General features: G+C 47.7%; 1 protein-coding gene across 4 annotated transcripts; it reads left to right on the top strand.

Annotated features, from left to right (window-relative positions):
* The first annotated feature begins 13601 nt into the window (after window positions 1-13601).
* On the top strand, window positions 13602-58540 carry LOC134359969 (ectonucleoside triphosphate diphosphohydrolase 2-like). Of its 4 annotated transcripts, none has more exons than XM_063073883.1 (9): window positions 13602-14291; window positions 40703-40820; window positions 41811-41961; window positions 46542-46800; window positions 47383-47610; window positions 47939-48208; window positions 48965-49084; window positions 49822-49959; window positions 54106-58538. In XM_063073883.1, the coding sequence occupies exons 1-9, from the start codon at window positions 14178-14180 to the stop codon at window positions 54310-54312; spliced, it is 1605 nt and encodes a 534-aa protein (XP_062929953.1). In that variant the 5' UTR covers window positions 13602-14177; the 3' UTR covers window positions 54313-58538. The 4 variants fall into 4 exon arrangements, with proteins under 4 accessions (XP_062929953.1, XP_062929954.1, XP_062929955.1 ...); XM_063073884.1 differs by having other exon boundaries at window positions 13606-14291; window positions 46641-46800; window positions 47936-48208; XM_063073885.1 differs by having other exon boundaries at window positions 13617-14291; window positions 46641-46800; window positions 54106-58537.
* The last annotated feature ends 13343 nt before the right edge of the window (window positions 58541-71883 follow it).

Consider the following 71883-nt stretch of genomic DNA (forward strand, 5'->3'; position numbering starts at 1 on the left):
AGAGAGACAGTCTGACGGTGTGCGCAGAGAGAGAGAGAGAGACAGTCTGACGGTGTGCGCAGAGAGAGAGACAGTCTGACCGTGTGCGCAGAGAGAGAGAGAGAGACAGTCTGACGGTGTGCGCAGAGAGAGAGACAGTCTGACCGTGTGCGCAGAGAGAGAGAGAGACAGTCTGACCGTGTGCGCAGAGAGAGAGAGAGACAGTCTGACCGTGTGCGCAGAGAGAGAGAGAGACAGTCTGACGGTGTGCGCAGAGAGAGACAGTCTGACGGTGTGCGCAGAGAGAGAGAGAGACAGTCTGACGGTGTGCAAAGAGAGAGAGAGAGACAGTCTGACGGTGTGCGCAGAGAGAGAGAGAGACAGTCTGACGGTGTGCGCAGAGAGAGACAGTCTGACGGTGTGTGCAGAGAGAGAGAGAGACAGTCTGACGGTGTGCGCAGAGAGAGAGAGAGAGACAGTCTGACGGTGTGCGCAGAGAGAGAGAGAGACAGTCTGACGGTGTGCGCAGAGAGAGAGAGAGAGACAGTCTGACGGTGTGCGCAGAGAGAGAGACAGTCTGACCGTGTGCGCAGAGAGAGACAGTCTGACCGTGTGCGCAGAGAGAGAGAGAGACAGTCTGACGGTGTGCGCAGAGAGAGAGACAGTCTGACGGTGTGCAGAGAGAGAGAGACAGTCTGACGGTGTGCGCAGAGAGAGAGAGACAGTCTGACGGTGTGTGCAGAGAGAGAGAGACAGTCTGACGGTGTGCGCAGAGAGAGAGACAGTCTGACGGTGTGCGCAGAGAGAGACAGTCTGACGGTGTGCGCAGAGAGAGAGAGACAGTCTGACGGTGTGCGCAGAGAGAGAGACAGTCTGACGGTGTGCAAAGAGAGAGAGAGAGAGACAGTCTGACGGTGTGCGCAGAGAGAGAGACAGTCTGACGGTGTGCGCAGAGAGAGAGAGAGACAGTCTGACGGTGTGCGCAGAGAGAGAGACAGTCTGACGGTGTGCGCAGAGAGAGAGAGAGACAGTCTGACGGTGTGCGCAGAGAGAGAGAGAGACAGTCTGACGGTGTGCGCAGAGAGAGAGACAGTCTGACCGTGTGCGCAGAGAGAGAGAGAGAGACAGTCTGACGGTGTGCGCAGAGAGAGAGAGAGACAGTCTGACCGTGTGCACAGAGAGAGAGAGAGAGACAGTCTGATGGTGTGCGCAGAGAGAGACAGTCTGACGGTGTGCGCAGAGAGAGAGAGAGACAGTCTGACCGTGTGCACAGAGAGAGAGGGAGAGACAGTCTGACGGTGTGCGCAGAGAGAGAGAGAGAGACAGTCTGACGGTGTGCGCAGAGAGAGAGACAGTCTGACCGTGTGCGCAGAGAGAGAGAGAGAGACAGTCTGACGGTGTGCGCAGAGAGAGAGACAGTCTGACCGTGTGCGCAGAGAGAGAGAGAGACAGTCTGACCGTGTGCGCAGAGAGAGAGAGAGACAGTCTGACGGTGTGCGCAGAGAGAGAGAGAGACAGTCTGACGGTGTGCAAAGAGAGAGAGAGAGACAGTCTGACGGTGTGCGCAGAGAGAGAGAGAGACAGTCTGACGGTGTGCGCAGAGAGAGACAGTCTGACGGTGTGTGCAGAGAGAGAGAGAGACAGTCTGACCGTGTGCGCAGAGAGAGAGAGAGAGACAGTCTGACGGTGTGCGCAGAGAGAGAGAGAGAGAGACAGTCTGACGGTGTGCGCAGAGAGAGAGAGAGAGACAGTCTGACGGTGTGCGCAGAGAGAGAGACAGTCTGACCGTGTGCGCAGAGAGAGACAGTCTGACCGTGTGCGCAGAGAGAGAGAGACAGTCTGACGTGTGCGCAGAGAGACAGTCTGACGGTGTGTGCAGAGAGAGAGAGAGACAGTCTGACGGTGTGCGCAGAGAGAGAGACAGTCTGACGGTGTGCGCAGAGAGAGAGACAGTCTGACGGTGTGCGCAGAGAGAGAGAGAGACAGTCTGACCGTGTGCGCAGAGAGAGAGACAGTCTGACGGTGTGCGCAGAGAGAGAGACAGTCTGACGGTGTGCAAAGAGAGAGAGAGAGACAGTCTGACGGTGTGCGCAGAGAGAGAGACAGTCTGACGGTGTGCGCAGAGAGAGAGACAGTCTGACGGTGTGCAGAGAGAGAGAGAGACAGTCTGACGGTGTGCGCAGAGAGAGAGAGCAGTCTGACGGTGTGCGCAGAGAGAGAGACAGTCTGACGGTGTGCGCAGAGAGAGAGACAGTCTGACGGTGTGCGCAGAGAGAGACAGTCTGACCGTGTGCGCAGAGAGAGAGAGAGACAGTCTGACGGTGTGCGCAGAGAGAGAGAGAGACAGTCTGACGGTGTGCGCAGAGAGAGAGAGAGACAGTCTGACGGTGTGCGCAGAGAGAGAGACAGTCTGACGGTGTGCGCAGAGAGAGAGAGAGAGACAGTCTGACGGTGTGCGCAGAGAGAGAGACAGTCTGACGGTGTGCGCAGAGAGAGAGACAGTCTGACGGTGTGCGCAGAGAGAGAGAGACAGTCTGACGGTGTGCGCAGAGAGAGAGACAGTCTGACGGTGTGCGCAGAGAGAGAGAGACAGTCTGACGGTGTGCGCAGAGAGAGAGACAGTCTGACGGTGTGCGCAGAGAGAGAGACAGTCTGACGGTGTGCGCAGAGAGAGAGAGAGACAGTCTGACGGTGTGCGCAGAGAGAGAGACAGTCTGACGGTGTGCGCAGAGAGAGAGAGAGACAGTCTGACGGTGTGCGCAGAGAGAGAGAGAGACAGTCTGACGGTGTGCGCAGAGAGAGAGAGAGACAGTCTGACGGTGTGCGCAGAGAGAGAGACAGTCTGACGGTGTGCTGAGAGAGAGAGAGAGACAGTCTGACGGTGTGCGCAGAGAGAGAGACAGTCTGACGGTGTGCGCAGAGAGAGAGAGAGAGACAGTCTGACGGTGTGCGCAGAGAGAGAGAGAGACAGTCTGACGGTGTGCGCAGAGAGAGAGAGAGACAGTCTGACGGTGTGCGCAGAGAGAGAGAGAGAGACAGTCTGACGGTGTGCGCAGAGAGAGAGACAGTCTGACGGTGTGCGCAGAGAGAGAGAGAGACAGTCTGACGGTGTGCGCAGAGAGAGAGAGAGACAGTCTGACGGTGTGCGCAGAGAGAGAGAGACAGTCTGACGGTGTGCGCAGAGAGAGAGACAGTCTGACGGTGTGCGCAGAGAGAGAGACAGTCTGACGGTGTGCGCAGAGAGAGAGAGAGACAGTCTGACGGTGTGCGCAGAGAGAGAGACAGTCTGACGGTGTGCGCAGAGAGAGAGAGAGACAGTCTGACGGTGTGCGCAGAGAGAGAGACAGTCTGACGGTGTGCGCAGAGAGAGAGAGACAGTCTGACGGTGTGCGCAGAGAGAGAGAGACAGTCTGACGGTGTGCGCAGAGAGAGAGAGAGACAGTCTGACGGTGTGCGCAGAGAGAGAGAGACAGTCTGACGGTGTGCGCAGAGAGAGAGAGAGACAGTCTGACGGTGTGCGCAGAGAGAGAGACAGTCTGACGGTGTGCGCAGAGAGAGAGAGAGACAGTCTGACGGTGTGCGCAGAGAGAGAGAGAGACAGTCTGACGGTGTGCGCAGAGAGAGAGAGACAGTCTGACGGTGTGCGCAGAGAGAGAGAGACAGTCTGACGGTGTGCGCAGAGAGAGAGAGAGACAGTCTGACGGTGTGCGCAGAGAGAGAGAGACAGTCTGACGGTGTGCGCAGAGAGAGAGAGAGACAGTCTGACGGTGTGCGCAGAGAGAGAGAGAGACAGTCTGACGGTGTGCGCAGAGAGAGAGAGACAGTCTGACCGTGTGCGCAGAGAGAGAGAGACAGTCTGACGGTGTGCAAGAGAGAGAGAGACAGTCTGACGGTGTGCGCAGAGAGAGAGAGAGACAGTCTGACGGTGTGCGCAGAGAGAGAGAGAGACAGTCTGACGGTGTGCGCAGAGAGAGAGAGACAGTCTGACGGTGTGCGCAGAGAGAGAGAGAGACAGTCTGACGGTGTGCGCAGAGAGAGAGAGAGACAGTCTGACGGTGTGCGCAGAGAGAGAGAGAGACAGTCTGACGGTGTGCGCAGAGAGAGAGAGAGAGAGTCTGACGGTGTGAGAGAGAGAGAGACAGTCTGACGGTGTGCGCAGAGAGAGAGAGAGACAGTCTGACGGTGTGCGCAGAGAGAGAGAGACAGTCTGACGGTGTGCGCAGAGAGAGAGAGAGACAGTCTGACGGTGTGCGCAGAGAGAGAGAGACAGTCTGACGGTGTGCGCAGAGAGAGAGAGAGACAGTCTGACCGTGTGCGCAGAGAGAGAGAGACAGTCTGACGGTGTGCGCAGAGAGAGAGAGAGAGACAGTCTGACCGTGTGCGCAGAGAGAGAGACAGTCTGACGGTGTGCGCAGAGAGAGAGAGAGACAGTCTGACGGTGTGCGCAGAGAGAGAGAGACAGTCTGACGGTGTGCGCAGAGAGAGAGAGAGACAGTCTGACGGTGTGCACAGAGAGAGAGAGAGAGACAGTCTGACGGTGTGCGCAGAGAGAGAGAGAGAGACAGTCTGACGGTGTGCGCAGAGAGAGAGAGACAGTCTGACGGTGTGCGCAGAGAGAGAGAGAGAGACAGTCTGACGGTGTGCACAGAGAGAGAGAGAGAGACAGTCTGACGGTGTGCGCAGAGAGAGACAGTCTGACGGTGTGCACAGAGAGAGAGACAGTCTGACGGTGTGCGCAGAGAGAGAGAGAGAGACAGTCTGACGGTGTGCGCAGAGAGAGAGACAGTCTGACGGTGTGCGCAGAGAGAGAGAGAGAGACAGTCTGACGGTGTGCGCAGAGAGAGACAGTCTGACCGTGTGCGCAGAGAGAGAGAGAGACAGTCTGACGGTGTGCGCAGAGAGAGAGAGAGAGACAGTCTGACCGTGTGCGCAGAGAGAGACAGTCTGACGGTGTGCGCAGAGAGAGAGAGAGAGACAGTCTGACGGTGTGCGCAGAGAGAGAGAGAGAGACAGTCTGACGGTGTGCGCAGAGAGAGAGAGAGAGAGAGAGAGAGAGACAGTCTGACGGTGTGCGCAGAGAGAGAGAGAGAGAGAGAGAGACAGTCTGACGGTGTGCGCAGAGAGAGAGACAGTCTGACGGTGTGCGCAGAGAGAGACAGTCTGACGGTGTGCGCAGAGAGAGAGAGAGACAGTCTGACGGTGTGCGCAGAGAGAGAGAGAGAGACAGTCTGACGGTGTGCGCAGAGAGAGAGAGAGAGAGAGAGAGAGAGAGACAGTCTGACGGTGTGCGCAGAGAGAGAGAGAGACAGTCTGACGGTGTGCGCAGAGAGAGAGAGAGAGAGAGAGAGAGAGAGAGACAGTCTGACGGTGTGCGCAGAGAGAGAGAGAGAGAGAGAGAGACAGTCTGACGGTGTGCGCAGAGAGAGAGAGAGACAGTCTGACGGTGTGCACAGAGAGAGAGAGAGAGAGAGAGAGAGTCTGACGGTGTGCACAGAGAGAGAGAGAGACAGTCTGACGGTGTGCGCAGAGAGAGACACAGTCTGACGGTGTGCGCAGAGAGAGAGACAGTCTGACGGTGTGCGCAGAGAGAGAGAGAGAGACAGTCTGACCGTGTGCGCAGAGAGAGAGACAGTCTGACGGTGTGCGCAGAGAGAGAGAGAGAGAGAGAGAGAGAGAGAGAGAGAGAGAGAGACAGTCTGACGGTGTGCAGAGAGAGAGAGAGAGAGAGAGAGAGAGAGAGAGAGACAGTCTGACGGTGTGCACAGAGAGAGAGAGAGAGAGAGAGAGAGAGAGAGACAGTCTGACGGTGTGCACAGAGAGAGACACAGTCTGAGTTGATGGGATAGATACACGCGTAAAAGAATTCAACCCAGGAGCAGAATTAGGCCATGCCCACTGTGCCTTAGCCTTTTAATACCCTGGGTGTTTCAATGAGCTAGCCCGTCATTCTTCTGAACTGCTGCGGTACAGTGCCACGGCCATCAAATGCTCCTCATTGATTAAATGAATGAGGATAAGTTTGAAGCACACTGAGTCAATTCTGATACAAATTGAGAAAGGAAGTTTACCAGAACTGCTGAATCCAATACTGCCGTGTTCCTCAATCTTGTGGTTGGATCGATTGGACAGAGTGGGAGTGAGGGAGAGAATTAAAGTAACCAACAACTTGAAGGTCAAAGGTCAAAATTCAAAAGTCAAAACCAAAGTTCAAGGTCAAAGTTGAGTTTATTGCCATCTGCAGAAGATCATGTATGTACAGGGGCAATGAGAAAATTACTTGCAGCAGCATCATTGTCAAGAAATACAGAAGGACCCAACGGAGTACCTGGTGAGGCTCTGAAAACCTGTGCCAACCAACTAGCAGGAGTATTCAAGGACATTTTCAACCTCTCACTGCTATGGGCAGAAGTTCCCACTTGCTTCAGAAAGGCACAATTATACCAGTGTCTAAGAAGAATAATGTGGGCTACCTTAATGACTATCGCCTGGTAGCACTCACATCGACAGTGATGAAAGGCCTTGAGAGGTTGGTCATGACTGGACTGAACTCCTGCCTCAGCAAGGACCTGGACCCATTGCAATTTGCCTATTGTCACAATAGGTCAATGGCAGACACAATCTCAATGGCTCTCCACACGGCCTGAGACCACCTGGACAACACAAACACCTACGTCAGGATGCTGTTCATCGACTATAGCTCAGCATTTAATACCATCATTCCCACAATCCTGATTGAGAAGTTGCAGAACCTGGGCCTCTGTACCTCCCTCTGCAATTGGATCCTCGACTTCCTAACAGGAAGACCACAATCTGGATTGATGATAACATTCCTCCTCACTGACGATCAGCACTGGTGCACCTTAGGGGTTTGTGCTTAGCCCACTGCTCTACTCTATATACACACGACTGTGGCTAGCCATAGCTCAAATACCATCTATAAAATTGCTGACAATACAACCATTGTTGGTAGAATCTCAGGTGGTGACGAGAGGGTGTACAGGAGTGAGATATGTCAACTGGTGGAGTGGTGCCACAACAACAACCTGGCACTTAACGTCAGTAAGACGAAAGAGCTGACTGTGGACTTCAGGAGGGGTAAGATGAAGGAACACATACCAATCCTCAGAGGGATCAGAAGTAGAGAGAGTGAGCAGTTTCAAGTTCCTAGGTATCATGATCTCCGAGAATCTAACCTGGTCCCAACATATTGATGTAGTCATAAAGAAGGCAAGACAACGGCTATACTTCATTAGGAGTTTGAAGAGATTTGGTATGTCAACAAATACGCTCAAAAACTTCTATAGTTGTACTGTGGAGAGCATTCTGACAGGCTGCATCACTGTCTGGTATGGAGGGGCTACTGCACAGGACTGAAAGAAGCTGCAGAAGGTTGTAAATCTAGTCAGCTCCACCTTGGGTACGAGCCTACAAAGTAGCCAGGACATCTTCAAGAAATGGTGTCTCAGAAAGGCAGTGTCCATTATTAAGGACGTCCAGCACCCAGGGCATGCCCTTTTCTCACTATTACCATCAGGTAGGAGATACAGAAGCCTGAAGGCACACACTCAGCGATTCAGGAACAGCTTCTTCCCCTCTGCCATCTAATTCCTAAATTCACTTTGAAGCTTTGGACACTACCTCACATTTTTAATCTACCGTATTTCTGTATTTGCATATTTTTCAAAATCTATTCAATATATGTAATTGATTTACTTGTTTATTTTTTTTCCCTCTCTCTACTAGATTATTGCATTGAACTGCTGCTGCTAAGTTAATAAATTTCACGTCACCTGCCGGTGATAATAAACCTGATTCTGATTCTTTTGGCGTGTGCCTGCGTGCGTGCGAGTCTGCGTGTCTGCGTGTACTTGCGTTCGTGATGATGTCTTTTTCATGGCTTTTTACAAGGCGCGGAATGAGAGAGAGAGACTGTGTGGCACACCACTCCTCATACAGACATTTTCCCAGTAATTTCCCTTTATTTTACGAGGTCGAGTCGCGATCTCGACACTCAACCCGGCAGGGATGGAAAGCGTACTCGGGAGTGGGCCTGACTGGTTTCGAACCCAGGAACCTCTGCTCCCGGGTCCGGCACCGATGTCATTGCGCCACCAGCCGGCCCCTGATTCTGATTCTGAAATACCTTAATTATACACATTTTACATGAAGGAACACAATTAGAACGAAACAAAAACAAGATCCGTTTTAGTGCAAAGTGATCAAAGTGACGATGTTGCTAACTATAGTGATCCGCGTTGATTCAAGAGCAGAATGGTTGAAGGGAACTAACTGTGCCTCAACCTGCTGGTGTGAACACTCCTGGAAAGTGAGATCCACAAAGTAGACACCCACTGCACCTTCTTTAACTTGGTCCACCCACCACTTTCCTTCCCTCTCTGGTTCTAGCATCCGCACCTTCCTCCGTCTGTCACCTGACACCATCTGTCGATCACCCCTCTTCACTTCTATCCGTCCATTGCTCGCCAGCTCCTGCCACAGTCCTCCTCCTCCCTTTTCTATGTTGCCTCGCTCCCCTTCACACTCAATCCTGACGAAGGGTCTCGATCCGCAACGTTGACCTTTGCTCTGCCTCCACAGATACTAACCGGCCTGCTGAGCTTTTCCTGCAGTTTGTGTTCGGTCCAGAACCCAGCACCTGCAGCCTCTCGTGTATTCCGCTCTGCCACTCCTTTTTGAATGTTGCAGTGTGCCTCCCTTCCCCAGCAATGCGTCCTGAACCACAACGACACCTTCTCTGGCATGTACGTCCTTGCTCCTTTAATGCGGTTCTCTCTCCCAGTCTCCCTACCGGTGTATTGCACACAGATCTGGCTGCTCCGCCATAGGAAGGAAGTTGAGGCTTTGGAGAGGGTGCAGAAGAGGTTCACCGGGATGCTGCCTGGTTTAGAGAGTAGGTGCTATCACGAGAGGCTGGATAAAATTGGGTTGTTTTCTCTGGAGTGCTGGAGGCTGAGGGGAGATCTGATAGAGATCTGAGAGGCACAGATAGAGTGGACAGGGAGTATCTGTTTCCCAGGGTTTAAATGTCTAAAACCAGAGGGCATGCATTGAAAATGAGAGGAGGTAGGTTCAAAGGGGATGTGAGGGGTAAGTTTTTTTACTCAGAGAGTGGTGGATGACTGGAATGCGCTGCCTGGGATCGTGGTAAAGGCAAATACATGAGGTTTTTAAGAGACATTTGGATAGGCACGTGGATGTGAGGAAGATGGAGGGATATGGACATGGTGTAGGTAGGAGGAATTAGTGTTTGGGTGTTTTTGATTTGCTTTTTAGCTGGTTCAGCACAACATTGTGGGCCAAATGGCCTGTTACTGGGCTGTACTGTTCTGTGTTCAATTCTGTCTATAGCCTTTGCCATTTTAATCTCCCCGATCTGAACCTTTCATACCAGGATAATAACCGCAGTCTCTTCACATAACAGAAGTCCCTCATCTCTGGAAACATTTCAGTAAATCTCTTCTGTCTCCTCTCCAAATCATTCACATCTTCCCTAAAGTGTCATGCTTAGAACTGGACACAATACTCCAATTGTGGTTGAGCCAATGCTTTAGAAAGGTTGATCATGACTTCCTTGCTCTTAGATTAAATGCCTCTATTTATAAACCCTGGGTCTTGTGTGCCTTTTTAACCATTGCCCTGCTACTTTGAACAAACCATGCCAGGACTCACTGTACCTCTTGTAAAACTGTGCCCTTCTCAACACAGCCTCTGTCACCAAAATGAATGCATTTGGTCCACCATTTAACTGCAGCTCATTTGCATGCACCTCTGTGAAGTCTATTACCATCCTCCTCAGAGTTCACACCTCCAAGATTAGTTTCACATGCAAATTTGGAAATTATCTCCTGCACGCTCAAGTTGAAACAATTAGTATATTGAGAAAAGGCACTGATGCTAAGTATTGTGCCCAATGGATCTCCACAGGACCCATGCCTCCAGCCCCAAAACCCACCTTCCCCTTGTACTCTGTTTGCCTGTATCTCAGCCAGTTTGTTTCCTGTACTACTATAGCTCCTTTAATTCCAGGCATTCAGTCGCAACAACAAATTTATTACAAACACAAGAGAGTCTGCAGATGCTGGAAATCCAAAGCAACACATGCAGAATGCTGGAGGAGCTCAGCGGCTCGGCAGCATCTGTGGAAATGAATAAACAGTCGACGTTTCAGGCCAAGACCCTTCTTCAGGACTGAAGTGGAAGGGGGTGAGATACCAGAATAAAGAGGTGGGGGGTGGGGAAGGAAGATAGCTCAAAGGTGATGGGTGAAGCTGAGTGGGTAGGAAAGATAAAGGGCTGGAGAAGAAGGAATCTGATAGGGGAGGAAAGTGAACCACAGGAGAAAGGGAAGGAGGAGGTGAGAAGAGACCAGAGTGGGAACAGAAGAAGAGGGGATGGGGAGGAAAAAGCAAGTCTTTTTTACCGGAAGGAGAAAGTGATGTTCATGCCATCAGGTTGGAGACTGCCCTGACGGAGTACAAAGTGTCACTCCTGCATCCTGGGGGTGGGTGGCCCCATTGTGGCAAAAGAGGAGGTCACAGACCGACATGTCAGAACGGAAATGGGAATTGAAATTAAAATCTTTGACCGCTTGTTTATTCATTTCCATAAATGCTTCCTGACGTGCTGAGTTCCTCCGGCATTTTGTGTGTGTTGCAACAACTTTATTAGCAGCTCATCATTTGCTTTTCGGAAGCCTATATATATATATATATATAATATAGGCTTTTATATATATATATACATACACATACGCGTTATCTTCTCTCATCTGGAAGTAGGATCAAATTAGTTTTGTACGACTTCCTTTAACAAATGCAGGCTGGCTTTCTCTAATCTACTCACAGTTCTCCACCTGACTGCTAGTTTTGTCCCTGAGTATTAATTCCAGAACTTCACCCACTACAAAGGATAAAAGTGGCTACTCTGAAATCACTAGATTAGTCCTCCTTCCTTCTTCTGAACAAAGCTGCGACATTCACACTGTAATTATCACAGAATCGACTGATGTAGTATCCCAATCTGAAACATCAATGTTTCATTTCCCTCCACAGACGCAGCTCACTGAGACGTGCCAGCCGTTTGTTTTTACTCCAGATTCCAGCACCTGCACTCCCTTTTGTCTCAGAATCTACAGATGTCTGGGAGATTATAGGTACAGACCCTATAATTTCTTCCCTCATCTCCCGCAGAAGCCCTGTTGGCATCCTCACTGAGTGAGGCCTCCATTGGTCAAGGCCGACCACAGACGTTGTGTCCTAGCTGTCTAGGTACGCAAGTCAGGGCGGTACGATATGGAGAACAAGCTGTTGCCCATGCAGCAAACTCAACTTCACCACACATCTGATGAACCCAAAGGAACGGCAGAGACGGATACAGTTTGGTACTGGCAGTGTCACAGGAGTTGCCAGTCAGCATTGAACTTGATGTAGGACTGCCTTAGGGACTCCAGCTCCCGGTTTCTCCCTCGGGGTCTACTCCGAAGCCTTCCCCATGAGTGGGTATAGCCACAGGGCAGTGGACGCTTGCCATCAGAGTTTTCCTTCTCCTAGATGAGCTGCCAACCACAGCTGACAAGCCCCATCTGCCCGAAACGATCGGTTTTAAGGCTCCAGTAACCTGCCTTTGCCCCTTTTCCTGTCAGTAGAAACAGTTCTGCCAGGCTTAGCTAAGCCACACATGAAGGTCTGGAGCTGGACTTGGTTGTCAGAGGCTATTTGAGGCGCACGCCATTGGGAGGATTCGGTGGGAGCTTGTCCCCATTACCGCCGGCTGGTGGCGTAGTGGCATCAGCACCGGACTTTGGAGCGAAGGCTCCCGAGTTCGAATCCAGCCGGCTCCCTTGCATGCTTTCCATCTGTGCTGGGTTGAGCGTCAAGCTAGCAACTTGGCCTCGTAAAAATAAGAAAGCCTGCTAAAAAAACGCTGTCATGACGGCATCCTGATGATTCCACTCGGAGTTAAGGGCTTTCTTCTTCTGTCCCCATTACAACCTTAAGGACTGGGTCACTGGGCCTGGTGATATATCCATCCTAAGTACAGCTTCCCTTTAGTCCGTCTACTGTCCCATTACCAGAATCTCATGACATCTCTTGTGGAGAGGACCCAGGGGAAAGTGATAGGCAGGTGTGAAGAAGTAAAGGGCCAGAGTGTGAATAGAAGAAGAGGTGAGGGGGAAGAAAAAGAAAATTTATTTTTAACCAGAAGGAGAACTCAATATTCATGCCATCAGGTTGGATGCTACCTAGATGGAATATAAGGTGCTGCTCTTCGTGCTCAATGAAGACTGCTGTAAGATGCTTATTCACTACCTCAGCCTCCAGGGCTTCCACCAGCTCACCTATTCCTGATCGTGTGTTGACGGCGTAACTAATTACTGCCTTTCTCGCTGACTTGGGTGATTGTATGAGTAGGATCAGTGTGGGTGGTGAAAATAATGGTCTGCCCACTGAAAGAGTTGGCAGCCAACAGAGACCCGGATTCGATCCTGACCTTGGGTGCTGTCTGGGTGGAGTTTGCCCACTGTCCTTTCTCCCTGTGACGGGGTGGAGCTGGTCTCCCACATCTCAATGGCGTGAATGGGCCATGTAAATTGCCAGAGGTACGGTGAGGTGAAAGAGTCAAGTTTGTTGCCACCTACACAAGTTCATGAACGTGATGAAAAACTTACTTGCAGCAGCATTACAGGAACATAGCATCATATACACAACATTCAGAAGAACCACATATACTAAACATAAATTATACAAGAAAGAACACTTTAAAACAAAAAAAGTCTGTTGTAGTGCAATACAGAGTTGCTACACTGAGGGAGCGGCTGGGATTGTTCAGGTTGGTTCAAGAACGAAGTAGATGAATGAAAGTACCTGATTTTGAACCTGGTTCTGTGGGACTTCGGGCTTCTGTACCCCCTCCCCGCAGGCAGCGGCAAGAAGTCGGCATGGCCTGGGAGGTGGGGGTCTCTGTTGATAGATGTTGCCTCGTTGAGTCTGCACTGCCTGTGCGCACAACCAGTGAGGCGCTGAGCGGAGTCCACGGTTCCCGGGCTCTGCGGCTTGTTGCCTTCCTGTGCATTTGAGTGTTCTTACCAGACCACAGTGCAATGAATCCAGGACACTTTCAACAGTACATCTGCAAAAGTTTGTTAGGCGTGCTTGGTGACAAGCTGCTCCTTATAAGGAAGATGCTGGCTTGTCTTTCTTGGGGTGTGGGAGGGAGTTATGGAATATGGAGAGTAGAATGTAAGTGTGTGTGTTATGGCTGGCATGGATTCAATGGGCAGAATGGCCACTTTCCATGCTCGATGTCTATGGCAAAGCTACTGATGGTGATCTGTTCCTGCCATGGGCTAGGGCTAGGTCTGAGACCCCTTGGGGTCACAGTGGGATCACAGAGGTCAACTTCCCGACCCACCTTTGCACTGTGTACGATGGGACCCAGGGAGAGTTCGGGAATTAGCGTAAGAATCTCTGAAGGTGGCAGCACAGGTGGTGGAAAATAATACAGGGGATACTTCCTGGTCCAGGAGCAGGGAGCTAATGGTGTAACTTTGTAAAAGATTGATTCGGACACAGCTGGAACAGTGTGTGCCGGAAGGGACGGTGCAGGGGAAATTCACGAGAACGTTGCCTGTAAGGAACATTTCAGTTATAAGCAGAAACTTAACAAGCGGGGTTTGTTACTCTTGGAGTGGAGGAGGCATACAAAGTTCCGGGGGCAGGGGGCATCGATTGGGTGAGTGAGTAGTACCAGAGGTGTCGAGACAAGAGGACAGGTTTAGAGGAAATTTTTTTCCAAGGTACAGCGGCGTGCGCTGCCGGAGAAGTGGGCGTGGGAGAGACTCTCTGAACATTGAATGAATATTTAAAGAACATGTGAATTATGCAGCCACGGACCAAGAACCGGTAAATGAGATTCGTTTACAGGGGTGCTTGAAGGTGGCCATGGGCTTAGTGCACCGACTGTAAGATGCTCATCGGAGGCTGACAGTACAGTCTCGTCCCTCCCCACTCGCAGGACAGGTAAGATCGTGGCGCCTGGCCCCGGGCGGAGCTCCGAACTGCGCGGGCGGGAGGCCGGCACTGGGCGGGGCGGAGCGGAACGGAACGGGGCGGTCGGACTCGTGCCCCGCTCCTGGCGGCCAGTCGCGGGTAGCAGCCGCACCCGACACTGGCTTGAGTATGGCTCGCCTGCCGCAGCTCGGTCTGTCAGTAACACTCGGAGCCCTCGGAGTCCTCGGCATCGTCCTGCTCGCCGCCACGTCCTGGGACTGGGCCGAACCGCCGAAGCACAAGGTGAGCGCCGTACCTGCCCGGTGATGGAAGGGAGAGAGGAGGGAGGGAGGGAGTGAGTGAGTGAAGTGGAAGGAGCAGTGAGTGAGTGAGAGACGGAGGGAGGGAGAGTGAAGTGAGGTGGAAGGAGCAGTGAGAGAGGGAGCGAGCGAGTGAAATGGAGGGAGGGTGAGTGGGAAAAGAGGGAGGTAAAATAGGGAACGGAGTGGAAGGATGGAGGAAATGGGGAATGATTGGCGGGAGGGTCTGAAGGTGTGAGAGGGGTGTGTGCGGGAATGAGTGAAGGGAGAGGGACTGGGAGGAGTGAGGTGAGAGGAGAGGGGTTGAGGGAAGGAGAGGGGAGAGTGAACCTCCAGCTCATTGTATGGAATCGAAGGACACGAGTCACCAACGCGATGGGTCGCTTCTTCCTCCAAGTGCTGTTCTCCGGAGCGCCCTTCCCGACGAGCGGAGAGCAGTGTCGGCGAACAGTGGGTACTTACCCAAGAATTCAGTGCTTGTGAGGCACAATCGGCACCACTGCCCGCATCCCAATGCATTTCCCCTCCCGTCCCTGCCCATCAGTAGACCCCCCCCCCTCCCTAATCTCCAGACCTCACCTGGAAGCAAGAGACCACCTCACTGAGGGAGCTGACTGCATGTGACAACTGTATCACTGTCTCATTGCTCCGTGCAAGGGGGGATATTCAGCCCCTCCCGTCTGTTCCGGCTTCTGGAGCAGTCCCATGCACATACCTGTTTCAGAATGACCAGTTCTGCCTCACAACACAGTTCATTGGCTAAATGGTTTCCAGCAGCCCATGAGCCAGTGCCAGAATGTCGTCTCTCTGCCCACGGCAGGTCCCGCTCCAGCCCCTGGCGACGGTGTTCCTGTGCACCAGCCGGAGACGGGTAAATGCAGAATGATCCTGAGCCCAGTGAGTTCCCCGCTGAGTCCAGAAACCTCTTGAGTAACTGGCAGAATCTCATAATGCGTGGGGGAAGTGGGAGGGTCCTAACACTCAGGCAGGAGACGGTTTAAAAACAGACAGAGGAAGAGGGTTTTCTAGCTGTGATGCAGAGGGAGGATCTCAGAGAGTTTAAAGACAGTGCAGCAGTCCAACTCTTCCACAGTGAACTGGGAAGGCTCACTCGTGTTTGGAGAGGGTCGGCAGTGGGAAAGGAAAAGAGGATTAAGGTGCACAGGGGAGTGGGAGTTGTTGGAGGAGATCCATGTCCAATAGAAGTAATCCTGCACGGACTGCAGGATACACCGAGTCCTAATGGCTGTAAAAGAATAGTGAAGCAGGTTGGTGAGCTACAGACACACGTGGGAACACTCTGTTGTCACAACACGGCTTTAAAATGGTCAGATTCAGATGCTTAATATCTCCAATAAAAATGAGAAGGTGGGGTGCCCCTGACAACTAGGGAAGGGAGGGATCCTTGAGGGGCCAAGGGGAGAATCTACTGGCTGGGGCTGTGGGGCAGAAGATCTCACCATGCACTGGGGCAGTCTGTCGGACTCCAGGGAGGGAAAGGGAGCTGGGGGACAATTGTGCAGGGACGTTTCAGTGATTTGTAGGTAGTGACAGGGAGGGTTTCAGTTAGCTGAATATCCATTGGGAAGGTGTTAGAATAAAGGGAACAGAGGGGGAAGAATTTTTGAAATATGTTTAAGAGCCACATAAATTGGTGGCCATTGTCGATAGGAGGATAGGCTACAAGATGAGATCAGTGGGTGAAACGGGCTGAGAGATGGCAAGTGGAATTTAATCGTGATAAGTGTGAAGTGAAGCATCTTGGGAGGATGGAGAAGGGAGGGATACATACAATAAATAGCAGGGCCCTGGGGATTCACGAGGGAACAGAGGGATCTTGATAAACATGTACAAGGATCCCTGAAGGTGACAGCACAGGTACAAAAGGTGCATGAAATTGAGAGGAATGGATTGTGTGGATGAGGCTGAGTCTCTTCCCCAGGGTGGAGATGTCAAACAGGAGAGGGCACAGATTGAATGTGAAAGGGCATGTGTAAGGAAAGCTTTTTTTAAAAACACAGAGCGGTAAATGCCTGGAACGTGGTGGTAGAAGCTGATTTTGCAACATTTGGGGCGGCATGGTCAGGGCCGGATTAAGCTAGTGTGGGGCCTGTAGCATATGTTATAAAGGGGCCCTAACTTTAAAAAATGCACATAAGTATTAAAACATAAATTACTTACTTGCATAGTAAAGTAATTCAATTTTTTTCATTTGCTATACGGCCAGATAATACGACAAATGTCTGACACTTCAGTAATAGTATTACTTGAATGTCAAAAGTAACAAAACTACAAGTTAGATTTTCTAGATTTAGCATGAGCAAATTTGTTGATGATACTGGAAATGTCTATTTCACGCCGAAGTTCATGTTCGATGCTCATTAGAGTGAGATTGTTCAATCTGTTTTGACCCATGGTGCTCCTTAGTTAATTTTTAATCCTTTTCAGTTTTGAAAATGAGCGTTCTCCACTGCAGTTGGTAACCATGAATGACAAATAGATGCGTAAGGCATTTTCTACATTTGGAAAACATGACTCCAAAGAATTGTCAGTTATCAAACGGTACAACTGTAACTCTACAAGGTCTTGTTTGGCGCCAATATGAGAAGCAAGATCAGTCTTCAACAGTTCAGTAAACTGCACAAATTCTTCATTAAGACTTCCAGATCTTCCGGATATGATTTAATAAGATTTGATGATCTCTTTATGATCCCTTCAGGTGTAAACGACTGTTACTGTTGAAGGAATCCAAATCTCAGACACCCTGAGCCAATAGACTGGTCCTGGACTTATTTTCCATCTGGCATAGTTTGCATTTTGGTGTTTGATTGTTGGGGGTTTTTGTATTGCTATATTTACGCTCTATTCTTGGTTGGTGCGGCTGTAACAAAACCAAATTTCCCTCAGGATTAATAAAATATATCTACCTATCTAAAAAACACCATTCACCTTTAGATAAGGTTTCTGCCTTTTTGACAGGGCAGAAAGCAAGCTGTCAATAATGGCAAGAAACGTTCGGCTTTTAAACTTCTGAGAAGGCGTTTGAGATTCAACAAGTGGATCAAGAGTGCTGGAACCACTGAAATCATCATACGCGTGATTTTGCTTGTATTTTCTTCGAGTTTGCTGTTGATAATCTTCACACTTAGTCAGATTCTTGGCTTTTTGCTCAACGTCTGAAAAAGTAGACCGCATAGCTGGAATAGATCCATTCAAAGATTCATAGAGTGCATAAGCTGTGTTCAAGTCTTGGCTAGAAGATTGCAAAGAAGCACTGGTCATTTGAAAATGCTGTAATACTTGATCCCACAATATGACCATTATTCCTGTTTCCAACTTCATCATGGTTGAAAGTAGTCCACGAGCCTGTTGTCGACACTCTGCCTTCTGATCATTGTTATTTGAAGTGTCATCCAAGACTTGTTTTATTGCAGAAAAGCTGTGTAAAAGTTGCATCTGCATGAGCTGACCACCGGAATCTGACATTCTTTTCACAATGGGCAAATGAGTACCACCATCAGATAACGCAGCAGAAAGGAGATCCCACCGATAAGCAGAAGCAGAAAAAAAATGTGTCCAGGCTTTCTACAAATTGAAAGAAAATTAATGCTTCTTGACAACATTCAGCAGCACATTTTCCAACCAAATTTAGTGAATGTGCAAAATATGGAATGTAATCCGCAAACTCATTCAGCTCTTTAATTCGTGCTTGTAAACCACTATACCTGTACTTGCCACTCATGTTGCTGGCATTGTCATAACTTTGCCTACAGCAGCCTTTTATATCAATGTCATTTTCCTTTAACAATTCAAGTAAACTTTGAGCGAGCTGTTCAATGCTGTGGCCTTCCATATCTAAAAACTTCACAAATCTTTCAACTGCTCCAGACGGTAAAACATAGCACACAGTCAAAGTCAGCTGGTTCACATTAGATATATCTGGAGTAGAATCCAATGAAACAGAATAATACTTGTATTTCTTCACTTCACTGGTAATGTGATCCAGTATGCTGGCTGCAATCAGATTGAATTCCTCACATGTTGTTTTAGATAGGTATGATTTATGTCCGCTTCCTTGGTTTGCATGAGCATTTATACCACGACACAGCAAGGAGCCAAAACACGCCTGCACACACATACTGTACCCTGTAGCATGCAGCTGCCCCCACATGAAAACAACAGTGTTGCCAGATCGTTGTTGTGGCGCAGATGAAATCACAGAGCGTTGCGTTACTGGTAGGTACAAGGCAGTTTCTTTATTCAACAAAACAAGGTTACTGCAGGCAGAGACCCCTGAAATAATGGATCTAACTGCCTTGTGATTGAGGCTCAATATTTATTTGCTAAACACAAAGGACAGTTCATAGTTACAAGTATAGACAATTCTTTGAAGTTTTCACATCCTTTGATTAAATTCTTTCTACCGGTGCCAGTATGCCTAAGCTGGCATTCGTGGCCTTTAGGAATGCAGTTAAAATCCATAATACATTATCTGATATTGTTACGTGCTAACATAGAGGACAATTCATATTCAAAAAGCATAGATATGGTGTCTTTACAACTACCTGTAAACTTAGCATTCTTGTCTCAGAGGCGCCAGAGATGCATTGTTACAAATGAAACTGGGTTCACAGCTTTTAGGAAATGCATTGTTATGAACTCAATCCACAGTACTTTGTCAAAGAACAGAAGACTGATGGCTGAAGTCATTTATTTAAGTGTAAATGAATTGTCTACTCAAAACTCTCTCTTAACAGTGGTGAGAATACTGTGAGATGCTGATTTCATCAGACTGCAGCTTGCAAGCATTTAGTGCGGCGGGGCCCATAGCAAATGCTATTAGGTTAATCAGGCCCTGGGCGTGGTAGTGTAGTGGTTAGCATAACGGCTTTGTAGCGCCAGCGACCCAGGTTCAATTCTCGCCGCTGTCTAAAAGGAGTTTGTACGTTCTTTCCATGACCACGTGGGTTTCCTCCAGGTGCTCCGGTTTCCTCCCATGTTCCAAAGATGTACAGGTTAGTAGGTATTTAGTCACATGTGTAATTAGGTGGCCTGGACTCGTCCGGTGAGAAGGGCCTGATACAATGCTGTATCTCAAAATGAAACTAGATAAGTAAGGCCTTTGTTTAAGCAGGCAGGGAATGGCAGGGAGTGGCAGGATATGGCGTATGCTGCAGGCAGATGGGATTAATTAGATTAGCATCATGGTCGGCACAGACGTGGTGGGCCGAAGGCCTGTGTTGCACTGCTCGATGTTCTACATCCTCTGGTGATGAAGAAGGCTGATGCAATTCAGAATCACTTTATTGCCAGTATGTGAAACATACCAGAATTGATTGTGGTTCTGTGCAAAGCATAAAACATGGGGAAATACAAAAAAAAAGCAAAAGACAAATTTACAAGGCAGTAGTGCAGATAGCCACGAGCAATGGACAAATAGCAGAACAGTCACATGCACAGATGTCAATAATCAACTTAGGTAAATGTGACCATATGAACAGACTCCAACAAGAGAAAATCTGCATTTGCAGGAGATCCAAGCAACACACACAAAATACTGAAGAAACTCAGCAGGCCTGGCAGGCAGCAACTATGGAAAAGAGTAGTCAACTTTTCCAGCTGAGAACATTCAGAGTTCTACTGAAGGGCCTTAGCCTGAAACGTCGGCTGTACTCTTTTTCCAAAGATGCTGCCTGCCTGGCCTGCTGAGTTCCTTCAGCATTTTGTGTGTGTTGATATGAACAGACTCAATAATTATCAACGGAACAAAGAGAGCAGGAAAGACCATCTAATGGATGTTGTGCAGGGACAGTTCAGGTGTTACAAGTGAGTTTTGTTGGGAATCTGCAGGAAAGCAGCTTCGGAAGTGACGTGTAGTCCTGGTGGTAATGGACTTCCAGCATCTCCCTGATACCAACTTGGTGAATAGGCGACTGCTAGGGTGGATGGAGTCAGCTGTAATTTTTTTTTCAGCTCTTCTCTTCACTGTGGAGTTGGACAAGTCTTTTAATATCAGTAGCTGATGATTTTCTCTGCCGAATGGACAACTTGCTGCAGCCTGGACTTGGAGAGGGAGAAGGCAGTGGGAAACCAAACGGTGGTAGAGATGGTCTCAATGATGGCTGAGTAAAAGTTCATCAGGGTACACCCCGAGATGTTAAGTTTCCTAACCTGATGTAGGAACAGCAATCTCAGCTGGGCTTTCCTAGTGATGAGCATAACGTACTTGTCCCACTTCAAAGTATTGATCATGGTAGTCCTCCAGAATTTGAATGACTTGACCACAGACACAGCCTGACTATTAATTTCTAAGGAGGAACAGGTAGGGGGTTGTCAAAAGAAACCAACCCTCATTTCCACTGTCTTGAAAGCACTAAGCTCCAAGATGTTACGAGCACACCATGCCACCAGCCGGTCTACATCTCTTTGATAGCAGGTAACATCGTTATTAGAGATGAGATCAACTAGAGTCATGTCAGCCATGAACTTAAAGGATTTTAATGTATTTGTCTGTGATTAGCTTCATTAGCCAGGTCACACAATATAAAAGCAGGAAGCTTATTGTAAACTTTTCAAAACATTAGCTAGGCACAGCAAGAGCATTGTGGTCACCACTCTATAGGAAGGAAGTGATTGCAGAGGTAGATGGATGTTTCAGTTATAAGAAAAGACTTGAGATGGGTTTGCTGTGGGACGGAACAGACTGTTGAGGGACCTAACAGAGATGTGCAAATTAAGAGGGGGTGTCGATAGTAAGAAACATTCCTCTATAAGAGGCTCTACCAGAGTCTATACATGTAAGGCGAGATTTAGAGGGGACCTAATGAAGAATTAATTTTTCTCCCAGAGGATGGTAGGAACTTGGAACACTCTCTAAGTGGGTGGTAGATGCAGAGGCTTGAGAAGAATCTAAATGGACATTTAAATTGGCATGGTATGTGTATAAAAACTGCAGGCCAAGTATTGGCAAATGGGATGAGTATGGATGGGATGGGTTGAGGGGCTCATTTCTGTGTTGTATGACTCAATGAATCCACAAACTGATAAAGGCATTCCCCAAGCAAGAAGGAAGTGTTGCTCTACCTGGTGCTGGCAAATGAGGTGGTTCAAGTGGACCAATAATTGGTGGAGAAAACTTGGGTAGAAGCGATCATTATTGTGAGCCACAGATAGCAATAAAGAAGGTCAACCTGAAGTAAGACTTTTAACTTGGAAGAGTGCTGACTTCAGTGGGATGAGGGAGAATGCAGGTAGAGTAAAATGGCACTGAAGATTTATATGTAATGGAATAATTGGAGATGCTTCAGCTTTTGGTTGCCACAGAAGGGAAAGACAGAAACCAAAGCTAACACGAGGAAATCTGCAGATGCTGGAATTTCAAGCAACACACATCAAAGTTGCTGGTGAATGCAGCAGTCCAGGCAGCATCTCTACGAAGAGGTGCAATCGACGTTTCGGGCCGAGACCCCTATCGTCTGGACTTGGTGGACAAGTCCTGACGAAGGGTCTCGGCCCGAAACGTCGACTGTACTTCTTTACCTAGAGATGAAACCAAAGCTAAGGCTCCTTGGGATGGTGAGAGTGATAGATAACATGATGAGAATATATCGGTGAGTTTTTCAATTGCTAATCGGGATACACAATGTTTAGAGAGGGAAAGAGATTCTACAAGATTAGATTGATAGTTTACTCAATAGGGAACCAAAAGTAGTAAGTAGAATACAGATAAATACAGTGCAATATCTGTCCTTCAGCCCACAATGTTGGGCTGATCTTGTAAACTACTCTAAGATCAAACTAACCCATCTCTCCTTCATAGCCCTCCAATTTTTTTCAATCAGCCATGTGCCTATCTAAGAGTGTCTTAAACGTCCTTGGTGTATCTGCCATCCCTCTAGTACCACACCTGGAAGTGCGTTCCATGCATTGTGTGTAAAATAAAGTATATAAATAAATAAAAACTTTCCTCTGACACCCAAGTTATTGTAATGGAGTGGGTTAGGACCTGTTAGAAAGTTGTATATGCTCAGAGGCTCAGGGCAAGGTTGGGGTCTCGAGGATGTTGACAAGTACTGGTAGAAGTAATGGATAGGGTGAACATTAATAAGGGGTTCATCGGAAAGGTAAGAGGCTGAGCTTGGAGTGACGAAACCATTTTATCTGGAAGTCTTGTGTCTCTTGTTGATAAAGTGACCAGGGCAGGTAGCGGAAGGGCTTGTCATGACATCTAATCTCCGGAAAATACAAGAGAGGCTTGGAAATTGCCAAGTGTGACATTCTTGCTCAAGAACAAGTTTTCTCATAGCAATAAATAATTCAGGTTTGGACTTGTTACGGATAAAGTTCTGAAAAACATTAATTAGGGAAATTGTAATCATAGTGGTTATTGTTAATTAAAGAAAAACAGAACGTTGATGAAGTCAGCAGAATGAACATGTCCACATGGATTTTAATGAAGTGTTTGTCACATGAAGCCTGGTTAGCAAAACGTGACTGCGGATAAGTGGAGAAAATATTGGTCAGAAAGCAGTCAGTGTGATAATTGATGGTGTCCAGACTGCAGAATGATGTACAGAGATGTTCCCAAACGGTCTGTGCTGAGACCACTGACATAGTGACAGATGCTGGAATACAAGGAAAGATGTCACAAGTAACCGATGACACCAGACCTGGAGGTTCAGTACTGTGCAAAAAATCTTAAGCACCCTCGATTTTTTTTTTATATATATATATATATGGTTTCAGATAGTATGGCTTCCGCAGAGCCCTGATCTCAATATCATTTTGGGCTGCCTGGGATTGCCTGGAGAGTCAGAAACAAGCAAAATGGCCAAAGTCCACAGAAGGACTGTGGCAAGTTCTCCAAGATGCTTGGAACAACCTACCAGCTGCTTGACAGTTACACCAAATATCGATTTGATTTAGTTTTTTTTTACTATTTGCTGCTCTTTATAGTATTTTTCTGACATTTAGAAACTTCTCAAATCATTATTTTTGAAAGCATATTCGCTTTGCAGGATATTTTTACATATGACTAAGACATTTGCACAGTACTGTATGGTGGGGAGGATGTTACTGACTGATTTTTAACAGGCTGGCAAAAAAAGTAAGCGTGGTGGATGGGATTTAATATGAAGTGAGGTAATGTGCTTTGGCAGAGGGGATGTGGAGAGGCAACATGGACTTTATGGCATCGTTCTAACCTGTACAAGAACTGAGACCTCTGCAGGAGGCAGAACCTATTGAGAGGGCGGTTTCAGCGGCATCTGGCTTCAAAATTAGAAGAGTTGAGTACAAATGTAGGGAAGGCTTTTCACATAATTGTGGTCACTTCTCTGATAAGGATGTGAAGCTCCTTCAGAACAACCTCGATAAACTGGAGAAGATGGGCTTCTTCCTCTTAGAGCATTGAGAGGAGGTTATGGAGGTGTACAGGATTGTGATAAACTTGTAAGACAAAGAAAATCTATTTCAGTTAGCTGGTGGTGTAAGGATGCAGGAGGCAGCTCAGAGTTCTGGGTAAGAGCTATGCAGGGGATAATGACCTGAAACTGTACCTCTGAGGATGGTGCGATCTGATTCCACGGAGAAGCTGGGATTGGCAAATGAGAGAAGGAAACTTGCAGGGTTGCAGGGACAACGGGGTCTGATCGGATTATCTGGCGGAGAGCTGCACAGGCTGAGGCAGCAGACTGGATGAGTTGCGACGCACATCCCACAAACTGGAGTACCTCTGACGGGTATCTCTGGTTATCTCAGCAGGAGCATTGCAGCTTTTATTCCAGCCCACCAAGCCACCACAAGCAGCAATCAGACAGTGACCAATAACGTGTGGGTGTTGCCAGAAGGATGGATGTTGCCCGGATACTGGGAGGACACCTCCTGCTCTTTGGGGAACCATTTACTTCCACCTGGTGGATCTCTCAGCACTTCTGTTGTCCGATACTCTCTCGGCAGCCCTTTGGAGGATATAGGGTAGACAGCTGGCAGGAAATTTACTGGAGGAAGCAAAAGCCATGGTGTTTGAACATCCTGTTTTGCTTTGTGACAGGGAGGGCTGACTGGATCAGATTTAATATCACCGGCCTATGTGGTGAAGTTTGCTGTCTTTGTGGCAGTGGGACAATGCCATACATGATAATAGAAAACTGTGAATATAGTAAGTATACATATTAAATAGTTGAATTAAATAAGTAGTGCAAACATAGAAATTAAAAAGGTAGTGAGGTAGTGTTCATGGGTTTGATGTTCATTCAGCAATCGTTAGGCAGGGGGAGAGATGATGTTCCTGAATCATCGAGTGTGCACCTTCGGGCTTCTGTACCTCCTCTCTGACGGGAGCAATGACAACTGGTGGTCACATGGTTTGTGGATGAGCCAGATTAGCGAGCTGGTTCACGCTGTGGCTTCACTGTAACATGGCATCTCTGTCCTTCATCCATTTAACACATTGACCCTAACGAACTCTTGGGTTGATGTGAGGCTTCACCCAACCTCTCGGCACTAGCTGCTCATGCTTTCAGCAGAGGCTCTGCCATTCTCACACTGAATCGGTCTATCCGGGAATGCCGGGGTCACATCCCCAATTGCCCCTGAGAAGGAGAGATTGAGCTGTCTTCTTGAACCACTGGGCAAGGCGTTCCCATCCGCGCCATTAAGCCCAGCGACAGCGAAGGACTGGCAGTATATCTGCAAGCCCGGGTAATGTGTGACCTACAGGGCGACCTGCGGGTGGTGCTGATGCCCTGGCCCTCAGCGACAGATCACCTGCTCAGCAGGAGCTGACGGGTAGCGAGGGTGAGTAGCGGCAGTGCAGTTTGTAGCTGGTACACGGGGTGGAGGCAGTGAATGTCCCAAGGCTTGAATGAATGCAAGTCAAGTGGGCTGCTTTGTCATGGATGGTACTGAAGCTGCACCCATCCAGGTAGGGGCAGTGTTACACCACAGTCTGGCATGTCTGACAGGTGAGCTGAAGGCCATGGCGTGTGGAGAGGTGAGTCGCTCTCCATCTCCTCTTGTAGCCACAGCACTGAGGTGACTCAGTTCCCAGTGAATGGTAAGGGACTTGACGATGGTTGATAATGGCAGGTGATCAGACTGTCTAGTCGGAGGTGCTCGTTACAACAGACTGTTGCAGTTCTTTGCACTGGACATTGTCTCGGTCTCACTGTGGGCTGCTGAGGTGTTTTTAATGGAACTGAACATGTGTGTGATTGTCAATGGACATCCCCAGTTCTGATCCAACAGTGGAAGGAAAGTCTGGAGAAGGTTGGGCTTTGGGCTTTTGACATTGCCGAATGGAACTGCTTCACTGATATCCTGGGGCTGGGCAGCTCCAACCTCCTTCCTTTTTAGCGCAAGTACGACTCCATCCACTAGAGGCGTTTCCCCTTGATGCCCATTTCCACCCCAGCCCCTTGATGGCACGTTCAGAGGAACGCTGCCTGGCTGACGAGGGCAGTCACCCTCCCCTCACTCAGTTCCTCTGTCCACCCAGGTTGTGATGAGGTCAAGAAGAGGGTCTCTGTAGGCCTGCTGCATTGAAGCAGAAGAAAGAGAAACAAGTGCAATTAGAAATGATCAGCATTTGTTCAGGTAACTCTACAATTTGATTAAAAAAGCTAGTGCAAGGAGTGATAAACATGAAATTAAAAGCCCGTCATGGGTTCATTGAAGTCCTTCAGCAGAGGATATTGTCCTTTCTGACATGACTCAGCTTAAATGTGGCTCCAGATCTACTTTAATCTTCAGTTTAAAGACAACATGGGAAGGACATTAAATGTGTGTATTTTTGGCCACATCCACTTCCTTTGAACAGATGAATAAAAAATTGTTTTTGTAGGTCACCATTGATGGTGCTTCAGTGAATGGAATCCAGCTGTCTTCACTGAAGGCCTCATCCCCTTGTCAACAGGTAGTTAGCTTCAATCTGTGCTCGTATAATTCTGCCATGCAAGGAGCTTCCATTCCAACAAAAACCTTGATAGCATTAACACATGTCCCCCTAACATCCCCAAACTATCTTGACTCCAACCAAAGTAGACAGACCATCTCCTTCCATCTGGCTTGTATCATCCACAAGGCGTATCACTCAGGAATTTCCCAACAGTTGGTAAGTGGGGAGAGCTGATGGAAAAAAATATTGGACAGAACACTGAATGCCAGAATAGTTCCGAGCAGTTCATTTGGATGGGTGCCAGACAAGATGTAGAGTGGAGAAGTTAATAAACTGAAGCTCAAACAACAGGAATTCTGCAGATGCTGGAAATTCAAGCAACACACATAAAAGTTGCTGGTGAACGCAGCAGGCCAGGCAGCATCTCTAGGAAGAAGTGCAGTCGACGTTTCAGGCCGAGACCCTTCAGTTAGTCCTGACGAACTGAGGGTGGCAGGCACTATGTAGATTCTCAGATCAGTAAAAGGCATTTCCCCGAGCTCAGCATTCACTCTCCCACTGTTCCGTGTCACTTCTGAGGGTTTGGTCACTATCTTGCAATCAGTCCTTCCAGTCATCATGACTCTGTCCTGACCCTTTGCCTTTTAGACAGTCACAGAAGAAAACTCCGTGATCCAAACAACAAGCTTCAGTTTATTCAACCAACACACATCAAAGTTGCTGGTGAACGCAGCAGGCCAGGCAGCATCTCTAGGAAGAGGTGCAGTCGACGTTTCAAGCTGCATTCACCAGCAACTTTGATGTGTGTTGGTTGAATAAACTGAAGCTTGTTGTTTGGATCACGGAGTTTTCTTCTGTGACTGTCTAAAAGGCAAAGGGTCAGGACAGAGTCATGATGACTGGAAGGACTGATTGCAAGATAGTGACCAAACCCTCAGAAGTGACACGGAACAGTGGGAGAGTGAATGCTGAGCTCGGGGAAATGCCTTTTACTGATCTGAGAATCTACATAGTGCCTGCCACCCTTCAGCAACTTTCAGTTATATCCTGGAGTTCAGTCGGTTTAGTGGACAGAACGTGCGTTTAACAAAACTTAAACTTCTCCAGGTGCTAATTGGATATTGAGTTGAGAAGAGTCCCAACCACTGAGTACAACTGGAAGAAAAGGTTCATGGAATTGTTACAGCAGTGAGTGGGGCTTATTAGGTCCATGCTAGCTCTTGCCGAACACTCCTTTTCCCCATGTTACCTGTCCTGAAAAGCCATCTGATTCTCGTTGGGAGTGCTGACTCTGTGTGTGGAAAGGGAGGTGGCCAGGCAGTGCCAGCATAAACCAGTTTCTCCTCGCTCTCCGCCATCCACAAACCTGCAACTTCTACCCCATTTTCAATGAAGTCCCCGGTGCTTCAACCTCTATGAATGGGAACAATTTCTGTTCACTGAACTGTATCCATCTCCTCATACATTCTCAAACCCTTTAAATAATAAAACCAGATTTGGCATCCTCCTGGCAACCCTGCCCTATTCCCATATCTCCTGTCAAACCCACCCACGCCTCCCACAGTGACCTGGGATTCATAGCAACCAGCTGTTCTGGTCATTGAATTTAATTCTAGCATCCATTCTGATACTAATCCGTATTCATTGTCCTTCGATATCCCCTCTTCTTCCACGGTCCTGAGAAGAGTTGGTACAAAGCACCCTTTGTGATTGGGCCTTTACTCACTTCCTCCACGTACTCAATCCCAGCCAGCCCCACCACCTGTCCCACTCACTACCTGTCCGTGCTCGGGAGCTGATTGGAAGCGCCAGGGACCCAGATGCTTAACCTTCCACGTCTCTTCGCGGAGGATGCGTAAACCCAGAGCAAAGTAACCAGCACACCTCTACCCAACACCTAGTTACACTTGTACCGTACCTCTGTCCCAACACCTGGTCACACCTGCACCCCACCACTTGCCTCACCTGTAACACTTTACCATCGACTATCTACTCCTCGCCGAGTCTGCCCACGCCTGCACAACACCAACAACACCATTCAACACACCTGCCCCTACGAGCCAAATCCCACCCGTAGCAACTCAAGACAATTCAAATTGGTTCTCATATGCACAAACAAATATATATAGAAGTGAAAAGCTTGCTTACAGCAGCCTCACAGGCAGAATACATTAGAGACAACATTCAGGAGAAAATAAACAATTTATATGAGAACTGTACAAAAAAAAGCACAACTGGAACATAGAAACATCGAAAATAGGTGCAGGAGTAGGCCATTCGGCTCTTTGAGCCTGCACCGCCAGAATACAAAAAATGTTCATTGGAATGCAAAATAGCCAGAGAGTTACCATACTGAGGCAGTGGTCAGGGTTAGACAAGTTTGATTAATAAAACCAGGTTAAAGGAAAACTTGAACCTGATGGTGTGGGACTTCATGCTTCTGCATCTGCTGCCTGATGGTGGCTGTGAGGAAATGGAGTGGCCCTCTTTCTCATCCTGATGGTGGCTGTGAGGAAATGGAGTGGCCCTCTCTCTCATCCTGATGGTGGCTGTGAGGAAATGGAGTGGCCCTCTCTCTCATCCTGATGGTGGCTCTGAGGAAATGGAGTGGCCCTCTCTCTCATCCTGATGGTGGCTCTGAGGAAATGGAGTGGCCCTCTCTCTCATCCTGATGGTGGCTCTGAGGAGATGGAGTGGCCCTCTCTCTCATCCTGATGGTGGCTCTGAGGAAATGGAGTGGCCCTCTCTCTCATCCTGATGGTGGCTCTGAGGAGATGGAGTGGCCCTCTCTCTCATCCTGATGGTGGCTCTGAGGAAATGGAGTGGCCCTCTCTCTTATCCTGATGGTGGCTCTGAGGAAATGGAGTGCCCCTCTCTCTCATCCTGATGGTGGCTCTGAGGAGATGGAGTGACCCTCTCTCTCATCCTGAGATGGATCATCTAATTATACCTTTTACAAATTGTTTAGTCTCATCTGTAGCAAATAGAGTAATGAAATGCTGACAACAGGAATTCTGCAGATGCTGGAAATTCAAGCAACATACATCAAAGTTGCTGGTGAACGCAGCAGGCCAGGCAGCATCTATAGGAAGAGGCGCAGTCGACGTTTCTGAAACGTCGACTGCGCCTCTTCCTATAGATGCTGCCTGGCCTGCTGCGTTCACCAGCAACTTTGATGTATGTTGTTTTAATGAAATGCTGTGCCAGTTTCCTGATTGCACTCGTAATAAAGACAATTCAAGCCAAGTTAAACATCAGTAGTGCATAGTCTTGTGTTGTTTAGCAGCAGATATGGGAAGGGAAAAGATTACTTTCTGATCTGGGACCTTTTGTTGGAACTGGAAGCAAGACAATCCGCAGGTTGTATATTGGTGGAAAGAATGTACGAAACATCTGGGGTAGGGTGGATGCCTTAATTGTCAGGGTAGCCATGACTTTCAGAACACTGTTAGATACACAAGATAGAAAAGAAGCAGATTAAAATCAAAGCCATGTCCACGAGGACTGGCTTCTGAAGTTGTTCAATTCATTGATGGGCTGTGAGGGTACCCAGACGGAAGGACAAGAAAAGACAGGTTGAACAGGAAATGTGATGGAGAGGTAAAGTGGTGGGCAGCTGGAAGTGAGAACTAAATGTGGTTATCACCTATTTTGTGCTTGCTTCCCCCAGTGTAGGGGAGACCACATTGTGAACACTGAATGCACTGTGTCAGATTGGAAAGTGTCTAAGTGCGTCACAGCTTCGAATGGAAAGACTGTTTGTGCCCTTGAGAAGGAAAGGCAGGTGTTGCACGCCTTGCAGTGAAATTCAAAGTCCAGTTTATTGTCATGGGCACAAGTATGCACAGATGAAATTACAAATTTCCCCACAGCAATTTTACAGGCATATACCATCAATATGTGACTGTCCTGGTCCAACTCTGGCCAAGAAAGCTGACCAATCCCTCTACATGGCCCTGTTGACCCTTACCAGTTTCTGTCGATGTACCACAGAAAGCATCCTGCCCGATGGACTATGACTTGGTCTGGCAACTGCTCTGCCTGTCACTGCAAGTAGGCTGTGAGCACAGCTCATCATATCACAGAAAGCACCCTCCCCTCTTTGGACTCTACTTCTCACTGCCTCAATAAAACAGCCAGATCACCCACCTCCATTGGGCAGGAGATACAAAAGCTGGAAAGCATGTATCAGCAACTCCAGGACAGCTTCTAGCCCATTGTTATAAGACTATTGAATAGTTCACTAGGACAAAAAGTCAGACTCTTGACCCCACAATCTACCTGATTATGATCCTCCAGCTTGTTGTTTACCTGCATTGCACTTTCAAACTTCAAAGTATGTGTACAGTATACAACCTTGAGATTTGCCGCCTTGCAGACAGCCACAAAACAAACCAACATCATAGAACTCGTTTAAAGCACCCCCCCCCCACACACACACACACACACACACACACACACACACACACACAACAAGACCATTGGACGTGTGAGAAAAGAACGAATCGCACAAGCAGCAAAAGGTGAACAAATAACACACAAAACATTAAACGTCAAACGGTAGAGTCCCCAACAGTGAGCCCACAGCCAGGAGCCGATGGCCACCGCCACGGCCACTGAGTTGGTCAGTTCAGCACTTGGTGGGTGGCTGCAGACCCCGATCCGGGACTGGAGTTGAGTGTTGGAGTTTGAAGGGTGACTCATAGGACGTGGTTGGTGGTGGCAGGATGATGTAACACGAGGGGCTGTACCCTCACTTTGATTGGGAGGAGAGAAGTTAGAGCACAGGCAAGGGAAATGGGAGGCTACTCTACCTACTGGGCACTTCACCTGTTTTCAAGCTTTCAGGCTCTGCAGTTTTGTGCCAATTACATGTCAGAGCCGTTGGGAGTCTGATTACAACAACAGATAACACTCTGATCACACCTGTATCTAACTGTATCTGTGCCAATTAGTCTCAGCACACACACACACACACACACACACACACACACCTTAATGTTCTTTCCAGTGGAGCATGTCACACCTGTTCCAAACAACCTGATGTAACAATCAGTATAAATATGCCTGCACTTAACAGGCAGGTTGAGATTGTGCCTGATACCCTGAACTCGCCTCAGAATCAGAATTAAGTTTAGTATCATCAGCATATGTTATGAAATATATTGTTTTGTGGCAGCAGTACAGTGCAATACATAATAATAAAAAACCATAAATGGCAATAAGAAGTATGTATATAAAAAATTAAATTAGTGCAAAAGGAGAGGAAAATTAGTGAGGTACTGTTCATACAATCATTGTCTATTCAGAAATCTGATGGCGGAGATTAAAATGGTTGTATATGGTGATATCTTGTGAAACCCTGGTTTCCTTGGGCTGCATAAATCAAGGGAATACACACTTTTATACTTTATTGTCGCCGAACAATTGATACTAGAACGTACAGTCATCACAGCGATATTTGATTCTGAGCTTCCCGCTCCCTGGATTACAAATATTAAATATTAAAAATAGTAGAAATTAGTAAATATTAAAAATTTAAATTATAAATCATAAATAGAAAATAGAAAAATGGAAAATAAGGTAGTGCAAAAAAACTGAGAGGCAGGTCCAGATATTTAGATGGTACGGCCCAGATGCGGGTCAGGATCCGTTCAGCAGTCTTGTCACAATTGGAAAGAAGCTGTTCCCAAATCTGGCCGTACGAGTCTTCAAGCTCCTGAGCCTTCTCCCAGAGGGAAGAGGGATGAAAAATGTGTTGGCTGGGTGGGTTGTGTCCTTGATTATCCTGGCAGCACTGCTCCGACAGCGTGCGGTGTAAAGTGAGTCGAAGGACGGAAGATTGGTTTGTGTGATGTGCTGCGCCGTGTTCACGATCTTCTGCAGCTTCTTTTGGTCTTGGACGGGACAACTTCCATACCAGGTTGTGATGCACCCTAGAAGAAAGCTTTCTATGGTGCATCTATAAAAATTAGTGAGGGTTTTAGGGGACAGGCCAAATTTCTTTAGTTTTCTCAGGAAGTAAAGACACTGGTGGGCCTTCTTGACAATGGACTCTGCTTGGTTGGACCAAGTCAGGTCATTTGTGATATTGACCCCGAGGAACTTAAAGCTTTTGACCTGTTCCACTTGCGCACCACCGATGTAAATTGGGTCGTGCAGTCCGCTACTCCTTCTGAAGTCAACAACCAATTCCTTCGTCTTGCTGACATTGAGGGATAGGTTATTGTCTTCGCACCATGCCACCAGGTTCTTAATTTCCTCTCTGTACTGAAACTCATCGTTACCCAAGATATGGCCTACAATTGTTGTGTCATCAGCAAACTTGTATATTGAGTTTGATGGAAACTTGGCTACACAATCATGGATGTACAGTGAGTACAGCAGGGGCTGAGTACACAGCCTTGTGGGGCACCAGTGCTCAGAGTGATTGTAGAGAAGAGCTTGTCCCCTATTTTTACAGCATTGGTCCTGTCTGTGAGGAAGTTGAAGATCCAGCTGCAGATCTGAGTGCTATGGCCCATATTCCGGAGCTTAGGAATCAGTTTATTTGAAATGATGGTATTAAAGGCAGAGCTGTAGTCAACTGTAGCCAATGGCCTTACGTATGCATCTTTATTCTCCAGGTGTTCTAAGGAGGAATGCAGGGCTGGTCTGGTCTGGTCCCACCACACCCTTGAGATTGGGATGACTCTCCCAGCCCAAACCCTGATTTGTGTGGATGCTGTGTAATTTTCTATTCTGTTGCAAATTGGTTCCAAGAAATAACAGGCAGCACATTGCAGACGATTACAAGAATTATATTTATGAATCATAACTAAAGGGTTAGTAAACAAAAGGAAAAAAAAGGGTGCATTGTAGTTAAACAGTCAAATGTGCACAAGTTGGAGCTCAACTTTTCTCAAAAGTAATACTCACCGATCCTCAGTCGACCTCCGCACCTTGCTCCATCGAATCACAGTCCCCCACTGGGTCAAATCCTACAACCAGTTCTCTCCAGTGTCTTCTCTCTTCATCTCCCACCGAACAAAAGACCCCAGCTCACACCAGTGTCAGGGACACAATAGATAAACCCACTCCCCTGATCGGATGGCTCACGTTCCAAGGCACACGTTATCTCTCACCATAACCCAAACACTGCTTCTGCAGAAAGACCAGTAACTTAATAGCGAAACCTTTCCCAGGGTGTTACACTTGCGTTCTTGATGGTCAAGAATGTTGGCTCCGCTGGTTCCACAGGTGATGCGTTGGTGGTGGTTGTTCAGAGAATTCTCCAATCTGGCCTGGTTGAAATCCCCCATAATGATAGGGAAAGGATCAGGGTGCACTGTTTCGAGCCTGCTGATTACAGTGTTCAGCTCCTTCACTGCCTGCCTGGCGTTAGCCTGAGGTGGAATGTCTACCACTACCAGGATGATAGTGAGAAGATCCCTTGGCAGATAAAAAGGACAACATTTGACCACTAGGTGTTCCAGATTGGGTGAGAAAGACTACGACAGAAACACCACATCTGTGCACCATGATGAGTTCATCAAAAAGCATCCCCCAGCTTTAAAAGGTGCAACTGACCTGTCTTTACAGTAGATCATGCAGCCGTTAGGCCAAGGCGCTTCTTTGGAGATGGCAACGGTGGTGAGCAATATTTCCATGAAGCAATCTACATAGCAGTCCCGATTGAAGGGTCTCGGCCCAAAACGTTGACTGTTTACTCTTTTCCATAGATGCTGCCTGACCTGCTGAGTTCCTCCAGCACTTTGTGTATGTGTGTTGCAAAGTGCACAGCAGCCCCTGATGTCCCTCTGGTACTGCAATCTTGCTCTGAGGTCTTCAGTTTTACTTTCTAGAGGCTGTACATTTGCCAGCAGGATGATCGACACTGGGGGTCTAAAGCTTATGCGTTTCAATCAAACCTGTCGACCAACGCACTGTCCCCACTTCCGTTTTCTTAAAAGGGAACCGCACTTGCGACATAAGTCTGCTGTCCAGGCTCCACGGATTTTGAAGATCGATAGACTTTTTAAACGGCTTAAAGTGGTGCCATACCCATGGCTGTAGTAGTTCTAAAAGGGAATATTTGATGATTCCAGCAGAGCTGCCTACAAAGCATTGCTGCTTATTGGTGTCATCTTAACTCTACCTAATAACAGAGCAAAATAATCCTTTCTATTTGTTGACCTCTTTCTATGTGGCTGCTAATGGCTACGGCAGCATCTGTTGTCCATCGCCCTTTACACTGTGGTGGTTTGCTGAGTCAGTTACGTCTCCACCTTGTTGGGACTGGAGTCACATAGAGGTGGATAGGGTAAGGACAGCAGGGACCCCCTCCAAGGATAGTATGGTGCCACCACCAACAGCACTGCTGTCGCATGGCACCGGAGACCTGGTTCCAATCCTCACCTCGGGTGCTGTCTGTGTGGAGTTTACGTGATCTCCTTGTGACTGTGGGTTTCTCCTTCGCATCCAGGAGAGGTGCTGGTCAGGCTACCCTGGCCATTATAAATTGCCCCTAGAACGTCAGTGAATGGCAAAAGAACTGAAGAGCAGTTGATGGGCCGAAAGGAGGAGGTTGCTAGGGGTGGGCTGGGATTATGTTGATTGTTTTCCCAAGGGAAGTGCAGACAGGCCATGGAAGGAGTTTGGTTTCCTTAAGAGTCAATGAGCACTAAAGCACAGAAACATGCCCTTCAGCCCATCGAGATGCCAAACTGTTATTCTGCCTAGCCCATCAAACTGCAGCTGGACCATAACCCTCCAGACTCTTCTCCCCCCCGCCCATCCATGTACTTTCCAAGTTTCTCTTAAATATTGAAATCAACCCCACATCCACCATTTCCACTGGCAGCTCGTTCCACACTCCCATCACCCTCTGAGTGAAGAAGATCCCCCTCAGATACACCTTAAATATTTCTCCTTTCACCCTTAACCTTTTGTTCATCTCACCCAACCTCAGTAGAAAAAAAACTTAACTTGCATTTACTCTATCTATACCCCTCTTAATTTTATACACCTTTATTAAATCTCCCCTCATTCTCCTACATCCAGGGGAAAAAGAAAATCCTAACCTATTCAACCTTTTCCTTCTAACTCATGTCCTCAAATCCTGGCAACATCCTTGCCAATTCTCTGTGCACTCTTACAAGCTCATTGGTACCTTTTTTTGCAGGTAGGTGTACACAATACTGTACTCCAAATTAGGCCTCACCAATGTCTTTACAACTTCAACATAACATCCCAACTCTTGTACTCAGTTCTTTGATAGATGAAGGCCAAAGTGCCAAAAGCTCTTGCGATCCTATCTGCTAGTGTCACCACTTTCGGGGAATTATAGATCTGTATTACCAGATCCTTCTGTTTTACCACATTCTTCCATGACCTACCATTCACTGAGTAAGTCCTACACTGATTTGTCCTCCCAAAATACAACATCTCACAATTGCTTGCATTAAATTTCATCTGCCATTTTTCCAGCTGGTCAAGATCCTATTGCAAACTTTAGTAGCCACCTTTGCTGTCCACTACATCCCCAATCTTGGTGTCATCTGCAAATTTTGCTGATCCAGTTTTTTCACACTATCGTCCAAATGACAAACACCAACCGATCCCTGCGACACACCGCTGGTTACAGGCCTCCAGTCGGAGAAGCAACCACCTGCCACCATTCTTTGGCTTCACCCATGAACCAAATGTTATATCCATTTTACTAGCTCATCCAGAATGCCAAGCAACTTGCCTTCTTGGCCTCTCTTCCATGTGAGCCTTGTCAAACATGATCTACACTGCCCTTGCATCATCAGCATTTCTGGTAACCTCCTCATAAAACTCTAGAAGATTGGTTAGACATGATCTGCCATGCACAAAGCCACGTTGACTATCCCTAATCAGGCCCTGTCTACCCAAATACTTGTACATCCGGTCCCTTAGATCAGGGGTCCCCAACCTTTTTTGCACTGCGGACCGGTTTCATATTGACAATATTCTTGCGGACCAGCCGACCGGGGTCGGGGGGGGGCGGGGGGCGGTGGTTGCCAACGGACAAGAGTAGCAGTCAAATACGTTGCGTTTACCCCGAAAAAACTACAATGACCATGACGCCTTGCGCGGGCACCAGTGCGCATGTGTGACTTGCACGCCGATTTTTTTTTTTACAAATCGTTTTTGGCGATTCTGTTCGCGTGGGGGGTGTGGTAGTTAATCACGACCGCAATATCGGTGATAAGTGGCTAATACACTCAATTTTGTTTCTAAAAGCGTTTTTCTAACGAATTTAATATTAAACACGCAGAGCATATTTTTCTCGCATGAATATAGTGATAAGTCAATTATCAGGGGAGGACAGGAGAGCGTGAAGTAAGTGTTGAACGAACTCCCAGTAGAAGTGGCAGAAGCAGGTTCGATATTATCATTTAAAGTTAAATTGGATAGGTATATATAGACAGAAAAGGAATGGAGGATTATGGACTGAGTGCAGGTCGGTGGCACTTGGTGAGAGTAGCGTTCGGCACGGACTAGAAGGGCAGAGATCGCCTGTTTCCGTGCTGTAATTGTTATATGGTTATATAAGTAAGCCAATAGCATCACAATATTTTAAGTAACATTTGGATATTAAACACACAGCACATATTTTCGCCGTATGAACATATAAAATCATTGCAACACACCAATATCGCTGAATCAGTGGTAGCCCTGGGCTTGTTTTCCTGCAACAAGACGGTGCCATCGAGGGGTGATAGGAGACAGCGATACTCGAAGGGGGTTCCTTATGTCCAGTCTATTCCGCAATTTTGTTTTTGTTACATTCATCGCAGAGATATGTTGGAAATGGAAGCAACGTTTTCAGTGCTTCCGTGGCTATCTCAGGATATTTAGCCTTGACTTTGATCGAGAATGCCGGCAGAGATATTATGTAAAACATACTTTTCAGCCCGCCGTCATTTGCAAGCTTGGGGAGTTGATCTCCTCTCTCTCTCTCTCTGTATCTTGTTTTACGGCGGTTGGCATCCAGCTTGATGGTGCATTACCGCCACCCTAAATCCCTTCACCCAATCACACGTGCACACACACACACACACACAAACCTACGCTTCACCCTCCCATCTTTGACCATCCTAGTATCCTATTCCTGTTTATTCGTCATATTCTATAAAAAAAAAACCCTGTACCCCTTAAAAACGCTAAAAGTACCCGGACTTGTGCTCTCTCACCCATGCCCAGCAACCCTTTTAATGTGAATTCCTGCATTCCCAACTCCTTTAATTTATTTCTCATCATCTCTCTCTGTATCCCATACTTCCTGCAACACAAAACTACATGTTCTACTGACTCCTCTTCCTGACATTCCTCACACAATCCTGTCTGGTGTTTCCCTATCATTTTCAATGTTTTGCTTAATGCACAATGCCTCAGCCTTAACCTAGTCCACACAATTTCCTCTCTTCTGTTTCCATTACTTAGTAACTGCAACACTCTTTTATATTTGATATTCTTTTCAGTAGTATTGGAGAGTGAGAGTTGATCTCCTTCCCGCGCTGACATGGATGACACGCGCGTAATGACCTCGCGTGCGTTCAAGATCAGCAGTGGGTGTGACAGGGAATGAGGAAAGGTGCAGCTGACTCATATCGCCAAATCATGTCGTTTCCTCACGGCCCGGTACCGGTCCACGGCCCAGTAGCTGGGGACCGCTGCCTTAGATTACCCTACAATAATTTACCCACTAACTCACTGGCCTGTTATTTCCTGAATCATTCTTGGAACCTTTCTTAGACATTGGAACAAGATTAGCTATCCTCCAATCCTCCTGGCACCTCACCAGACATGCTGATCTGTGTCCACAACTCTTTAGTTTCTTGTGGTCATGTGCAGAGCGGTTGCCATAACAACCTATTACACAAACAGACAGTAACTCAAGAGATTCTGTAGATGCCAGGAATCTAGAGCGTCACGTGCAGTGGTGCTGGAACTCAGTAAGTCGGGAAGCATCTATGAGGTTTCAGTTGATGTTTCAGGTCGAGAGTCTCGACTCGAAACATCGACTGTTTATTTTCCCCCCCCCCCCCCCAAGTTGCTGCCTGGCTTGGGGACTGCAGCATCCAGGAGAATGCTTTCTATGGTGCATCAATCAAAAAATGGCAAGAGCCAATGGCAACATGACAAATTTCTTTCGCCTCCTGAGGAAGCAGAGGCACTGGTGAGTTTCTTGGCCGTGACATCAACGTGGTTGGATTGGGATAGTTATTAATGATGTTCACACCAAGGAACATGAAGCTGTCAACCTCAACTGTGTTGATGCAGACAGGAGCATATGCACTGCCTCCCTTTTTGAAGTCAATGACCGTATCTTTGGCCTTGTTGACACTGAGGGAAAATGTTGCCATGACACCATGTCGTCAAGTTCTCTGTTGAGACCTGGCCTACTATAGTGATATCACCTGCAAGATGGAGTTAGAGCAGAATTTGGCCACACAGTCACAATTGGACGGGGAGTAAAGGGCTGAGAATACAACCTTCTGGAGCACCAGTGTTTAGAATAACTGTGTGGTGCTGTTGCTGCCTCTTGTGGCCTGTTGGTAGGAAAATCAAGGATCCAGTTGCCGAAGGAGGCCTTAACTCCCACAGTCTGGAACTTGGTGATCAGCTTGCTTGGAATAATAGTTTAGAAGGTGCAACTGTAGTCAACAGATAATAGTCTGTCAAATCACAAACAAGAGAAAATCTGCAGATGCTGGAAATCCTCGCAACACACACACACACAAACAGTCAATGACTCAGACCGAGACGTTTCGATCCTGATGGAGGATCTTGGCCCGAAACGTCATTGTTTATTCTTTTCCATAGACGCTGCCTGGCCTGCTGAGTTCCTCCAGTGTGTTGTGTGTGTTAGTCTGATGTGGGTGTCTTTATTGTCCATATGCTGCAGAGGTAAGTATATGGCCTGGGTGTTGGCGCCACCTGTTTTGGTGATAGGCAAATTGCAGTGTGTTGAGGTTGACAGGAAAGCTGGAGTTGATGCTTGGCATGACCAGCTTCTCAAAGTACTCTATGATGGTAGAGGTTCAAAGGTTCAAAGGTACACTTAATGTCAGAGAAATGTATACAATATACATCCTGAAATTCTTTTACTTCGCAACCATCCACAAAACAGAGGACTGCCCCAAAGAATGAATGACAGTTAAATGTTAGAACCCCCAGCTCCCCCCTCCCATGCATAAACAACAGCAGAGCAACAATCCCCCCTCCCCACCAGCAAAAAAAAGCATCTGTGCACCCCCCCAACCGAGTACTCAAGCATGCAGCAAAGCATCAATAAGTACACACGCTCGCAGTATCCCAAAGACTGCTCGTTCACCCGGTAATTTGACATACAACAGGCTCTCTCTCTCACTATTATGGGAAAAAGAAGTGTCCCCGTTTCACAGCGAGAGGGGAGACAGCGTTGATTTACGGTGTTAAAAGTCTTGTTGCATTGCTTTTTCTGAGCTCTGTGCCCAAAGAACTCAGGTCTCTGGGCACAGAGCCAGCTTGCTGCTTTTGATCCTCCGTCTCCCACGACACACCGATTTCCTCCGGAGGCACCGACCACAAGTCTGCCCGCCTCCAGAGCCACGAAATCCCAGAACCCTGAAGCCGCGCTAGTCTTCTAGGCCGCGTCCTTGGTATATCAAATAGCGGCCAGTCGTGAGACCCTGAGAGCAGGTCCCATTCCCACAAAGAACCGAAGTCAGCGTGTAACTCCAGGTCAGGGTCTCCAAAAGAACCCTGAAAGGGAAAAATAGAGATATTAAAGATAGAAGTAGAGCAGTGTTTGAAGATGCAAGCAAAGGAGTAATTAGGTGCCATCGTTTCCTAAGTTCCACGTTGGTAATCAGGTTCCAGGTGTTTTCCAATTGAGATAATGTCTGATGTCAACTCCCACCACACACAACCTTAAAGCTTTAATTGTTCCAGTTCTGATTTCCTTTGCTATTGCTCAAATTAAGAAAACTTACCTGAGAAAGTCAGGGTGATATGAGCACCCCCAAAAGTGTCGCGCTGCTAAGGGCAGTAGTTAAAATAATCCCATCTTTACCATGGCTTCAGATTTACATGAGATGAAATCATAGTAGATTGTCTGACACTGAAACCAGCACTTCTCTCTCTTCTCTCCTCATGTCCGACTTCTCCCTGGACCCACCCTCAGGTCCCCAGTTCACAGAGTCTCCCCATCCACTGTCGTACCCATCTCTGGAATCCACTGCGCTCTTGGCCACTCTGTGTTTGCAGCCCCGACATCGTTGACAGCTTGCACTTCAGGAACACACACAAAATGCTGGAGGAACTCAGCAGGCCTGGCAGCATTTACGGAAGAGAGCACAGTCGACGTTTCGAGCCGAGACCCTTCCCCAGTTTTGCTCCACACGTCTGCCGTCCTGGTTCGGCCAGGTCATAGCTTCCCCCTGCTCAGCAATGGGGCTGATCTTTACAGTGTTTTTTAAGATGACTTCTTGTTTCTCTTCGGACAGTACGGGATTGTGATTGATGCTGGCTCCTCGCGCACAACCCTTTTCATCTACAAATGGCTGTCTGGGAAAGAGAACAACACCGGTGTGGTGAGCGAAGAAAGCAGCTGTCAGGTCGAAGGTAAAGTTTGACCAGACTGCTGAAGTCTGATTTCTCCAACATAAATCTCTAGGCTAATGACCCCAAACCCCGAGACTGAAGACCAATCCTCAAGTCCTAATGTGATACCACACACGTTGCCTCAGCCAAGGCTCGAACTAGCGACCTTCAAATCTCTAGACGAACGCCTTAACCGCTTGGCCACATGCCAATACAAGTCCTTGAGCAAGGCACTTCACCACACATTGCTCTGTGATGACGCCGGTGCCAAGCTGTATGGGTCCTAATGCCCTTTCCTTGGACAACATCAGTGGCACGGAGAGGGGAGGCTTGCAGCATGGGCAACTGCTGGTCTTCAATACAACCTTGCCCAGGCCTGCGCCCTGGAAACCTTGCAAGGCGCAAATCCATGGTCTCACGAGACTAACGGATGCCATTGCCAGTGTGATACCAACAGCTGAACTTGAACCTCTGACCCCAGACTCCTCAGAACCTGGAGACCAGATCCAGCTCACCCAAACCCAGGTCCTGGACCTGCATCGAGCCCCTCTGTGCACCCACTGTCCACCAGCCCAGGTCAACCGGACCAGGACAGGGCCGACAGCTGAGGATCACAGCAGAAGGAGCACAAGCAGAGATCAGAAGTGAATGGAAGGAGCTGGGAGTGAGAGGCAGGACCGAGGGGTCTTGGGGAGAATCTCAGCTGAGGATCATGTGACAGAGTAGATGGGGCAAGGCCCCGGAGAGCGGGGTACCCTGGGTGAGTTGGAGCAGAGCAGTGATGGGAGGGGTTGGGGTTGGGAGGAGATGCGTGTGGAGACTCTGCACTGAAATGGGAAAATCACCACTCGTCAGTACAGTTTGTGATGCCTTCTGCAGTCAAATAGCTGGGATTTTACCAATTTTGGCAAAGAACTCAGTGTGGGGTGAAGAGGATAGAGGGGAACATGGGGAGGGGATACACAGACTTGGCAATGCCCAGTGCACTGACTGGATCTCTCTCAACCACAGGTCCAGGAATCTCCAGCTATGCGGAAGAACCAGCAAAAGCTGGGAAGAGCTTGAAGGCTTGCCTTGACGAGGCTCTGAGAAACATCCCCTCTGAAAGGCACTCCGAGACCCCCCTCTATCTCGGGGCAACAGCGGGTATGCGCTTGCTGAAGTAAGTACCATCCTGGCTCTCCACCATTTGCATATTCTTTCTCAGGTGGTGCCCTTGATCTTCTGCAATCTAAACGTCCCAGGACCCTCCTGTCTATTACCACCAATAGCTTGCAGACTTCTTTATTGATTCCCTGGCTGGCCTGCTGTCCCCCTCTCCCCTTTCACCCACCCTCCCACCTCCTCCCTAAAGCGTCCCCAGCCCACCATCCCTCCCCCTTCCAGAGCCCCCTCTGCTCCTTGTGCCTTCCTGACCACCTTATTGACCTACCCTGGTCCCTTCAAAACTATGTGGATGTCCACACGTTGAGGCACTGAGGCAAACTGCTGCACAGTGTTGAGGTGACTCCGATACTCTGCAACCTAAACACCCCAGGACTGTCCTGTTCCCAGAGCCACCCCTCAACCCTCTCAGAGTTGTTCCTCCATCTCCCTCGAAGTCCTCCCGTTTCCCATCCCTTACTGCACCCATCCAAAGCTGTCACTGCGCGTTTCTCTGGATTCAGTTCCATTGATCCGTTCTTCCGTCCAGACGATCGCTATTTTCCTGCCAATCACAACATCGATTGTTGTATCACTTGCAAACTACTTTATTTGTGTCATTGCAAGGAATTCATAATTACTTGTGTATGTTGCAAAAACTGTGGAACCCCACTAGCACCCGCTTTCTAGTCACAAAACACCAGCACCTTTGTTTCTTGCTGCTGGGCTAATTTTAGCTGGCTGGCCCCCTTCCCCCTTCACCTCCCATTTCTCCTCCTCCTCCCTCCCCATATGCCTATGCCTTCACCTTCCCTCCTCCTCCAGAATGATCCAGAGCCCTTTTGGTGATATACTTAACTTCCAATCCTCCATAGAATTTACCCTCCTGGAATCCTGTCATCAACAGCAAAATCACAGTCACCCCCAGAGTTTCCTCGAGTTCCTTCACAGAGGAACTTCCTGCCTGTGCGGCTCTCCAGCACACAGGAAGCATCTTGGAGTCCCCGTGTTGGGACGGAGTCGATGTTGCCCAAGTCTGAGGTGCCTGTTTACATCAGTTCACCCAGCAGAACAAAGTAATTCACTTAATTTTCTAATTCCAAATGTTTGCATCCTGTTTCCACCAATCAACAAAGTGTTGCATTCTCTGGACCTTGGTGAATGTGCCTTTCATTCACTGGACCAGATGTTATAGAGAAATGGATGGGGACAAGACATCATCCTCAAAACTCCCGACAATCCCTGGATCTTGTTTATTCTGTGGACAAGATTCTACACAGTATATCCCTTCGGGATTCAATCCTTCACTTCTTCCTTCTCAACCAGCACCTGGTGTGTGATCTCTCCACTGTGAGAAGCCTGTGGTTAGCTCTACTAAGCTGTTGGAAACTGGCCAGACCCTTCGTTAGACACATTAGTGTGAAATGAGTCACACTTCCTTTTAACAGCAAAAGATTCCTTCCTGAAAAGGACATTAGTCATTAGTCAGATCTCGTTTCACAACACCGTGGGAACTTTATCATCATTTTACTTACACTATTTTCAGAATCTCTAAATACTCAATTTCTAGATTTAGTTCTGCACAATGCCACTCCTGGTAGAACCCCTGCCCCACATCTCCAGAAACACAGGTTCAATCAATGTAGAGTTTGTATGTTTTCCCTATGACTGCTGACGTTTTCTCCGGATGCTCTGATTTTCTTCCACGCTCCAAAGACGTGCGGGTTGGGAGGTAGATCGGCTGCTGGATTTTGCCCCAATGTGTTGATAAAAAGCAGAATCTGGGGCGAGTGGATGGGAATGTAGGAAGAATAAAATGTGATTATCACAGGATTTGTGTAAATGGGTGGATGTTGGTCGAAGGGCTGAAGGACCTGTTTTCCTGCTGCATCTTTCTGTGGCCCTGTGATTAAACAGCATGCAAGTTGGTAATTTGAGCTTGCATTAAAACTTGTGCTGCTTTCATCTTTCTTCCTATCCTTCTTCATCTAAATCTACCTGTCAGTTCTTTTCCCTCATCGTCCTGATCAGCCTCCTCTTGAATGCTTCTGTCCTATTCTCCTCAGTCCCTTCCAGTGGGATTCAGCTCCACATTCTCACTGTTCGTTGCTAAATTGTCATCTGAGCTCCCTGTTGGATTTCTTGTTGCCTCCTGTACCAACCACTCTGCCTCTGCTCATCCCTACCACTCTCTCGATTCACTCTACCAAAACCACAACTTCGCACACACTCCCACTGTGGCGAAGGGGACTGAACTCTGCATTGTTGACCAACTGACATGAACTGGGACCCTTCCAGACCTTTCTTTCTCCCTCTGCCAGAAACGGGCAGGTAGCACTACCATCTCTCATCTCGAGCGACCGGCTCAATCGCGATGACTGGGTGGGTTTTACTGGCCTAACAGGGTACAGACCGTGTGCTGGTCTGACCATGGGATTAGGGTGGGTGATTGGCATGGGCACGTTGGCCTGTTATTGTGTTATATTTTCTTACTGAGATACAGTGCGGAATAGGCCCTTCTGGCCCTTTGAGCCACACTATCCAGGAATCCTCTGATTTAATCCTAACCTAATCACGGGACATTTTACAATGACCAAATAACATACCAACCAGACTGTAGGAGGAAACCAGAGCACCCGGAGGAAACCTGCACAGTCATAGGGAGAACGTACAAACTCCTTATAGGCAGCAGTGGGAATGACTCTGTGATTCTGAGCTCCGGTTTCTTCCCACGTCACGGGCTGGTAGGTTAATTGGCCGATGTAAGTTGTCCCTGGTGGCAAGAGAAACCAGTGGGAGGATGGGCTGACTGTCGGGAATGTGGACTGTGGGCATTTGGTGAGACCGGGCGAGCAGTGCCCTGGAGAAATTGAACTGGAGAGAAATGAGTAACCAGGATCATTCTCTGGTCTGTGGGTGGAGAGGAGTGGGTCAGAGCTCCCTCGTTGAAGGACAATGGGGCTGATTCCAGTTTTGTGAAGACCAAGAAGGGTCAGAGGGAAGAGACTTGAAGCCCGTATGCACAGAGCGTAGAGCAGTTGATGAAAGCAGAATCTCTGAAAGTTTGAAGGCAGAGAGGGAACTCTTGGTAAGAAACGGGGGAGGAATGATGGGGAGGGTGGAAGGGTAGACCAGAATGCAGAGGAGGTATCGATCAGACCAGCCATGATGTTGTTTAATAGCAGAGCAGGTTTGACAGGCCGAGTGGCCTAATTCATGTGTTTGTACGATCAGGCAGGAGAGGAGAGAGAAAGTAGGTATGGGAGCGAGAAATAGGGGAAGAGAAAGGGCAAAGAGGAAGTCTATGAAAGAGGAGAAGTAAGAAATATAGGAGGACAGAAATAGAGGTTAAAAAAGTGAAAGTGGTAGGAAGGGAGAAACGGGAGAAAAAAATGGAGAGAGAGGAAGTGGATGGGCTGGGAGAATGATCAGGGAGAGAGACAGAGGTTGGTTGATGGTGAAGTGGGGAGATTTGTTCTTGCTTGGCTTGCATTAGCTCTGTGAGACAGGGGTCAATGTCCGGTGAGTGGGCGGTGCGAGAAGGCCGTGGATACGTAGGACAGAGATTGTAACCGAGGTGCGAATAATCAAAGCACACATGACCTAGCGGGGTCAATGCAGCCAGAAGTGGTGTACGCTTCCCAAATCCAGTCAACCACAGGATGTGGGGTTGGAGTTGTGTGTACTTGGAGTGGTGGTGGTCCTAACCCAGGAAACACAAATGAAGCAACGGGTACCCGGAACAGTACAGATCAGGAGCAGGCCTGCCAGCCCATGATGTGCTGAACTAATTCAACAAGTTAGTAAACACCTAAGCCAATCTTTCCTGCCTCCGCAACATCTGTCTCTCTCCATTCTCTGCATATCCCTGTGCCTATCCAGAAGTTTCTTAAATGCCTCTATCATATTTACCTCTACCACCACCCCAGAGCATATTCCACGCACCCACCACACTCCGTATATAAAAAAAAGCTCGCTCTACAAATTTCATTTGGATTTACTCCCTCTCACCTTAAGTGCATGCCCTCTATTTATTTAGTTAATTATTTTATTTATTCGTTTGCGGGATGTGGATGTCACCAGCTACGCCAGCATTTATTGCCCATCCCTAGTTGCCCTTGAGAAGGTTGTGCTGAGCTGCCTTCTTGAACCGCTGCAGTCCCCGAGGTGTGGGTACACCCACAGTGCTGTTAGGGAGGGAATTCCATGAGTATGACCCGGCGACAATGAGGGATCGGTGATATGTTTCCAAGTCAGGATGGTGGGTGACTTGGAGAGGGATTTCCAGGTGATGGTGTTCCCAGGTATCTGCTGTTCTCGTCCTTCTAGATGGTGGTGGTCGGGGGGCTGGAAGGTGCTGCCTTAGGAGCTTTGTGTTTTTGCAGTGCATCTTGTCGATAGTACACACTGCTGCAACTGTTCGATGGTGGAGGGATTGACTATAATTAGACATTTTACCCCTGGGGAAAAAGATACTGGCTGCCTACACTATCCATGTTTCTCGTAATCTTATGAACTTCGATCAGGTGAATTTGATGAGAACTGATTAATGAGGCTCAGGTCTCAAGTACTGTGAAGGTAAAACCTGTGTCTGGCCAGGAGGGGATGGGATGCCAGTAGGTTCCTGCCACCCCCAATCTGCACCGGCCCATGCCAGAGCACTTGGATACCGAGCTCCTCTCCCCTGTGCGTCTGCAGCCTGACTGATCCAGAAGCAACCCGGAATGTCTTTGCAGCAGTCAACAGCACCCTGAGGTCCTACAGCTTCAGCTACCGAGGGGCCAAGATCCTGTCCGGGAGTGAGGAGGGGGTGTTCGGCTGGGTCACGGCCAACTACCTGTTGGAGAACTTCATAAAGGTGAGAGGGTGGAGTGAAAAAACCTGGGGACAGATGAGACCCCTGACCCCACAGGATATTCCCTCTGAATACAAGGAGTCCACTGACAATTGGCTCTCCATGGCAGACCCCCACAGTCCAGTCAGCAGTCACAGACCCTGTAGCCTGTTCAAAGGGCATAGACAAACCCCACCCTCCACAGTCCAATTTACATAAACAGATAACCACAGTCCAATCAGCAGTCACAGCCCCCCCCCCCCCACAAAGTCCAATCATCAGTCATGGACTACCAACGACCCCAATGTCTGACCCTCCAATCAGAATGGACCTCTCAAGCCTACCTGGAAGGTCTGCCCCCTCGAGGAGGATGGGGAGGGGTGCAGTGCGAGGGAGGAAACGGGGTGGAAGGGATGGGGAGGGGACTAGGAGGTATGGAAGCACAGCATCGGGGTGTGGGTGGGGAGGGATGGTCCCAGTTGCCAAGGGTTTCGACACACCCCAGCCCTCCCTGTGCGGAGCAGATAGGGGATGGGGAGGGCTGGGAAGTGGGGGGGGGGAGAGGGCATCAGGGAGCAGCCAGGGTGACCGTGACCTCTGTTCCAGTACGGCTGGGTGGGCCGGTGGGTCAACCCCACCCGAGGCACGGTGGGCGCCATGGACCTCGGCGGGGCGTCGACGCAGATAACCTTTGTGCCGGACGTGCCAGTGCGGGAGCCGGAGAGTAAGATGGACCTGCAGCTGTACGGCCACAACTACACTGTGTACACGCACAGCTACCTCTGCTATGGCAAAGACCAGGTCATCCGTAAAGTCCGCGCCAAGATCTTGGCAGTAAGTGCTCACTGAGGGTGGGGGGGGGTGGGAAAATTGGAGGTGGGAGGGCAAGGAGAGTTGGGTGGGTGGGAAAGAGGTGGGTGTGTTGTGTGGTGGGGTTGGAGTGGGGGGGAGGGTTGGAGAGGGATGAGGGGTGATGTAAATGGGGTGAGAGCAGAGGGGTAGTGAAGGGAGAGAGTTGAGAAATGAGGGCTGAGGAGGTGGGGTGTGGGAGGAATAGTAGGGATAGCGTGAGCGAGGAATGTTGCGGATGGGGTGAGGGAGGGTGAGGATGGTGTGGAAGAGGGAGGTGTCGGGACCTCTAATCCACTTGTGCCTCCAGCAGACCCGTGGTTCCAGCACCGATGTGGTCAACCCCTGTCTGCCCATGGGCTACAACAGCACCTTCGGCCTGAAATACCTCTACGAGAGCCCCTGCACCAAGGATGATAAACCTTCGACTTACTCCCCTGCAACCAACATCACCTTCAGAGGCTCCTCCAACCCGCCTGATTGCCAGCGACAGGTCGAGTCCATCTTCAACTTCACCTTATGTGACCACGGTGACTGTGCCTTCAACAATATCTACCAGCCACCCGTGACTGGGAGCTTCCTGGTGAGTCGCTGTGGTGATGATTGACCCACGGGGGAGGGAGCCCGACTGAGACCTTGGGATTACCCCAGCCTGGGGCACAAGGACCATACTCAGCCCAAATACACAGCATCTATTGTTCCTTCTTGCCTGCTCTACTCACATTCCTCCATGTTGATGTTCATGACTCATCCACCTAGCAGATTCCCAACCCCAGCCCATCTTGGGACTTTCTGATTCCTGTGATCTTCAGTCCCATTATTTTTCCCAAGATGTTGTTCTGACATCCACTATTATAGATTCCAGCAAATTCCCTACCACTGATGTCAGGCTAGCAGGTCCCTGTTTCTTTCTCTCTCCCTCCTTGTTCAACCAGCAGGGATACATTAAGACCCCTCCAGTTGCCAGGAGCAGCCTCAGCATCTCTAACAATTTGGAAGTTACCCACAGGACCCATTCTCACAGGAGTCAATGTTTCCAGCCCAAACACTGGCAGGAGGGTCACACGACAACACCTGCAGAAAATTTCCAACTGGAAATCCCAACTTCAGCAAACTCCCCTTTTCCGCAATCCGTCTCTGCTCCTCCAGGAGATGATCAGTTCTGGTTTTCTGCCTGAGTCTCGGATCTGATATCTGTGACAGGTCAGGGGAATTGGGTGTGATTCCTGTGGCAGGTTCAGTCTCCAGCTGAAACCTGAGAGTAATCTCTTTTCCTTTGCTCTCCTCTTTTTAAGGCTGACCCACTGATTAACTGTGACCAAATCTTCTCTGTGCCTAGGCATTTGCAGCTTTCTATCACACTTTCAACTTCCTGGAGACTACTTTAGGAAAGAGCGTGAAGTCCCCAGATGAGCTGAAGGAGGCAGCCAAAACTGTCTGCGAAATGGACTTCAAAACGGTAACCCAACTACTCCTGTCATGGAAGAATACATGGGATCACACTCATTTCCCAAATGCATCTGATCTCCCAGAAACTCCCTCTCCTGACTCCACCCTCTTTCCATTAATCCTGTCTCATAATCACCCCTCCTGAGTGAGGACTCTTCCTCTTCCACCAACAACCCCTATCTCCAATCATCTTCCCTGTTTTGTCCCCAAGCCTTCTCTCCTGCTGCTGGATTCCCCATCTCCACACCCTTTCCCAACTATATTGAATAAACTTTCTTCTCATCCTGCACTCCCATTCCCCCTTCCCCTCATTCCCTCACTACCCTTCATTCCCTATTTTCCCATTCCTTAATATCCCATTCCCCCTTCTCCCCATTTCTTTCTTTGTTCCTCTTTCACTCCGTCCATCCCAGTTCACCACACTTTATTTATTTCCTCCCCCCTCTTGTGCCGCAAACCCTCTCTCCTTGTTTCCAACTCTCTTCCACTTACCCTCTCTCTATCCTCCCCTCCATGTCTCTCCCTTACTGTGCCTGTTAATCCTTCACTGTTTCCTCTCCACTTCTCGCCCCTGCCTGTAATTGGGGGTATTGCATTGCAATCGAATGGTTTGAGGAGACAGAGATGAGATCCAGGTTCAGTAAACCGCTCCCTCTCCCTGTCCATCACAGTGTTTTAATGACCTGATGTCCAGAATTCCTTTAATAGGAGGAATACTGGGCTTGACCTTGTTTCTTTCTCATGCAGCTGAAGGAGAAGGCAACCAGAATTCCAGAGAAGTGGCTGGTAGATTATTGCACCATGTCCTATTATATCTACAGCCTGATAACCCACGGCTACAAGTTCAACAAACAGACGTTCAGCAACATTGCATTCCAGAAAAAGGTTGAGTGTGACCTCTTACTGCCAAACTTTTCCCCACCTTCCCACCTCCTCCTCCTCTCTGCACGAGTCTCTCCTATGCCTGTTCCTTTCTTTGTCTACCTTTTCCCCACAGTCCAAGAGCTGCTTTAGCCCTCACTTTTTTTATTGGCTTCTCTTTAATTCATTCTCTAGCCCTCTCAGCTATCTGCCTCAGTCTCACGCACTCTTCTCTTCTTATCCAGGTGTCCATGTCTCCCTCTCTCTCTCTCTCTCTCTCTCCATCTCTGAACATCAGTCGCAGTGTCACCAACGCCATGTGGATATGATATTGTGACTGCAGGTTGCTCTGGTCTCTGCTGCAGTGCCTGTAAGTTTCAGGGGAAGCTGCAGGCTGATAAGGGAGCCAAGCTGGTTTAAGCACCCACCTCTCCCCACCAGAAGCAGGAGGGGCTCCACATCGGCAACTTGTTGGTCAGTTACAGGCCACTGGGACTCCACAAGACTGTGGTGCTTTCTGTAACAAATAGAAGCAGAATGCAGCCATTCGGCCCCTCACGCCGCTTCGCTATTCGGTAAGAGCATGGCAGATCCTTTCCTCTGATACCAATTTCCTGCAGTAACCCTTGTATTGCCGTCCACCTCTGTCCTGAATACACTAATGACTGACCTTCCACTGCCCTCTGGGGAGAGAGTGCCACTCACCTCTCCCCGGGTGAAGACATTCCGTCTTGTTGAATGGCTAATAGCATTCATTTCAGCTATGTGCGAGATACTGTAATTAGGGAAGTCAAACTAGGGTTGAATTTTCACAATGGATAGTGAGGCCTCAGGGAGTGCTGTAGAACTGAGGGACCTTGGAGTACAAGTACATGGTTTCCTGAAAGTGGTATCACAGGTAGACAGGGTGGTGAAGCAGATGTTTGGCATGCTGGCCTTCAGTCCGGTCATGAGTATAGAGGAGTTGGAACATTATGTCACAGTTGTACAAGATATCGAAGAGGCAGTACCAGGAGAACTGTGTACAGTTCTGGTTACCTGATTACAGGAAAGATGTTACTAAGCTGGAAAGAATGCGGAGAAGAATTACAAGAATGTTGCAATGATTCGAGGGCACGAGTTATAGGGAGTTTGGACAGGCTAGAACTTTATTCCTTGGAGCACAGGAGATTTAAGGAATAATCTTATAGCGATGTATAAAATCATGAGGTGCATAGACAGGGTGATGCATACAGCCTTTATCACATGGAAACGGAATCAAAAGCAAGACAGCATCGGTAAGTGGTGAGAGGGGAAGGATCTAAAAGGGACCGAAGGGACAACTCTTTCAGACAGAGATGTGTCCATTTGTGGAATAAACTGCCACAGGAAGGTAACATACTTGTCAGGGACATGGACAGAAAGATTTAGAAACAGAAAACCTACAGCACAATACAGGCCCTTCGGCCCACAAAGTTGTGCCGAACATGTTCCTACCTTAGAAATTACTAGGCTTACCCATAGCCCTCTATTTTTCTAAGCTCCATGTACCTATCTAAATGTCTCTTAAAAGACCCTTTCGTATCCACCTCCACCACTGTTGCCAGCAGCCCATTCCACACACTCACCACTCTCTGAATAAAAAACTTACCCCTGACATCTCCTCTGTACCTACTCCCCAGCACCTTAAACCTGTGTCCTCTTGTGGCAACCATTTCAGTCCTGGGAAAAAGCCTCTGACTATCCACGAGGTCCATGCTTCTTATCCTCCGTCACTCCAAGTAGAAAAGGCCGAGTTCACTCAACCTGTATTCATAAGGCATGCTCCCCAATCCAGGCAATCTCCTCTGCACCCTTTCTATGGTTTCCACATCCTTTATGTAGTGAGGCGACCAGAATTGAGCACAGTACTCAGCTGGGGTTTGACCAGGGCCGTATATAGCTGCAACATTACCTCTCGGCTCCCAAGTTCAATTCCACGATTAATGAAGGCCAATACACCATATGCTTTCTTAACCACAGAGTCAACCTGCGCAGCTGCTTTGAGCGTCCTATGGACTTGGACCCCAAGATCCCTCTGATCCTCCACACTGCCAAGAGTCTTACCATTAATTCTATATTCTGCCATCATATTTGACCTACCAAAATGAACTACTTCACACCTATCTGGGTTGAACTCCATCTGCCACTTCTCAGCCCAGTTTTGCATCCTATCAATGTCCTGCTGTAACCTCTGACAGCCCTCCACACTATCCACAACAACCCCAACCTTTGTGTCATCAGCAAATTTACTAACCCATCCCTCCACTTCCTCATCCAGGTCATTTGTAAAAATCACAAAGAGTAGGGTTTCCAGAACAGATCCCTGAGGCACACCACTGGTCACTGACCTCCATGCACAATATGACCCGTCTACAACCACTCTTTGCCTTCTGTGGGCAAGCCAGTTCTGGATCCACAAAACAATGTCCCCTTGGATCCCATGCCTCCTTACTTTCTCAATAAGCCTTGCATGGGGTACCTTATCAAACACCTTGGAGGAATATAGCCACATGCAGCCAACTAGGACTAACTTAGCTTCGATTGGCATGCTCGAGTTGGGCCACAGGGTCTTGTCCATGGTGTATGACTCTGTCCTGAATGTCTGACAAAAAAAAGAGTTAGGTAGAGCTCTTAAAGATAGCGGAGTGAAGGGATATGGGGAGAAGGCAGGAAAAGGGTACTGATTGTGGATGATCAGCCATGATCACAGTGAATGGCGGTGCTGGCTCGAAGGGCTGAATGGCCTACTCCTGCACCTATTGTCTATTGACCTTTATATAGAGCTTCCGACTCCCAGTTCTGAACATCCCAGCCAGACAAGCCTCTTTAGAATTTTGCATGTTTCGATGAGGTCATCTCATACTCTTTTAAAATTCTCGAGATTCTATACTGAGGTCGCTTTGTCCCCTGTGACGAACTCCCTATACAAGGGGTCAACCTGAGGAACCTTGCCGGTCTATCAATGAGTGTGCCCTTGTACGAAAACTACTCAAAGTCAACAGCAAGCTTTACGCTGGCCACTGAAGGAGCTTGTCCTGATTTTGGATAAGCCAGGTGTTTCCAGATGTGGCGTGTGGGTCACTGTTCCCTGCCACTGGTGGAATGAGCATAGGGAAAGGAAAGTCCCTCAGCAGGTGCCATCCAGCCAGAGAGCTCAGGGCATTTCAGCAAGGAACTGTGTGTGCGAGGCCAGGACACTTCAGGATTGACGGCAGAGTCACAAAGCACTGAGCAGGTACCTCAACCCACCCTTGTTCACACTGACCATCAATCCTGTAGGAAACTTGCCACTGGTTCCGGCGATGGCCGCCTCACTGCATTAATAATACACTCCATTTGCAGCTCCTCTCCTTTTCCCCATCCCCCTCTCTGTCTCTCCCCATCCCACATTCTCCGTGAGTCTATCACACTCCTCCATCTCACTTTCCATTTTTCTTCTTCACTCTCTCCCCACTTACATTCTCTACCTCTTTTTCCCCACCTCTTGCTCACTTTTCCTCTCAATTCTCCCTTACCGCTCACCTTAGGGTTGCCAACTTTCTCACTCCCAAATAAGGGACAAAAGTAGCAGCCAAATACGGGACACTTGTGTTTACCCTGAGAAACACTACCATGACCATGAAGCCTTGCGCGGGCACCTGTGCGCGCATACAGGACGCACGCATGCATGTATGTGCCGATTTTTTTTCTACAAATCGGTTTTGGCTTAATCTTCCCGATCCTGATATACATTATTTCTGCTTTATATAGGCTGTGTATTTATCATATCATTCCTGCTTTTACTATATGTTAGTGTTATTTTAGGTTTTATGTGTTATTTGGTATGACTTGGTAGGTTATTTTTTGGGTCTGGGAACGCTCAAAAATTTTTCCCATATAAATTAATGGTAATTGCTTCTGCGCTTTACGCCATTTCGGCTTACGAATGGTTTCATAGGAACGCTGTACCTTAGCTGGGGAAATACGGGACAAGGGCGGTCCCGTATGGGACAAATCAATTTAGCCCAATATACGGGATGTCCCGGCTAATATGGGACAGTTGGCAACCCTAGCTCACCTCCCCCTGTGCGGCCCAACGATGCCCCCTGCCTGCCCACGCCACCTCCCTTCTCTGTGACACTGTTCCAGCCTTTGTGTTGTCTGTTGCAGGTGGAGGGCTCGTCCATCGGCTGGGCTCTGGGGTACATGCTGAACCTCACCAACATGATTCCAGCTGACGATCTCGTAAACCGCAAGGTGCAGCTGGCTGGCGCCTGGTGGGTCATCATCGTGATCTTCATCCTGGTGATTGTGGCAGGAGTCCTGGTCTTCGTCTTGTTCTCCCATTCAGTGAAGAATGAGTCAGGGGTGTTGTAGCGTATGAAGGACCACCAGTGTATCTCCAAGTGGTCTCCCGGCCCGGTAGTGCCACACTGCCACCTCCGCTTGGGCTAGGGAGGTGTAGTGTTTCATCCCGTGCCTCCTACTAACCATGGGAGCTACCTTCCCTCACTCACCCAGATGCTGCCGTGTACCCCATTCCCACTGACCCAGTTCTTCTCACACCACCTCCGTTTCCAATGAGACCGGACCTCTCCCCTTCATCCAGTGACCCCAGATCGAACTTCATCCCACTGACTCCAGCTTATCATCCGACCACCCTGACCCTTGCTTCTCCCTCATTGCTCTCTGCCTCCTGCTCCTGGGGCTCCGACCCCGCTCCTCTGTATCCTAACCTGACGGTTTGCAACATAACTGAGCATTCATTTCTAGTAACTACCTCGCTTCCCCCTGCTCCACAGGTGGGGCTCAGGGTCGAGTTAACAGCGTTCAGTGAGATCCGCAAAGCTCAGTTCCGCACCCTCCTTGCATCGCTCAGACCCACTCTGTGGCTGTCGCTCCTCGCTGCCCACTGACTGCGTTTACTCTGTCACCCCTAACCTCATTCCCAAGCCAGGAGCCCTGCCCTCTCCCAGCAGCATGGAGTGGTGTTGTGTTACTCAGCTGCCCTCTCGCACCCCCTCCCTGCCAGCCTCCCGCTGCCGGTGTCAGCGGGATCTTTGGAAGGTGCTCCAGGAATGGGGTCACTGTATCTCCACAGTGGTCCGTGCACCCAACCCTGTCGCCAGTTCACACCCTCGCTCCAAGTCACCATCTCCCTCGGCCTCACCTTCGTGCTCGTGGCGGGAGAGGTCCGCGAACGTGGGGTGGACGTCCGCCTCTGGCCCAGGAGAGATGCTGGGCTCCGCTGCACCCGTGTCCAGCCAAGCCTAGACTGGGGACAGGGTTGACCAGTGGCCTCAGTCCCCAGAGTCAGCGTGGAGACACGGAACGGCGGGGAGGGTTGTAGAGGGGTGCCTGACTGACAGGCAAGCACCCTGGTTCACAGGTTCCCTTGCTTAGTGACAGCAGCACCGACAGCCGCCCTCTCTTGGACTGTCTGGTTGGGTTTAAAGCCCCAGCCGGTCTCCTCACTGCCATGGATTTCAGTACTCTGTCACTGGGGTGTAGTGTTCCCATCCCAAGCCTTGGCGAGAACCCTCATAACTCTGGGGTGGGAAGTCAGATGGTCAGCAGGTTTCTGCGGCCCTGAAATATCTGTATCAGCAATCTGCTGAAGGAACTCAGAGGGTCAGAAGCGACGTCTGTGGGTGGGGAAGGAATTGTCAACTTTATGGATTGAAACCCTGCTTTAGGTCTGAGTGGGAAACCCAGTCCTGATGCAGGGTCTCGACTGAAACATCAACAGTTCCTTTCCTCCCACAGATGCTGTCTAAAAAAAATTATTTAGAGATACCACTTGGTCCCAGGACCTTCCGGCCCAACAAGCCCGTGCTGCCCAGTTACACCCATGTGACCAATTAATCTAACCTGAAATCTGGGAGGGAACCAGAGCACCCAGAAGAAACCCACACAGTCACGGGGAGAACGCACAAACTTCGTACAGACGGCAGCTGAATTGGTCCCAGTGCTTTAACAGCATTACATTACCGTGTCACTGAGTTCCTCCAGCAGAGTGTGGATGCCAGCGCCTTCTGTCTTTTGTGCCTCCTGTGTTTATATCAGCCTTTTCACATTTCAAACTGCTTCATCACCAATAAAGCACTTCTGTCATATTGGCAGCTTTGTGAAGTAGGGGGCACTGTGACTGGTTTGTACATAGCAGGTGACTGTGAGTGACAAGGTAATCTATTTTAGTGACCTTAGTTTAGGAGTGAATTGAATTTGACAAGTTCACCAGGAGAATCACTGCGCGCCAGAAATTTTCTACCTAAATAAAAGGCAATGAGACCTTTGTCAACAGCTCACCCTAAAGGGGGAGTCTACTGCCATTCATGTCCTGGATAATCACCGGGAGTATCAAGTGAAATTATGGGCTTACTGGAAGCCTGTCATAGCGAAAACATGGAACACAGCCTTCCCCTTTCAACTTGCCTTTCCTGTATACAATCCTCTGTGGAGTTCTTCAAATCTTTCTTCAAAATCTGCCCATTATTTCCTGGATCCTGTTTTTTGGAGTGGGAATTTTCAATCCTTTTGATTCGGAGTGAAACGGATTGTCCCGCAGCTGACAGCACCTTTGCATTGTCAGAGGAGCCTCTGTCATGCCTCGGCATCTGGTCTCCAGACTTGGGAGGCTTCGCTTCCCAGAATTGGTTTTCAGTGACTGTTGCCCAGGCAACGTCCCAGTTCCTGTGCCGTGGCTCCTTGTGAACTCGGCCTGCACTCACTGCAAGATGGACAAAGCCCAGCACGTACGTGGCTGGAAATGGTTAAGGTGCAGACCGCGGAGCCCTGGCATGTGCGATGAAATTCACTGCCCACCGTTGCCCAACTGAAAGAATCCCCTGACTCAGTGACGTCGACTACAGCAAAGGCCAACCCAAGATGGAGATCTAACTGCTGCCACTAATAGCCCATTACGCTTTTTTTGGGGATCGGAGGAAGGGAAGGGGATCGTGGTGGGGGGGTGATATTTGATCCTCCACAATATTCCGCGTGGGAATTTAAACTGGAGGTGGCAGTGTGTTTTTTTTATGAGGTTGAGTTGCGAGCTCGACATCGACCCGGCACGGATGGAGAGCGCGCTCGGGAGCGGTCTGTCACTGGATCGAACTCGGGAACCTCCGTTCTCGAGCCCGGCGCTGATCTCACTGCACCACCAACCAACATCTCACTGTTCCAATACTCTCCCACTTCAAATGTCTCTGCTTCCAGTACTCTGAGTTACTCTCTCCTCCCGCAGATCTCCCCTATACTCCTTACAGTCTCCTGGTACTGGTAGGACAGAGAGCTCGGCCGAGCTACCTTGGTGTCTATATGCCGTCACTGCCACAGTGACTTAATGCTTTCACTTTCGTGTGTCGAGGTGCTCTCAGCTCCATGACAAGTCAATGGCTCAGTGTTCGAGAAATGGATGATAAATGTTAATTGCATCCTGGAGAATAAACCCAAACACTCCCTCATTTACTCTCTTCTCCCATCCTACCCCCTCCCATTTCCAAAACATTCCCATTCCCTTCCCCACTCTCATTCCTGCCATTCTATTTCCCATTCCCCCTTCAATACCCATCCCTATCCCCAAGCCTCTCCATCAGGACCCACTGTGGGCATTTTTACCCTCCCGTATTGTGTCAGATGTTCCTGCTGCCATCGCTCCCTTCCACTGTCTGCTTCTCTGCCCATGTCCTATACCCTACCTCAGAGCCTGCCTCCACTGCAGCCTCTATTGGGTGATTGTGGCTGCCACCAGCCCTTTGCTTCACCACCTTAAGTCTGCCTCGTAACCACACAGAAGCCAGTGGCAGAGGAACTGAGCAAAACAATTCCCAGTCACAAACACCTGGACAGCTCAGTCCTGCCCCATCTCCACAACCACTGAACAGGGCACCAGGGATCTCCGGGATGAGTGCCCACTGACCGAGCTCACTGGCAGATTTTAGGAACCACATTTGGCTCTGAGAATCCATTGCCTGACTTGGGTAATTACCAGGTAAAGAAACACAAGCTCATATTCCTATCCCATGCATAATATGTCCTCAGAATCCTCTCCCCTCCTGTCTCCCACATCTTTCTCCCATCTTTGGCCTTGAGCCTCTCCAGCTCTGCCTTATTTCTCCAAGTCTGTGAATGCATCTATTGTAGCAGCCCACGGCCTTGTTCATGTGGAGTAGAGGGACTGTGCGTTGAAACGGTAGCTAAAGGTGTTGCTGAAACCACAAAGTGGGGCCACTCGGACATCAGAGCAACACCCCCACACCCCAAGCGACACAGTCTGGGGCTGGACGTGACCAATCTAGAGGCAGAGGACCTACAAAAACACTAACACTGGGCTTATGTTGGACAGGATTTGCACAATCAACCAGATGAACCTTGTACTTTTCCAAACTGCTCACCCACCACCGCCCACCCACACTTCAGCCTATCCCCACACTCTGTCTGCAGGTAGCAGCATGGGATTTGTCCCCCTTTCCTGTGACACACATTCCAGATCTCAGGAATCGGAGACCCTTCATCTCTGTCACCGTTTGTCAGTGCTATGGGTCCTGTCAGAAATAAAGTGTAGCTTCATAGTTTGAAAACATTTAAGTTTCTTCTCTTATTTTGAACACAGAAGTTTAGCTCAGCAGTACACTACACGACGCCATTATTGGTGAGGGTTTAGACAGAGCACACAGGGTGATGTAGAATGTAACTCCAGTGTTACTAATTTACAAAAGACTCCTGTCTAAAATCCTAAGCCATCTACCCTTTGATCAAGAAATTCCCAATAAATTATGATTCCCAGTTAACCAAACCACTCTGTAACAATGCAATCCATGAAAAATGTTTCCTTCTAATTATTTTTTAAAAAGCGTAAAATAAATGTTGCCCCTGAATAATCCTGTCCTAAAAATCTCAAAAGCCTAATTTTCCCTTCATGGAATAAAGCCAATCAAGAATATTCCTTTCTTCCTGTGTCTTCTCCAAATCAATAGTTTGCCTAAAAACCTATTTTCAAAACTAAATATTTGTTTGGCAATCTTCCCAGAATAACATTCCAGAATAATATCTTGCTCTCAAAACAGCTTTTCAATAAATGCCTCATCTCCAAAACATAATTAACCCATTCCCAATCCTCTGCAAGTAAACCACACTCAAAACAATCCTAACAAATAAACTGTTTACCCAAAAAAACCTATTCCCCAAAAAATTCATCCTTAGTATCTCTAAGCCACTCCCAAAACATACCTCCTATTAAACACATCATTTCTCAAACAACTCCTATTAAGCCACCCTCAAAACTTCCCTCTCTAAATATACTCCTAACAAAACAATCATCGTACCCCCACTTAATATCATATCTACAAATATCCCATTAGAACATCCAACAAAATAACCTACTTCCAAAGAATCCCAAAATAACCCACTGCTAAAACTTCCCTAAGCATCCCATTCCCAAAACTAAGCCCACTAAACACAATCCCAAAACATTCCCCAATAAATACTCCACTCCCAAAATGTTGCCTGCCAAATACTCCACTTTATAAACATGTAACTAAACATCCCATTCCCAAAATACACCCCCCAAATGTTCCAGTGCTGAAACGTCCCAACTAAATAATGTAAACTCAAAACAATCCCCAAATAATTCATTCCTGTAAATCTCCTACTAAATAAAATCACTCCTAAATCATTCCACTAACAAAGTACCTTGCTCTAAAGGTACGCCCCTCAAAAAACTCTTCCAAAACAACTTCCACTAATTATACCAACTTCACATTCCCCAGCTAAACAACCCACTCCCAATACATCCCACACTAAAACCTGCCCCTGAATAATCCATGCCAAGAACACCCTGTCACTAAAGCCCTTCATTAGGGGGTTTGCAGCTATGGGGAGACCCTATCCCTATGTCACTCTGCCCCCTCCCCCAACTGCCTACCTCCTCCCTCTTGGTTCCACCTCCTTCTACTACCCATAGTGTTTTCCCCTATTCTTTCTTCACCTTTCCTGCCTATCACCTCCCTGCCTCCCTTCCCCCACCCCTTTATCTTTCCCCTTACTAGTTTTTCTCCTGGAACCTACCAGCCTTCTCCTTCCCACACTCCCCCCACCTTCTTTATAGGGCCTCTGCCCCTTCCCCCTACAGTCCTGACGAAGGGTTCCGGCCCGAAACGTCGATCAATCTTTTCCACTGATGCTGCCCGACCTGCTGAGTTCCTCCAGCGTGTTGCGAGTGTTTTTATGGGGAGACCATCCTTCCAGCTGGGGATTGCATTCAGTAACAGGATGTTTGCACCTCAGCAGATGTTAGGGACCCTCAGCAAGTCAGTGAACGCCTGCGGAGGAGACAAACAACACATGCCTAACATCTGCTGGAGGACCATTGACCTGAATGGATGAGACTGCAGTCTGCTCATTGGGAGTGTGCAAATAGTGAGAGCTTCTATAGATAATTAAGCAAGAAGAGAAGTTAACAGTGATCACTGGTCCTATAGTTCAAAGTAAAATTTATTATCCGAGTGCATACATGTCACCACATACAACCGTGGGATTCTTTCTCTGCAGGTATAGCACATCTATAGAACTGTAACTGTAAACAGGGACTGCAAACAGTGCAAATGCAAATATAAATAAATAGCAATAAATACTGAGCTTGAACTAACGATATAACAGAGTCCATAAATGAGTGTAGTTGAGGTTCAAGATAGTTGAGGGTAGTTACTGTTCTTGAACCTGCTGGTGCGAGTCCTGTGGCTCTTGTACCTTCTACCTGACGGCGGCAGCAAGAAAAGAGCATGGCCTGGGTGATGAGGATCTTTGTGAAGGATGCTGCTTCTTCACGGCAGTGTTTCATGTAGATGTGTTCAATGTTTGGGAGGGTTTTACCTGCGACGTACTGGGCTGAATCCACTACCTTTTGTAGGATTTTCTGCTCAAAGACTTTGGTGTTCCTGTACCAGGCCGTAACGTAGCCAGTCAGCACACTTTCCACCACCCATCTACAGAAGTTTGTCAAGGTGTTTGACAACACACCGAACCTCTGCAGACTCCTGCAGAAGTAGAGGTGCTGGCATGCTTTCTTCTTTTTAATAATATTTATATGATGGGTCCAAGACAGATCCTCTGAGATGGTGACACCCAGGAGTTTAAAGTTACTGACCCTTTCCACCAATGATTATTGGCTCATGGACCTCTGGTTTCCCTCTCCTGAAGTCTACAATCAGAAAATGACTATGAGGAACTAATCACTGAAAATAACGTGATGGCACATAAACAGGGGTTTCACTATTGAGAATCAGAATTGAGTTCAATATCATCGGCGAATATTGTGAAATTTGTTAACTTTACGGCAGCAATACTATAAAATACATGATAAATAAAAATAGGGAAAATAAACTGAATTACAGTAAGTATGTACAGTGCCTATAAGAGGTATCCATTTCCCCAACAACCCCCCCCCCGGAAGTTTTTAGGTTTTATTGTTTTACAACATTGATTTAATTTGGCTTTTTTGACACTGATCAACAGAAAGACCTTTGTGTCAAAGTGAAAACAAAGTGATCTCAATTAATTACAAATATAAAACACAAAATTATTATTTGCATATATATTCACCACCCCCTTTAATATGACACACCAAATCATTACTGTTGCAGCCAATTGGTTTTAGAAGTCACGTAACTAGTTAAGGTGCCCTAGCTATATATAAACCTGTGTGCATTCAAGGTGTTTCAATCGATTGTAGTAAAAATACACCTGTATCTGGAAGGTCCATCTGCTGGTGAGCCAGTATCCTGGCAATAACAACAACTTGAAGACAAAAGAACACTCCAAACAACTCTGAGAAAAGGTTCTTGAAAAACACAAGTCAGGAAATGGATACAAGAAAATTTCCAAGTCTCTGAATATCCCCTGGAGTATAGTTAAGTCAATCATCAAGAGATGGAAAGAATATGGCACAGGTGTAAATCCGCCTAGAGCAGGCTGTGCTCAAAAACAGAGCTGCCATGCAAGAAGGGGACTAGTGAGGGAGGCCACCAAGAGACCTATGACAACTCTGGAGGAGTTACAAGCTTCAGCGGCTGAGATGGGAGAGACTGCACATACAACAACTGTTGCCCGGGTGCTTCACCAGTCACAGCTTTATGGGAGCGTAGCAAAGAGAAAGCCACTGTTGAAAAAAACTCACATGAAATCCTGGCTAGAGTTTGCCAGAGGGCATGTGGGAGACTCTGAAGTCAGCTGGACGAAGGTTCTATGGTCTGATGAGCTTTTTGGCCATCAGATGAAATGCTATGTTTGGCATAAGCTAAGTACCACACATCATCAAAAACACACCAGCCCAACCGTGAAGCATGGTGGTCACTGCATCATGCTGTGGGGATGCAGCAGTCCCTGGAAGGCTTGTGAAGATAAAAGAGTAAAATAAATGCAGCAAAATACAGGGAAATCCTGGAGGAAAACCTGATACAGTCTGCAAGAGAACTGCGACTTCAGAGAATATTTGTTTTCCAGCAAGACAATGACCCCAAGCATAAAGCCAAAGCTACACAAGAATGACTTAAAAGTCAAAAAGTTAATATCCTGGATGCAGACCTCAATCCAATTGAGAATTTGTGGCTGGACCTGAAAAAGGCTGTTCACTCACAAATGTAGGTCCCCTACAGACAGAAACAGGTGAATTGATTATGGGGAGCAAGGACATGGCAGACCAATTGAATAATTACTTTGGTTCTGTCTTCACTAAGGAGGACATAAATAATCTTCTGGAAATAGTAGGGGACAGAGGGTCCAGTGAGATGGAGGAACTGAGGGAAATACATGTTAGTAGGGAAGTGGTGTTAGGTAAATTGAAGGGATTGAAGGCAGATAAATCCCCAGGGCGAGATGGTCTGCATCCCAGAGCGCTTAAGGAAGTAGCCCAAGAAATAGTGGATGCATTAGTGATAATTTTTCAAAATTCTTTAGATTCTGGACTAGTTCCTGAGGATTGGAGGGTGGCTAATGTAACCCCACTTTTTAAAAAAGGAGGGAGAGAGAAACCAAGGAATTATAGGCCGGTTAGCCTAACATCGGTGATGGGGAAACTGCTAGAGTCAGTTATCAAAGATGTGATAACAGCACATTTGGAAAGCAGTGAAATTATCCGACAAAGTCAGCATAGATTTGTGAAAGGAAAATCATGTCTGACGAATCTCATAGAATTTTTTGAGGATGTAACTAGTAGAGTGGATAGAGGAGAACCAGTGGATGTGGTATATTTGGATTTTCAAAAGGCTTTTGACAAGGTCCCACACAGGAGATTAGTGTGCAAACTTAAAGCACACGGTATTGGGGGTAAGGTATTGATGTGGATAGAGAATTGGTTGGCAGACAGGAAGCAAAGAGTGGGAATAAACGGGACCTTTTCAGAATGGCAGGCAGTGACTAGTGGGGTACCGCAAGGCTCAGTGCTGGGACCCCAGTTGTTTACAATATACATTAATGACTTGGATGAGGGAATTAAATGCAGCATCTCCAAGTTTGCGGATGACACGAAGCTGGGCGGCAGTGTTAGCTGTGAGGATGATGCTAACAGGATGCAGGGTGACTTGGATAGGTTAGGTGAGTGGGCAAATTCATGGCAGATGTAATTTAATGTGGATAAATGTGAAGTTATCCACTTTGGTGGCAAAAATAGGAAAACAGATTATTATCTGAATGGTGGCCGATTAGGAAAAGGGGAGGTGCAACGAGATCTGGGTGTCATTATACACCAGTCATTGAAAGTGGGCATGCAGGTACAGCAGGCGGTGAAAAAGGCAAATGGTATGCTGGCATTTATAGCAAGAGGATTCGAGTGCAGGAGCAGGGAGGTACTACTGCAGTTGTACAAGGCCTTGGTGCGACCACACCTGGAGTATTGTGGGCAGTTTTGGTCCCCTAATCTGAGGAAAGACATCCTTGCCATAGAGGGAGTACAAAGAAGGTTCACCAGATTGATTCCTGGGATGGCAGGACTTTCAGATGATGAAAGACTGGATGAACTAGGCTTATACTCGTTGGAATTTAGAAGATTGAGGGGGGATCTGATTGAAACGTATAAAATCCTAAAGGGATTGGACAGGCTAGATGCAGGAAGATTGTTCCCGATGTTGGGGAAGTCCAGAACGAGGGGTTACTGTTTGAGGATAAAGGGGAAGCCTTTTAGGACCCAGATTAGGAAAAACTTCTTCACACAGAGAGTGGTGAATCTGTGGAATTCTCTGCCACAGGAAACAGTTGAGGCCAGTGCATTGGCTATATTTAAGAGGGAGTTAGATATGGCCCTTGTGGCTAAAGGGATCAGGGGGTATGGAGGGAAGGCTGGTACAGGGTTCTGAGTTGGATGATCAGCCATGATCATAATAAATGGCGGTGCAGGCTCGAAGGGCCGAATGGCCTACTCCTGCACCTATTTTCTATGTTTCTATGTTTCTAATCCCCTTGCAATCTGACAGAGCTTGAGCAGTTTTGTAAAGAAGAATGGGGGGGGGGGTGGGAATTGAAAAGTCTGACTTGAAGGGGGTGAATACTTATGCAATCAATTATTTTGTATTTGTAATTAATATAGATCACTTTGTGGAGATCTGTTTTCACTTTGACACGAAAGTGTCTTTTTCTGTTGATCAGTGTCAAAAACGCCAAATTAAATCCATCGTAATTCAATGTTGGAAAACAATAGAACATGAAAACTTCTGGGGGAGGGGGTGAATACTTTTTGTAGGCACTGTATACGTCTTCAATAGTTAAGTTACAATAAGTAGAGCCAGATAAAGCAATAAAAAAGTAGTGAGGTAGTGTTACAGATTCAATGTCCATTTAGAGATTGAGTGGCAGAAAGGAAGAAGCCATTCCTGAATCACTGAGTGTGCACCTTCAGACTTCTGTACCTCCTTCCAGACGATAACAACAGAAGAGGGCATGTCCTGGGTAGTGGGGGTCCTTAATGGTGGACTCTGCCTTCCTAAGACACTGCTTCTTCGAGATGTCTTGGATACTACAGAGGCTAGTACCCATGACAGAGCTAACTAGTTTTACAAGTTTCTGCAACTTATTTCGATCTTGTATGGTAGCCCCCAACCCCTCATGCCAGACAGTGATGTAGCCAATCAGAATGCTCTTCACTGTACATCTTTAGAAATCTTCAAGTGTTTTAGTTGACAAACCAAATCTCCTCATACTCCAAATGAAATATAGCTACTGTCTTGCCATCCTTATCGCTGCATCAATATGTTGCATCCAGGTTAGGTCCTCAGAGATACTGACATCCAGGAACTTGAAACTGCTCACTCTCTCCACGTCTAGTCTCTCCAAGAGGTTTGTTTGTGTTCCCTTGTCTTACCCTTCCTGAAGTCCATGATCAACTCTTCGGTCTTGCTGATGCAGAGTGCAAGGTTATTGCTGTGACACCACTCAACTAACTGGTATATCTTGCTCCTGTACGCCCTTTCATCACCATCTGAAAATCTGCCAACAATGTAACATCCCAGCAAATGCTCTAAATCAAGTACTGAGAGAAAAGTAAATTATTATCAGCAGGGAAGCGGTACAGGTCAAATTGCTGGAATTGCAGCTGACAGGATTCCAGATCCTTAATATTTTCACTCTAGGGAATTGAAAGGAGCGGCCAATGAGATGGTTGTTTCCACTGTTTTAGTTTTCCCAAATGTCACCAGCTTCAGAGGGCCCCATTGGATTTAAAAATTAAAAAATGCAACTGCTTTACTCAAAGGAGAATCAGAAACAGATTTATTGTCGCTGTTACACTGTAAATCATTTAACTTGTTTAGTGGTAGCAGTTCAGTGCAGCAAAACAGATCACTAAGTTACAATAAGAATAAATAAATACTGTAGCACAAAAGAGGAATAGTGCAATAGTTCAGACGTCTGATGATAATCTGATTAATATGGATCTGATGATGATCCTCAATAATGGATGCCACCTTCTTGAGGCACTGCTTGTGCTCATCGTGGAACTGGTTAAGTCTACAACCTTCTGAAGGCTCTTGTGATCCTGTGTATTGGTGCCTCCATAAACTGCAACCAGTCAGAATGCTCTCCAATGTTCATCTGTGAAATTTTGCAACCATTTCTCTATGAGGAGCAGCCGCCGGGGAGCCTGCATTGTGACTGCACCAGGGTAGATCCTGAAATGTTGACACCCAGGGACTTGAGGCTGCTCGCTCTTCCCACTGCTGAGCCCCCAGTGAGGATTCCCAACTTTCCCCTCCTGTCCTCTGCAATCAATTCCTTGCTCTGGCTGGCGTTGGATGCAAGGTCGTTTTCACGACACCATTCAACCAGCCACTCCTGTGCGCCTCCTTGTCACTATCTGAGATCTATCAACAGTGGTGTTATCAATAAATTTATACGTGGTATTTGAGCTGTGCTTAGCCACTCAGTCATGAGTGTGGAAACAGTAGACATGAGTTAAGCACACATCCTTGTGGTGGATGTCTCTGGTGACCTCTGTACTTGGAAGACTATTGTCATGTAGCACAGGTCTCATGGCTGAAGGGAGAGGAGGATATTCATTGATTTCTTGTCTTTAGCAGAGAAACCAGACACACTGGTCAGACAGAAGTAGCAATCTGTCACATGATCTTTCTGGTCTTGCCATATCATTGGGACAGCGAACAGTACTGACTTCTGAGTACCTCTGAGCCAAGCTCTAAGATCAACAGTGCAAGTTGCGCAACAAATCTGAGGAGCCCAGGCTTTGTCTTGGTCGCCAATTTTACACCCAAAGTGAAACTCATGGGCTTTCTCAGTAAGAGGAGTCGTGCTCCATCTTTGAGATTTAAGCGTATACTCGCCACAAATACAACAGAAAATATCGTGGCTGTTTCAACATTGGTGAAACATTGTGCTACCACAAATACTCCTGAATATACAATTACTTTATTATGCGTGTAGAGCATGGACACACATCAACTGATATACATGTAAATGCAATGCATAGAACAGTGTGTGCATGATGCTATTATAACCTTTCTGAAACCTGTCCTGCCATGCAGCATCTGCCCTGCCTAAGCATGTGCACGAAGGCCTGGACAGGATAGAAAACTTTTCAGCGTACATTGTGGGCAATGTTTTAATTGACTTGAATTATGAATTGAAATAACAAATATAGGTGCATGATAGGGAAATTTCATGGTGATTTTCATAATTAGTAGCCCAAAATCTGTAAAGTACACCCAGAAGTATTCAGGAAGTAAAATCGTTGTTGTCCAGTTATTGTTATACATACAGGTACAGTGAAAAGTTTGTCTTCCATACTGTTCATACAGATCAATTCAATACAACAGTGCATTGAATTATTGCAAGGTAAAACAACAACAAAGTGCAGAATTAGATGTTACAGCACATAGAAAGTGCAGTTCGAGTAGACAGTAAGGTGCAAGCTCATAAGATTGTTAGATTGTGAGGCAAAGAGCCAATCTTATTGTACTGGGAAGCCATTCAATAATCTTATAACAGCAGGATAGAAGCTGCCCTTGATCTTGGAGGTACCTGCTTTCAGGCTGTTGTATCTTTTGCCCAATGGGGGGGCGGGGGTGAGAGATGAAAGAATGTCTGGGGTGGGTGGTGGTCTTTGATTATGCTGGCTGCTTTACCAAGGCAGTGAGAAGTGTGCACAGAGTATATAGAAGGGAGGTGGCTTCCATGATGCACTGATCTGGTCCACTGCAGTTTCTTGCAGCCACAGAGGACAGTAGTTGCCATACCAAGTCACAAAACAGTCAGTGTTAGAGAGTCCTTCCTTGGTTTTATCTAGATAAGCCAGAAGGATGCTGAGAGCTTGGTTGAAGCCATCTTGAAACAGCTAGAGAAGGACGAAATGGAGCTACAAGATTGTCGGTCACAGTGCTATGGCAACACTGCTGTGATGGCTGGACACAGAAGTGGTGTTCATCAAAGAGTAAGCGAGAAAAACAATCTGGCAGTGTTTGTGAATTGCGACAATCACTCACTCAGCTTGGTGGGTGCACATGCAGCCAAGCAGGATACAATGATGGTCATGTTTTTTGGAACCATCGAAGCTCTCTACGTGTTTTTCTCTTGTTCAACACAGTGCTGGGAGTCAAAACGCCATGCCTGTGGTTGTTAAGTCGGAGTCTGAAACCAGGTGGAGTGCAAGGACAGAAGCAGTGAAGCCCATCAACAAGTACCTTGAGGAGATACTTCAAGTTCTCCAGGACGTGATTGACAATGAAAACGAGACCAGTGAAACAAGAAGTGACGCAAGGCAACTGTACAACCGCATGTTGAGTTACGATTTTCTGATCTTGCTAGGATTTTGGAACAAAGTACTCATTCGCATTGACCGTATTCAAAAGAGGCTGCAGAATCCTAGCATGAACTTCCACGATGCTGCCCTGGATTTGAAAGCCCTCCGAGATAATTTTTATGATGAAAGAGAAGTGTTGGTCAGTGAGTCACTCGAAGGAGGAGTCGGTCTCTGTCAAGAATGGAATATTGAAGTTGAAAGACGTCAGAGACGAACGAAATGAATGGCTGATGAGAACTCGAGAGACGCTGGGTTAACAGCTAAGGAGGAAATGGACAGAGTCATGAAGGGAACACTCGACCGTCTTCACAGAGAAATGGACGAAAGTTTCGCTCGTTTGCACGACACTGACGCCAAGTCTGGGTTCCTTCTCGGTGTCGAGGGACTGTGTTACGGTGTTGACAGTAACGACCTATAGAAATGTGAAAATTTGGGCGAATTGTACGCTCTGATGTTGATGGACAGCAGCTATATGTAGAAATTTCGGATTGCAGAATGTTGCTATCAAGGCGGGTCAACATGAAAATATCAAGACCTGAAGAGCTTCTTGAATTTATTGTTCAGTATGGAGATGAGAGCATCTTCCCCAATCTTCGCATTGTTATTCAGGTAATGCTAACCATTAGTTTCCATCGCCAGCTGTGCGAGATCATTCAGCAGGTTAAAACTAATACTTTCGTATTTGACCTCCATGGGTCAAGGCAGACTCTGTGATCTTGCTCTGCAGAGTGTAGAAAGAGAAGAAACTGAAAAAAACGGACTTTGATCCTATCAGAGACCAATTTGCATCAGTGAAAGCAAGGAAGGTGCAATTATAATTTTCACGTAGTGCCATAATTTGTTAATTAAAAGGCTAACGAGCTTGACTTGTGTTTTTGAGCTGATATTATGGTAAAGTTATCTAAAAGGTGGGTGTCAGATGTCTGGACAGGGGCGCAATTTCAGTGCTTGCCATAGGCACTATTTTCCGTAGATACGCCCCTGCTTGTGGGGCATCAGTGTTGGCAGCAGAGGTGTTGCTACCACTCCTTGCTGAACATGGTCTGTTGGTCAGGAAGTCAAGGGTCCAGTTGCAAAGGAAGGTGTTAAGTCCCAGCTCTAAAAGTTTGGAGATGTGTTTGTTTGGAATTATAGTATTTGGAGGCAGAGCTGTGGTCAATAAACAATTGCCTAATGTAGATGTCTCTGCTGCCCAGATGCTCCATAGATGAACGTTCTGCCAGGGAGATGGCTGTGGACCTATTTCAGTGGTAAGTGAATTGGGTCAAGGATGACTGGGAAGCTAGAGTTGACGCCTCCGTTAACTTTAGCACTTCAAATTGGTAGAGAGTCATTATGGCACAATGTTTATCCCAGGTAACAGGGTAATAGTAGTCCTCTTAAAGCAGGTGGGAACCTCAGAATGAAGCAGGGAGAGGTTAAAAATGTCTGGCCTCCACTGCCCTGCAGTTGTACCCACTCATGGGGAAAGGCTTCAGGAATAAACCCAGAGGAAAAAGCCCAGAGCTGGAGTCCCTAAGGCAGTCCCTACGTTGAGTTCAATGCTGACTGGCAACTCCTGCAATGCTGCTGGTACCAAACTCAACCTTTGGGTTCATCAGATGCATGGAGAGGGGGAGCTTGCTACATGGGCAACATACCGTACTGCTCTCCATATTGTACCACCCAGCCTTGCGTATCTAGACAGCTAGGATCCAACGTCTATGGTTGACCCTGACAGACCAAGGCCTTGCTCACTCACTCGTCTTTGATAGCTTTACAGAGGTCATATCTCGATTTCTTGTAAATGTCAGGGTCCATCTTATTTGAACGCTGCAGTCCTAGACCTCAGCAGGGAGTGCATCTCCCGGATCTCCATGGATTCTGGTTCAGGAACACTTGGATTGTCCTCGACACACTTGCTGATGAAGTCCATGACGGTGCGGCATATTCATCTAGGCTGAACACAAATTAATCTACTGACTCAAAATAGTCAGGTAGAAGCTCATCTGTTTCCTCAGATCAGCACTGAATGACCTGCTGTACTGGATCTTCACTTTCCAACTTCTGTTTGTTAACAGAAAGAAAAAATCACAGCCTGGTATTCCAATTTGCCAAAGCATAGGCCGTGGATGGTTTAATAGGCATCTTTAATGATTGTGCAGCAATGACTAAGGGTGTTTTGTTCCCTGGTGAGACAGGAATGTTCCGGTAATATTTTGGTGACACACTCTTGAAGATGGCAATGACAGAGGGAGTCTCAGGGTTTCTCGTTTCAAGGCTACTGACCAAGGAGCATAGTTCATTAAGTGCCGGCTTCACACCCGTCTGGGTGGAAAGTATACTGCTGACGTGAACTCCTGTGGCAGATAACATGGGCAACACTTCACCGTTAGGTTCCAGGCTGGGTGAGCAGGAACTTGCCAGGACAGCACGTCCAAGAACCATGAGGTGTTGATGTGGAAGCAGATGCAGATGAAAGTTTTAGGGACCTAGGACGCCGAAAACTTTTGCACAGTGCTGCATCTGTCAATGTGGAGCAGAGAGCAAGTTTGTTAATCAGGCAGGAGCGAAGGATGGTGGGAATGGCGAGGGTGGAGTGTCACAGGAGGGGTGTGGGACCAGTGGCAGAGGAGTGCCAGGGGCAGAGGGTGGCAGAGGAGGAGTGCCAGGGGCAGAGGTGGCACAGGTGTAGAGACTGAGACACCAGGCAATATCATTTGATTCCAAACAATTAGTTTATTGATCATTATGTTATGTCTCTTTGGTGCTTCCCACTCCTTCCCTCTCACTTCCCCTTTTCCCAACCCTTTCTCTGCCCCCTTCGCACTCTCAGTCGACAATAAAGACCATATCAGAATCAGGTTTATCATCACTCACATATGTCATGAAACGTGATTTTATTTTGTGGCAGCAGTACAGTGCAATATAGAAAATTACTACAGTGCTGTGCAAACGTCTATATATATGTGCCTAAGACGCTTACACAGAACCGTAGACGTGGTCGCCTTTTACACAGTACCATAGGTGTGGTCGCCGTTTACACAGAACTGTAGGCGTGGTTGCCATTTACACAGTACTGTAGACATGGTCGCCTTTTACACAGTACCGTAGCCCTGGTCGCCTTTTACACAGAACTGTAAGTGTGGTCGCCTTTTACACAGTACTGTAGACGTGGTCACCATTTACACAGTACTGTAGACGTGGTCACCGTTTACACAGTACTGTAGACATGGTCACCGTTTACACCGTACTGTAAGTATGGTTGTCGTTTACACAGTACTGTAGGTGTGGTTGCCTTTTATCAGATTCACCATCCTCTGGCTGGAGAAATTGCTCCTCAACTCCGTTCTTGAGGGAGGTCCCTTTATTCTGAGGCTGTGTCCTTCCTTCTCTCTGCCCAGTCACTTCTTCCAGTGACACATTTGTGCCTCTGGTCATAGAGTCACAAAAGAGAAACAGCACAGGTACAGACGCCAGACCAACAATCAAGCTTTTCATAATAATCCTTCCTGTTGTGTATCTAATATTTCAATCATATTTCAGTCATCTTGTATGTATATATATATTGTTTGATTAAGCATCCTTGTGCATGTAAATTACTGATTACAGATTAAATGTATAAATTCATTATATGTATACATATAAAAAGTAGTGGAGGTTACCTCAGT

This window comes from Mobula hypostoma, chromosome 21 (genome assembly GCF_963921235.1).
Source record: "Mobula hypostoma chromosome 21, sMobHyp1.1, whole genome shotgun sequence".
NCBI classification, from domain to species: Eukaryota; Metazoa; Chordata; class Chondrichthyes; order Myliobatiformes; family Myliobatidae; genus Mobula; species Mobula hypostoma.

What these genes read in the sequence shown, in the direction of transcription:
- LOC134359969 (XM_063073886.1), top strand. Translation starts at nt 14,178, where the DNA reads ATGGCTCGCCTGCCGCAGCTCGGTCTGTCAGTAACACTCGGAGCCCTC. An exon ending in CCGAACCGCCGAAGCACAAG is followed by an intron (nt 14,292 to 40,702) that starts GTGAGCGCCGTA and finishes CTCTTCGGACAG; the next exon opens with TACGGGATTGTGATTGATGC. An exon ending in ACATTGCATTCCAGAAAAAG is followed by an intron (nt 49,960 to 54,105) that starts GTTGAGTGTGAC and finishes TGTCTGTTGCAG; the next exon opens with GTGGAGGGCTCGTCCATCGG.